Source organism: Mustela nigripes, chromosome 8, assembly GCF_022355385.1.
Source record: "Mustela nigripes isolate SB6536 chromosome 8, MUSNIG.SB6536, whole genome shotgun sequence".
In the NCBI taxonomy this organism is placed as follows: Eukaryota; Metazoa; Chordata; class Mammalia; order Carnivora; family Mustelidae; genus Mustela; species Mustela nigripes.
In genome coordinates, this window is record NC_081564.1 from 68,399,450 (window position 1) to 68,471,538 (window position 72,089).

General features: G+C 44.1%; 1 protein-coding gene across 1 annotated transcript; it reads right to left on the reverse strand.

Moving 5' to 3' along the window:
- Nucleotides 1-26,704: 26,704 nt before the first annotated feature.
- Nucleotides 26,705-48,065, reverse strand: MEX3C (mex-3 RNA binding family member C). The gene is made up of 2 exons (XM_059409693.1): nucleotides 46,973-48,065; nucleotides 26,705-29,743 (listed from the first exon to the last, which is right to left on the reverse strand). Exons 1-2 carry the CDS (start codon nucleotides 47,715-47,717, stop codon nucleotides 28,518-28,520), a joined length of 1,971 nt encoding a protein of 656 aa, XP_059265676.1. The 5' UTR covers nucleotides 47,718-48,065; the 3' UTR covers nucleotides 26,705-28,517.
- Nucleotides 48,066-72,089: the final 24,024 nt, after the last annotated feature.

Here is a 72,089-nt window from a genome sequence, read left to right on the forward strand (position 1 = left end):
ACTCCAGAGCTTTGTCTCCGCTCATTTTCTAGTGACATGAAGGACATAACATCCTCTGCCATCTACCCAACAAGCACGGCTCCCCATTCCAGGCAATTGCACAAGTGTCCGCTTCCACACTGATTCGTCAGTTTTGAGGACTGGATGGGAATAGGCAGCGGCAGAGAGCGTGACCCTGCTGGACGCATGTCACCATGACAGTGAGGCTGCTGCGAGGGGCCCTGGCTCCGGAGGCTGCCTGGTGCCGTCAGGCTGCTGACCTCCCATGGCAGGCCTTGTCATGCTTCCTCTCTTCTGGAAGCCGCAGGTGTCTGGGTGTGGCCGGCCCCGCATCCTGGAGACAGGGCTGGGCTCCAGGGCGGTGAGGTGGGGTGCCACCAGGGACAGAGGACCGCCAGATGGTCGGGAAAGTAGCAGAAGCGCCAAGCTGAGCATCTCACCAGTGGTGACTGCCCTCAGCCTGGCTGAATTCCTGTCCTCCTCCTCCCTGTGCCTGGATGTGGCTCTTGGGAAAAGCCAAGAGGGGGCCGTGGAGGAGACTGACTGTATCGAATTTTGCTCCCACTCTGAGATACATTATCTGTCCCTGGGGCAGAAGAACCAACAAACGGCCGACCAATGCTGGTGACCTGGCCCTGGAGCGTTAGAGAGAAGCCCCAGATCTCAGACACCCTGGCCCTCGGGGCCCCCACTTCCCAGCCAGCTCCCAGCATCCAGTGGACGGCCACCTCAAGGGGCCTCAGTTTTCTTAGGGCAAATGACTAAACGGCCACCTTCCCTTTCATCCTGGGATGCAGCAGAAAGAAGTTAGCCGGGGCTGGCACACTCGGGTGTCCACGGTGAGGAGGGAGCTAAGTGGGGGCGCAGCCAGGGAGAAAAGATCTTTTTGCTGGAACATGAAGCCCTCTTGGCTTAGATTTGATTTTTTTGCCTCGATGGAGCAAGATATGGAATCCATTTCCCCTTCCTCCTACCCCTGCTCCAAGAAGAACCGCGGGTCAAGTTGAACGCCGGCCGCCCGAGGCCCCGCAGGGGAGAGGGTGGGCGGCGGCGGCAGGGCTGCGGGGAGAGGGGTTCTGTGGGTTCGGGGCCACATCCCCACATCCGATGGGCAGCTGCTGGGAGTGCCGGCAGGCAGCTGCCAGGCAGGAAAGCAAGCCTCGTGTTGCCAGGGCTCATTCTTCAGAAGTGGAAGCCATATTTTTATTGATGTTTCCTAATGTTGAAACATTGGCAAACGATTCAAAAAACTGTAAAACGTGGCGAGCCAGTCCAAACAGGTCTGAGGGCCAGATTCCGGCCTCCGGCTGCCGGTTTGCTGACCTCAGGCCCAGGCCTCCCGGGGCCCTGCGCGGTCTGCGGGGCGCACACCCAGCCGGCAACAGGTGCAAGGGAGCCCCCCTGGCCCCCGACCGGCCTCGCCCCCCACCCCGCAGTCCACTGCGGGACACTGGCAGACTTTGTTCTGAGGCATTGATGCAGGAGGGGTTTCTGGAAGTTTGGCCTCTCTCTTGCCTACTGTTTCGCAGAAGCAGTTGGAAGTCGCAAGTGCGCTCCTCAGTGACACTCAGGGGCCCCCGCCAAACCAGTCCCTTCTTTCGGGGCCTCCCTTTATCATGAGTAACACGGAAGAGGGTCAACAGGGCACGCATCCAGATCAAACCTTTGTTGGCTCCAGGACCAGTTTTTATTTTAATTATTTATTTTTATTTGAAGATTTTATTTATTTATTGGACAGACAGAGATCACAAGTAGGCAGAGAGGCAGGCAGAGAGAGAGGGGGAAGCAGGCTCCCCGCTGAGCAGAGAGCCTGATGCGGGGCTTGATCCCAGGACCCTGGGATCATGACCTGAGCCAAGGCAGAGGCTTAACCCACTGAGCCACCCAGGCGCCCCTCCAGGACCAGTTTTTGTGTTTTTTGGGTTTGTTGTTGTTGTTGTTGTTATTTTTGTTTTCTGTTTTTTTTTGTTTTTGGTGGGGAGGGAGGAAGAGTGTTCCTGCATTGATATTAAAATGCAACAATTTCCCCTCACAGTTTTTGGTGAGTCTCAAAGGCCACGCTGTCCGCAGAAGGATGATAGGAGCCTCCAATAGAACATTTTTCGATTGTACATTTAAGATTTTCTAGTAGCCACATGAAAGAAACAGGTGAGATTAGTTTCAACAATACATTTGACTTAATGCAATGTAAAAGTATTATCGGTTTAGCATGTAATCAATTTTAAAACTAGTAGTAAGCCATGGTCTTACTGTTGGAAGCCCAGTGGGTGGCTTGCACTTACGGCACATCTCCAGGGCTCCACAGCCACACGTGGCTTGTGACCTCCACACTGCATAGCAGAACTCCAAGGCAAGAAGTGACAGCTATTTCCACATTCCCAAGTGAGATGTCAGGTCCCCCAGGCGGGAATGGGAACTCTGCACTTCACCTGGTGCATACAAGCAGGGCGCATCTCCCTTTCCTCCCACCGAAATTCTCTTTCCACTGGAAACATGTCATCATAGTGAAGGCTGGCCGTGCTGTGTCCGGTTTACCCGGCATGCATTGCTCTCCAACCCGGGCAACCTGACACCTGCCTGTCTCCACCCCTTGCCCATCCGACCTGGGCACGGTCCGAGGAGACAAGAGCTGCATGGGCGAGAGATATGAGGAGGCCACGGGGGGTTCCTAGCTGACCTGGGCCTGTAGCCTTTGAGAGCCAGCGGGAACATCTCCTCTCTCCCTTACCCCGCCCTGAGGCAGCCGGAGGCAGCTGTGAGCGGGAGGAGAAGGCGAACCTCGGAGACAGGCTCCCAGCCTGCAGCAGCCTCAGGTGGGAGAGGGAACTTCCACTTGACATGGGGTCTGGGAGTTTGGGATCCTAGATTATGTCACCAGACTGAGTTCAACTAAGACAATTTTGTTTGTAAAAATAACCAGAGGATTTGTTTTAAAAGGTTCCAGCACAGGGACGCCTGGGTGACCCAGTGAGTTGAGTGTCCCAGTCTTGACTCCGGCTCAGGTCAGGATCTTGGGGTCGCGGGATCGAGCGCTGCGTCGGTGGGCGGGGGGGTGTCCCTGCTCAGTGGGGAGTCTGCTTGGGATTCTTTCTCTACCTCTGCCCCTCCCACTCGTGCTCTCTCTCTAAAAAAAAATTAATAAACCTTATAAAATAAGTATTTCATTGTGTGTTCTGGGCGAAATGCAAACCGATGAGACAAGACGGTTCATAACTAGCAAAGCAGTGTGACTCACGATATGGGGTTCATTATAGCATTTTAAAAAATTTTGGTTATATATGAAAATTTCCATAATAAACGTTGCTAAATAGTGGCCAGAGGATTTTTTTTTAAAGGAGAGCCACAGAACCTGTCAGAGATTCACGTATGGGTAAAATCAGAGCTAGCCCCACAGAGCAGGTTTCAATGGGTAAGTTATGAGCAAAAACGGTAAAGTAATAAAATTGTTTCTGGAACACGTGAGACCCAGTTGCCCAATGCACCGTTTATTTTTTTCTCGGTGGGTGAATGTGTATGTCCCCATTCTCCAGCTCTTGCCTCTTTTGTTCTTTGGGGTGTGCTTTGTTGCTGAGACACCCCCAGTCCTCACTTCAGCAGGGGTTGGGCTCCCTGGCTTTTTTGGGTGATTTGATGACACAATAGCTCCTTGCAACAGACACCCAGATGGATGTTCCCGGAGCATGGAGTCCCTCAGAGCGCGGAAGGACGACCTCTGTGAAGATATGGAGCGCAGCAGGGACCATTAGTCACCAAGGATCGTTTGACATTTTGAAATGAACTCACGGGCTCTCATAAATAAGCCCAGACCCTGAATCACGCCTGGGCCAGCGTGGCCGTGGCTGGGGGTTGGGAGGTCCCCGTGTTTCTGCGTCAAGTGCCGTAGGATGCAGTGTATAATGTCTAAATGCGTGTCAAGTGAGCAGCGCGAGAGAAGGGGTCCTCGCTTGTCTCCCCGAGGCCTACTGTTCGGAGCCACAGTTCCTGCTGGGCGGGTGGATGGTTTCAGTTACTGTCCACACTGGTGACAAGCCTCTCCTCGCTGCTGTGCATGAACTTACCCTCAAGCCTTGGGCCTGGGCCACTTGGGGCCCATTTGGTTGCCCTTTCTTGACCCGGAAGGTGCGCCGGCCAGAAAAGCTTTTCCTTCATGTTGAGACCCTACTGCACAACAGAGCCTCCTCGAGCCTCTCTGCCTCTCTGAGAAATAAGCATTTCATACAGCTTTCACTCTTCCCTGTGAGTAATTAGCTAACACATTTTGAAGGCTTCTGGGGGGTGAGGCATCGTTCAGTTCTTGTGTGAATTACTGTATCCTCACTTAACCCTGTGAAGGGGGGCAGTTATGGTTTCCTTGCTGCATACACAGATGAGAAACCAGAGGGACACCTCCCAAAGCTTGCTGCTCAGTGTGACCTGCCCAGGGACATCCAATGAGCCAGTATGACCAGATCCAGCCCGGCAACCTCTGCATGATCCCGCCTCCCAGGGAGTGCAAGGGAACCAGGCTCCTTGTGGGTACAAATCGAAAAAGGAAAGAAATCCAAAAGTACCTGACTCCTGGAAAGCTCTGGGGTGGGTTTCCCCCGAGGGCCTGGAAAAGTCCAGCAGCAGCACATTTCTGGGCCATGCGGCTATGGGACATTCCAGTACATCCATGGTGACCTGGGGCCTTTGCCAACCAGGGGTTCTTGAGTGACTTAAAAGAATTGTTGATGAAGAATTTATCATGAGGTCACATGTTCTTTCTGACATTCAGGAGCGTCCTCTCTGGGAGAAAGCTGCCCTGTGCCCAGCTGGCCGTGCCGAGCACGTGTTTGGTGACCCTGCAGAAGCTGTCTGAAGAAATGAACAGACAAAGCCCAACACTCAGAGTTCACACAGTGCTTTCTTTCACAATTCGTGTCTCTCTCTGTAACATGGCAGCAGTGCCATAGACCCATTATAGAGATTAGAAAGCAGCAGGCTAGGGTGGCCAGATGTACTGCTTGGTGGCTCGGCCGGGACTCAGATCACACATTCAAAATCGGATTTATCAACTAAAAAAAAAAAATAGAAAAGGAAGAGAGACGTCAGTGGGATTTTAGGATGACCACCCCCGTGTGTCTCAAGGATTTCTCTCCAGCCCGGGTCTTGTGGACTTCCTGGTTATATACAACCCCCTCCCCTCCCTCCTCCCAGCCCTTGGTGCTGATGAATCAACAGGGTAATTTATAGTCATTCGCCTTGGACAATGAGGGCAGCGTGATGGCTGGACTCATCAGCAGGCCTAGGTGAGAGTGGGTTTCTGGGTTCCCATTTCAAGGAACGTAGATCCTTCCAGGTTGGATGACGATTTAGGATGAATTTTCTTTGCAGTACTTAGATCCATGACAGGGATATAGAACTCACTGAACCTCCTTACTAAAGGTTGAGGAAAGTGGGGAGCAGGTAAGTGGGGAGGAGAGGTGACCTGCCAGACACGGGATCATCTTGGTCCCATTCAGCCCAGGGGAGCCCAGGGCAGTGAGAAGCCTCCTTCAGAGAGGCAGCCACCCCTGCCTGCCCTTGTTAAGAATCTTAGAGTTCTTCTGTGGGCTATTTTGCCGCCCTCCCCCCACAATGGCTGTATCTCCTCGGCCTCTATCCTTTTTCTAGCACCCACTAGCCTGGACAGAAAGTTGGTCCTAACCAAGCGGCCTATAAGACATTCCTTGGACAAAGAGCTTCAGGGCAAGCCTTTGAGGCTTCCTTTGCTGACTTGCCGATGAGGATGAAGAAAGGTGGAATGGGCTTCTCCGAGGTCACACAGAGCCAAGCTGGAAACCCCGATTTTCCATTATGAGCCCAAAGTCTTTCCGCCCCAGCCCTGAGAAGTCAGTCTCCTGCCTTAACTCCTACAGCCCGTGGTGTCTTTGAGATTCATGTCCCTGAGAGCATATTCATTTGCCAGGAATTCTTACCTTTTTTCAAACTCATAAATACATGTCTCCCCAACGGAACTCTATGCCCTTTGAACCAACTCAATAGGTTATAAAGCAAGCAAGCAAGCAAGCAAACAAAAACAATGCAAGCAGGGAAAGAAAAAAGGTGCATCTTGGCCTGGGTAGGACATTATCCTTAAACCTCTGGATGCCTCCTGTCTACCCAGGTACCCCCCAACTCCAACAGGTAGTGGCAGCTCCATGGTAGGGTTTCTGTTTCCAGAAATTAAAATTTTTATTAAGAAGATCACAAGGAAGAAAAAGTATGTGGACAGGACAGCACTGTATTTATTGGACAAAATTTGCACGTAAGTGGACTGCACAGCCCAAGCCAGTGCGGTTCAGTGTCAACGAGGGTCATGCACAGAGAAGGGAAACTGTTGTGGGTGTGTTTCATGTTTCACCCAGTTCAGTAACTGTCCTCGATACTCAAATTGTCCCATATTTGGCCAAGTCTACTTGGCTCCTGTGTCTTTGATAGTTTCTTTCCCATCGCCCAGGACAAGATATTCTAGGCTCATCTTGTACAATTCGCCCAGACATTTCTCCTTGAGACACTGGTTTCTTTTGGTGGGAAGTGATACACTGCTCTCAAAATTTGGTTACTGAAAACAGCTGAAAAGGTTACTTTGTGTGTGTGTGCTCATTCCACGCCACTCCTCTCTCTTCTTCCTTTAGGAGCATTAATACATTCGATACTCTCTCTTTTATACCCGTCATGCAGGCTTCCTTTAACGAGCGCGGCGGGCACACACACACACACACAGACCACATAGCTGTCATTTTGGTTGTCTAAACTTCATTCTCTAGTAGTTTCCTAAGCAAGGGCTATGGAACTCCCATTCCCTCAATTTTGCATGTTGTTGTTGTAATTTTTTTTTTAAGATTTTATTCATTTGACAGACAGAGGTCACATGTAGGCAGAGAGGCAGGCAGAGAGAGAGAGGAGGAAGCAGGCTCCCCACTGAGCAGAGAGCCCGATGTGGGGCTCGATTTCAGGACCCTGGGATCATGACCTGAGCCGAAGGCAGAGGCTTTAACCCACTGAGCCAGCCAGGCGCCCCCATTTACTCATTTCTGATGTGTATGTTACTGCGGTCACGTGGGCCTGCCCAGCAGCCGGGAAGCTTTCCAAAGCAAGGCTCAGTCTCCACCCGCCGTCCTCTGCATATCAGCAAATGCGCCCAGGCTCTGAACACCCACTTTGCCTACCTGCTCTGCGTGGGATCTGGGTCCACTAAGTGTTCAGTCTCGTGTTAGCTCTCAGATGCCTTTCATAACTTTTACAACTAACTCAGCTTTTCTAGTTGGCCTTGGTGAAGGAGTTGGTCTGATTTACTTGGTTTGTCACTAATGGCAGTGGAAATCACATGCCAGTCACTACATGTTGATGACGACCAGTGAGCGGGTCAGGTATTGCTGCTAACGGAGTTGTCGGAATCCCCAAGCTCTCGTGAACCAGCGGCGTCTGGGGAAGGTGACTCATAGACCCAGCATGTGGCATGCCGAGGGCCATGTGTGTGACAGCCAGCCCTGTGAGCTGGACAGATTGCCGAGCTGTCTGAGTAAACAGAATCCAGAAGGGCACCTGAGGTGGCCTGTGCCATGCTGAGCAGATTTGGGATCCGTGCCCAGGGCCCAGGGCCATTGGGGCCTACCTAGCTTCTACAGGTCAACACGAAAATAGGCTCTTTGTTCCACTTTCACAAAGATGGACACAACAAGTACTCAGTGCTGGTTCAACAGCCTGTGGTTAAAAAACTGGAGTCTGAGCCAAAGGTCAGCGTCGGCGCATCCTTGCCAGGGGCTGAGGAAAGGCAAGACAAGGCATTCCTGGAACTAGTGCGTAGTCTTCTTATGGATCTGAACCAAACTGGCGGGGGGGGGGGGGGGGGGGGCTCAGTGGGGCTCTGCATAACCTTCACTGGCAAGGGCACAGTGTGGGGCCAGAGTTTCCACATTGCCCAATGCCACCTTCTCGGTGTTGTGGGCTGAAATACATCCTCCTGAATTCACACGTTGGAAGTCCTGATCCCCAGTACCTCGGACTGTAACTGTATTTGGGGAGAGGGCTTTTAAAGATATCCTTATGTTAAATGAGGTTGTGCATGTGGTCCGTGATCCAGCAGGACCTGGTGACCTGACTCGAGGAGGGAGAGACAGCAGAGGCGAGCACGCACAGAGAGAAGGCCGCGTGAGGACGCAGCTAGGAGGTGGCCATGCGCACGCCCAGGAGAGAGGCCTCAGGAGAGTTGAACCGGCCAACACCTTGAACTCTGACTTGCCGCTTCTCAGACTGTAAGTAGATCTATTCCTGGGGTGTGACCCACCTTCCTTGCCGTCTGTGGTGCTTTGTTCTTGGCAGCCCGGGCACACGAATACACCTAGGGTGCCGTCAGACACTCTCAGGCGACAGAGGTGATGGTACCAGGCGACAGAGGTTCCCTGTCCTCCCAGGGCATGCCCCCAGCCCCACCTGGTCCTGCGGTGTCCAGCTTTTGAAAAATCCCTTCCCGGGGCTTCCTTCGCTCCAGCAGAGTCTGTTCTGTTGGCCAGCTTACTCCATTCTCCTTCACCGGCCACCCACTTCCAAAGGAGAACATGCTGGCAGGTTTCTTCTCCGAAGACAGGGAGTCCAGATCTCTGGGGTTTCTGTCCTGAGGGTTGCTGCCACCGGAGTTCCTGGCTCTGCTGGAAGCACCAGCAGGACTTGGGATTGGATTTGCTCCCTGGTGGGGTTCCCACATCACGGGGGGCCGGGACACCTTGCCACGTCATGGGTTGCTGGTGACGTGCAGGAACTTATCATTCCTAAACCTCTTGCCCTGCTGTTTCTAGATCTGTTCCTGGGAGCCAGGCGGGGCTCTCAGGGTCTGAAATGACCCCAACCAAGCTGTGGTTCTTGCCCTCATGGCATGACAGCTGGGGCCTAAGCTAGATGACCTGCAACCCACAGGTCAGCGAGGCCAGGAAGGACTTGGGAAGGCGGAGTGGGCGATGAGGCACTAGTTCACTCCTGGGTGATGAACTTGCCCGCCTGCCACTGCTCCGGGGTGGGGGTGGGGGGACAGCCTGTGCCTGTGCCGACGTGTGTATGGAGTAAGCTGGCCAACAGAACAGACTCTGCTGGAGCGAAGGAAGCCCCGGGAAGGGATTTTTCAAAAGCTGGACACCGCAGGACCAGGTGGGGCTGGGGGCATGCCCTGGGAGGACAGGGAACCTCTGTCGCCTGGTACACAAATCACATTTCCTTTTGTTCTGCAGGCAATGGCACATGCATGAAATTCACTTTTTACTTATTGACCACAAAGCACTAGAAACCAAGATTTCAGGCAGAAGGAAGGGCACCGGTAATGAACAGGTTCTGCTTAAACTCAGCTCCTAGTAAACATACAAGTGATAGGATACCTCCCACGCATTCCCTCCCTTTGCTAGTCCTAAAACCTGAAAGACTGCTCCAGCAACAACCTTCATTCTAGATAATTCTGTATATCTAATTTGAACACCAAAGTGATAATTTTAAAATCTGAGTCATGTATAAACCTCTTTTTAAAAAGAGGAAACCTGGGTGGCTGAGTCAGTTAAGCGTCCGAGTTCGGCTCAGGTCATGATCTTGGGGTCCTGGGATCCAGCCTCATGGTGGGCTCCCCACTCAGCAGGCAGTCTGCTTCCCCCTCTGCTTCTCCCCAGCGCCCCCCCCCTTTGCTCATGCTCTATCTCAAATAAATAAAATCTTTAAAAATAAATTAAAAAAGGAAACCAAAGTCTAATGATCCTCTCAGGGATAACAAATTATTTCACCTATATTACTTAAATAACTATGAACACAACATTATTTAAGCTCTGTATGCTTAATAGCCCTTACCCAACGCTAACCAAGACCAGTATACAAATGAAAGGCACAAAGTCTCCACACCAGTGAAACTCATGGTAGCACGTTTTCTTGAACAGGATCCGCCATGTGATTTTCCTGAACCCAACACTGAATATCGTGTTTAGTGACACCACCTGTGTGGTGCGATGAAGCAGTTACTCCGTGTGTCTCCCCCACTGGAAAACCTGCAAACACCCCACTTGCACTTCTAGAACACTGTGATGTTGTTCATGAATGAGGTCCTCCTTTCCATTCTTTTAAACAATATTTTGTGGCTCTAAAATCTCTAGAAACTGGTATGAGATGATCTTTTCATATGCCCGTGGAACATGTTTACGTTGATTTTTAAGATTTTTGTTCAAAGGAAAATTGAAATTCTCATGGAGGGGTCAGGGACCTTCGGAATATATCTGGTGCTTCTCAGGGTGTTTGTAAACCCCAAGTCAATGGATTTGAGGTTCTGGCTTTCCTCTGAGCAACTTTCCATCTGCTTCCCTCTGGTCTGCGTTTGTACCCCGCTACTCTAAGGCCCCGTGGGGCTGGGTCCCCAGAAGGTGCATGGGCCTGGCTTGTTTTTATTTTTCTTTCCCTGGGTGGGGCCAGGTGCGCGTGATGTGTGCAGCGCAACCAAAACCAGAGCGCCGTCGAGCTGCCCGAGGGAATGCTCCCGGCTCCACTGGGGCTCCCCAGCTGTCTGGCGTGTCCCTAGGTCTCTGGGCTGGGGCTGGCCCAGGGAGGGGACTCTGCCACACAGCGGATCCTGGCTGGGGACTGGCTGCTGACCGCGCCTCCACCGGAGGAAAAAATAGCAGTTCGGTCCTTGGAAAAAACTAGCGCCTCACACGACCGGAATAGCAACTGGAGACGTAGTTAAAAACAGAAACACCTGCCGCGGAATGGTGACAGGAAATGAAATTTCAGAAATGCCGCCCTGCAGCCCTCCAGGGAGGCAGCAGCCCCTCCCTCTGCTTTGGTCGCCAGCTGGGACCTGCCCCCACAGGGAAAGCCCCGCCCCCGTTCACCCGCGCCCCGCCCCCCACCCACCCCCCGTGGACCAGCGGGGGCCAGGCGCTGAGGCAGGTGCAGGGGGCCCGCGGGGGTCCGCGGAGGGGGCCCGCCTGGTGCAGTGCAGCAGCATGTGCTGCGGGTGGCTGAGACCCCTGGCTCCCATGTCGGACCTCCTGGCTGGTAACAGAGTCAGGGAGAGCGGGTCATGGAGTGAAGGGGGCTGGGTGGCCCCCTGAGTCCCACCAAGCACAGCCTTCCTTAGGTGGACCCTACAGCTCCTGGCGGGTCCTTAAGACAGATGACGGCTCTTCAGAGGTCTCCTTGGGGCTTTTCGGGAAAGAGGAGGAGTGCTGTGTTCAGTCTGGGGCAGGGTCTGCAAAGCGGGGTACACACATTCCAGAGGGTGTGGAAGATCCTCCGTGGGGTCCGGGAAAGGAACCATGAGTCTGTTTAATGTTTGCCTTCGGGGAAAGAGAAAGCTGTGCAGCGTTATCAACATCAAATGCCTATGAACTCTGGCCCCTGACCCCTGAGGGTGGTGAGGGAGGGGAGCCCCAGGGAGAAGTGGGGCCTGAAGCTCAGGCCGGGCACGCTGGAGGGAACGAGAGATTCGATTCTCTACACTCAAGTAAGCTAACTCGGAAAATGACAGGTGGCCTTAAGTCATCCTTGTAAGGGAACCTGGGACTGGAGAGGACCGTGATTTGGAAATCAGTGTGAGCGGCCCTTGGATGGCAGAGCTGACTTTTCTCACCTCCGCGGGAGCTTCTAGTGAGCCAGGTTATGAGGTCAAACCACAGAGCTTCCCGCAGATCTGACCAGGAGATGGCTGAACCTGGGACTTGACATCCGTAGGCGCTGATGTCCACCGTGGCCTGACTCACCAGGGAAAAGTAAGACACGTACACATACTGTTAATTTCATCTTGATTGCACCCTTTTCAATCTTTTTTGCGGATGTTTTTCCTTATATGGAAAATGTAATGTGTACGTAAATAGATACAACGCATAAAATAAGACAAAGAGAACCGAAGTGGAGGCGTGAACAGCGCTTTGTCCGCAGGTAAGGGGGGGCGGTTGCAGCGCAAACACTCAAGGATGGCTGATCTAGCTTTTCAAACTGGAGGTGCCTCAGAATTACCAGGAGGCTTGTTAAAACACAGGTCTCTGGGCCCACCTCCAGGGTTTCCGAGTCACTCCCTCTGGGGTGGGACTTGAGAGTCTGGGCTTCTAACAGGTCCCCAGGTGCTGTTGCTGCATCTGGGGCCTGTGGGGTCTACAGGAGTGGGCCCAGCCCAAGGGGAAGCAGGCCAACGCTAGGCCAGGTCAGCCTGTCTCATGGTGAAGACCAGGGTCACCCTGAAGACCATGGATAGCCACCTCCCAGCTGGCCACACGGCCTGGAAGTTTCCCGCAGGGACAGATCCTTTAGCCTGAAGCCTGGCTTTGCAACCATATCTAGAAAGGGGGGAGCTAGAAACAGCGCTAAGGGACCGCTCAGCTGCCCGGTGCACAGGTGGGGGTTAAGGGGTTTAGAGCCCACCTACTTACCTCACCTGAGGACACAGGGCTTGGAACTCTCAGGCTGTGATGTCGCAGAGATCTGATGGCATCTCTGCAGGGACTCGCTAGCTTTTGACCTCAAATCTTCAATAAGGTAAACTTTGTGCAACGAGACAAAACAATCTTATTTTTCCACTCTCTTGCTGCCTCTGAGAGGGTGGTACTGGAGGAGGAACTGAACTACCCCTGGGGGAAGGGGCGGGGGCAGGAGCTGGGTGGGGTGGTCTGCTGGGGGGCGGGCAGGAGGAGGAAGCTGTGGTCAGCACTGGGGGGACTTGAGAAGGAAGCTGTGAGCAGTGTGTGTGTGTGGCGGGGGTTGGGGAGTAGTTCAGGCCTCACACTGCTCCCCTGTCCCTTGCACTCAGCAAGTGGGGCAAAGATGGGGCTGAGTCCGGCATCTCTCATCCGGTGGCAAAGGCCTGGTGCGGAGGTCTGGGCCCTGGCACAGGGTGGTGGTGGTTTTCCCCCATCCCCCTCTGCTCTGGGCTCCCTCCCACAAATAGTCACAGCCAACTTCTTTTCTTTCTTTCTTTCTTTCAGCATTTTTCCAGGGAGTCTCTTGAAAACCAGAAGCAGTAACACACCAAGGGATGTAGTTCTGATGGCAGGATTTCAAGCTCAGGCTAGGAGGTAAAGAGTCAGTGTCCCTTATAAACGGGCCCCCCATCACATCCATCCCTAGGCCGTGTGCTTCAGAGGGAAGGCCTGCTGTCAGGTCGTTTTTCTGCACCTGCCTACCCTGGCTGCCAATGAAGAATATTAGAATTCCAGCCCGTGGCACGTAGCCTGCAGGGAGCAGCCGAGCCCCCAGTGTGGCCAGGCACAGGCGCTGGCCTGCTAGCCGGTTAGGGTAGGGGCTGGGGTTGGGGGAGGGGGCCTGCGCTCCTTCCTTCCTCAGCACTCCTCATGGGGCCCAGGGTTTGTCCTTAGGGGTAATTATGGAGCCTCCTTTACCCACAGCATAGTTGCCTATGAGAAGCCAGTGAGAACAGTGTGGGTTCTCAAGACTGGGGTCCAAATCCTTACCGCCAGCTGCTGGCCTTGAGCCATGGGTGATGAGGGCGCCCGCTGTGGATGGAACCGGGGATGCGGCAAATGTGTGCAGAGTGCCAGGCCCTTGGGGTGCTCCCCTGCAACCTCATTATGGACTGCTTCAATAGGACTACATTTGAAAAGCCCTTGTGGGTTACTGCACTGAAAGCTAAACTTGGAGAACTTATCCTGGGTTCCCTGGGTACATGAAGGTGAGAGATCTTAACTCATTCATTCACGCACACAGAAATCCTGAGTACAGCTCAGACAATGAACTAATAAGTATATAAGAACAAAGAACAGTAAAGACCCCTCTGGGAGGGGTGCCTGGAAGGCTCAGTCAGTTAAGCATCTGCCTTCGGTGGTTCAGACCATGATCTCAGGGTCCTGGGATGGAGCCCGAGTCAGGCTCCCTGCTCTGTGGGGAGGCTGCTTCTCCCTCTCCTCCCCTCCCTGCTGTCCGTCCCCCACTTGTGCTCTTTCCCTCTCTCTCTCAAATAAATGAATAAAATCTTAAAAAAAAAAAAAAGCTTCTCTGGGAGGGGTTTTCATGCAGAAGGGCTTTGAGGCTCGGGGTGGGTCTCCCTGGAGACTGTGCTGCTGGGGGAGGCAGGGAGAGGGAGGTAAGGGCTGGGCTGGCAGCGGGCACAGCCAGAGCAGGCACAGCCAGTAGAGGGAAGCCCATGTCCACCCCCAGGCAACGCAGCAGAAGAATCACAAAGCGGCTGCCTTGCCTAAGGGCTCACAGTGAGACAAAGGGGAGGCTGAGGCTGGAGGGGTCTGGGTCCAGGCAAGGCTCCTGGTCCCTACGAGAGTCCTTCTCTGCTCACCTTACCTCCTAGAGGCAACCTGCTGTGCCAAAGGCCATGGAGACAGGGCTTTGGACTCAGACCTGGAAGCAGATCCTGCCCTCCTGCTTTGTGTTGGTAAGGTCATTTGAGTGCTCTGAGCCGCAGTTTTTCCATCTGTACAATAGTGCTAATTCTATCTCCTTATTCACTCCACTCAGGAGAACCAGGTGAGATCATAAGAAGTGCTTTGAGGACAATAGTGCCTATACTTGATACCTACCGAGTCTACAGCGACAGCCTCCTCCCCAAAGGGGCTTTTATATTTTAAAAACAGAAAATCCATAAGGAAACCCCTCAAATGTCACCGCAACATGGAGGAATCTGACCTTTCGTCCTCATTTACGGAGGCGAGCGAGGCAAGGACCCCCACAGATGGATGGTGTGAGAGGAAAAGCTGAATCCGGGTGCAGCTCTGCGCGGTGCGGGGTGGACGCGGCCGGCTCCCCCTCAGCTGGCCGACCGACACCGGCGTTAAGGCCCGAGAAGCTCCAGCCAATGTCCCGGGTTCAGTGGCTGCACAGCTGGCCAGTGGGCAGCTGCTTCCTTCGAGATGGACCCAGGGGACGGCATCGAGACAGCAAGGGCCACCTGTCTGCCCCCTGCGTCCCTGCCTGGGGCACTGGCTGGTCTCCTGGGCTCTCCCCACCTCGTGCTTTCATCTGAGCCTTCACCTGGCCACGCACAGCTACCGACCCAGGACCTCTGAGAGCAGAGGTCTGGCCCTCTGCCTGCTTTTGCATGGCCTGTGAGCTGAGAAGAGTTTTCACACACCGAAATGGTGTGAAATTCTTAAAAAAAAAAAAAAGGTAATATTTTGTGACATGTGACAGTCACACAATTCAAATGTCAGTGTCCATAAATAGGGCCTTGTTCCCTCGTTGTGTAGTCTTCGGCCGCTTTGACGCTACAGGCAGGGCTGGAGGAGGGGCGACAGAGGACAGATGGCCCGAAAAACCTGAACTACCTATTATCTGGTGCTTTGCAGAGAAAGTGCGCCGATCCCTGACTTAGATCCCTCCTTCCAGGGGCATTTGAACTTTAATGGACTCTCCTGTCTTAAGCAGCAGAGATGAAGTCCTTCATGGCTGACTCTAGACGCCTATCCCTGGCAAGTGGCTCCCTCCGGCTGACTGGGCCAGGAGAAGGTGTGGGGAAAATTAGAGCCGAGGAACAAAGGGCCCCCAGGTTGTGAAAGAGCAGACTGGAGTTTCTAATTCTGGCTTCCACTAACTAATAATTATGTGATCTGAGCGAAACGGCTCCTCCGGTCCTGGTGCTTTTCTCACCCATTCAGAATCTGCCCTCTTGGCCTCAAACGGGGAGATAATAGCTGTGAAATGCTTTGTGATTTAAAGCATCACTCAAATGCAAAGATCAGCCAGGCTCTGGAATCCTGATAAGGTACAGGGCTTCTCTCCAGGCGCAGGGAGCAGAAGGGACCGCGAGTGTCGCGTGTCGCAGTGCCCTTCTCCTCCATCCCGAGTCAAGATGCTTGGCTTGGCAACAAGACTGTGGTAGATCCGTGGCATCTGTGCCGTTGACGTTCAGTCATTCCCAAGCCACCCGGAAGGTCCCCGGCTGTCCACTTGTCATTTTGCTGAGACCCAGAACCGAGTTACTGGGTTGCTGCTTACTGAGTGAATCTAGCGGACGGGACAAGCAGCCTCATCCCAGGACGGCTCCCTCTTCTCTTGTTAGAACAGATGTAATAACTAATAAAGTGATTTAAAACTTCCTTTATAAATAACGGCTCTGTATTCCTGACACAGGCCCTCTCAAAAGTCTGGGGGAGGAGCTCCCTAGGAGTGCGGTGGGTCCACAGTAAAGCATTTCCATGCAATCAGGAGACTCTGGCCTGAGGCGGCCCTGTCCAGAGTCTGTCCAACCTGCCTTTAAGAAAAACTCCAGGAAGTGGCTTCCTTTTATGGCAGTCCCAGTTTCCGGTTCCTAGAAATAGCTGATTCCAACAGCACCTGATGATCACAAGTCCCAGGTCACCTGAGGGGGCCCGAGGCCAGGAATGGATGACAGCCACATTTTATTTGGACACCAGGCCATGCCCCGCAGCGGCCCTGGCGCGCACAACAGAACGTGCAGCTAGTGTGTTCGTTTCCATTTGGCTAACAGACACGTGTGCTCTTAAAAATGCAGACCCACACGGGAGCCCGGGCCGAAGACAGTGGGTGACAAATTGAATCACCTGGGTTTTCTTGTTTGTAATAACTAGCCTAGGCCGACGGTGCGAGTCGGCCAGTTGTGTGCTATTTTAAACCCTTCCTGCTCTTTTTCTCATTTGTGCCAAGGGCGCACAAAGCTGCCTAGAAGGAAGGAATTCAATCAGCATTAGAAGAATGCACTGAAGTTCTGTTTCCTAAGCCCCAGGGGAGATGTGAGTGGGAGAGGAGGACCCGGCTGGCCGAGGACAGAGTCCTTCCTGTGTGTCTGTTTCTCCGGGCCAGGCACTGGACCCAGCTGACGAAGGCTGGTGGGAGGTTGTCTGGTAGCAAGGAGAGGCCTGGGAAAGAGTGGGGACCAGGAGGGGGTGGAAACATTTCCTGAGGCTTCATCCTGGCCCAGAGTTTCCATCTGCCGCCCCCAGAGTCCCATTCTTCTGCCTGGCCAGGTCCAACTGGCTCTGGTGGAAAGGGCTGCAGGCAGGACTAGTCGTCACCCTGTCCTTACCCTGATCCTTACCCCCTCCCAAGGCCAGAAGACTTATGGAGCCATGTTGTCTTTCTTGCGCCCTCTAGTCAAGTGCCTGGCTGCTGGACTGAAGGTCACCTTTTTCTCTGATCTCCCTCTCTGGTCAGTCTCACAATTAACACATTTTTGTCCTCTCCCCAGTCTTCTCGCCTTTTCTGAAATGATATGCAAATCCCCCTTTACACTTGGGAGTGTTGGGGACGGTTCCGTGGGGTGCGACACCTCCGTGTGGCCATCCCACCGCTTGGGTTCACTGTGGAAGCTGGAGACCCCACTGGCCCGCCTCCCAAGTCCCAACAGTGCGGTTCCTTCGCTCCGTACTGATGTGCGAGTGAGTGGGGCTAGCAGTCCTTCCCTGGCCCAGCTCCTCCTGAGGCCTCAGGGGGTCAAACCACATCATTGTGGGAATGATGGGAGGGGAGGCAGCGATGTAGGATTAATTCCATCTTAAAAGAGGCACCACACAGCTTTGTATCTGCTAAGGGGGTCAGGCTGGCCTTGCGGATAATAGGCGAGTGTGTGTGAGCCCCTGGTGTGGTGCCCACAGGCGCTGGAAGAAGATACACGGATGCCAGCAGCATCTGATTATTATGAACACCATGGAATAGACAGGTACTTTCTATGGATGAAGTACTTTACACCCAAGGGAATTTTGGGACCATAGCTAATATAATCTATGATTTCAGAGACCTTTAAATGCTGAAAAGTTTTGAGAAAAGGTAGGTCCCAGGTTGGCCCCCCCCGGGAGGTTGTGCCGACCCAACGGCCAGCATGGGCTCAGCTTCCCCAGTCTGTTCTGGGATCAGCTTCTCCTGGTTCAGTTCTGCAACCTCACCGAGACTCGTTGCCCCCTCATCTGCAAAATGGCGGAACTGCCCTACTTCACAGGATTGGCAGAGGCGTCAAACGCAATGACAGAAGGAACTCCTCCTGGAATGAAGTCATAAAGAGAAGGTGAGGCACTGGGGAGACCAGAAGCCCCGAAGTCTGGAGACCCGAGTTGGAGAGAGAGTCTTTCCTTGCCTCGGGCTTCCTGTGCCCTGATGTACTCTGTTGGCATCTCCCCCATTTGTGCCATCTTTCCTGATCAAAATAGACTGTTACTCAAGTCCAGAGCTTTTCGTTCCTCTTTTGTGTTCATAGCCCGGCCGCCTATGAAGCCCCTGTAGAGCCTGACCACGGGGAAATCCATTTGCTGATGCCCAAGAGAAGGGGCTCCCAGAAACCCAAGGAAAATCATCTGTTGTGAAGCTGGAGGATTTCTTCTCATGACACCGTTTTATAGACTGGGAGCACACGAAGGGTTCCTAAAGATCTCGAGTCCACCTGCCTCGAACAAACGCACCAACCCCAGGGGTATGTGGTATGTGAGAAACACGCACTAAGGCGCATCGATTTCACTCTCATATGATCTCCCTGATATGAGGACGTGGAGATGCAACATGGGGGGTTAAGGGGGTAGGAGAAGAATCAATGAAACAAGATGGGACTGGGAGGGAGACAAACCATGTGACTCTTAATCTCACAAAACAAACTGAGGATTGCTGGGGGGAGGGGGGTTGGGAGGAGGGGGTGGGGTTATGGACATTGGGGAGGGTATGTGCTATGGTGAGTGCTGTGAAGTGTGTAAACCTGGCGATTCACAGACCTGTACCCCTGGGGATAAAAATACATGTTTATTAAAACAAAAATTTAAAAAAAGTAGTACAAGTGGGGAGTTAAGTCATTTTAATATCAAATATGGATGTTTCAGAAAATGCAAATTGCTCACTGATCAAGATTAAATGCAAGGCTTCAAAGAAGTTTTGGGCTTGCAGCTTAAAGCAGACATCCACTTTGAGTCTACTTTGCCTCGGTGACCCTAGACATCATTCTGGCAGAAGGGACTAAGGAGTCACACTTAGGGATCTTTTTCCATCTTTTGATGGAAGACAGTGAACGAAGAACATCTTACAAAGTAAGATAGCGGCCCCCGACCCCTCCCAGGGCCTAGAAGTGATGGTCCTGAAGACCTCTGCTTCCTTCATGGAACCAGGGTCAAAGGCATAAGCCACAGAAAAATGAGACTTCTCAGAAAAGTGCAGATGTCCTAACTTCTCAAATAAAATGTTAGCACCCAGAATGTGGGTTTTTTTCAGGCCGCTTAGTCCTCCTTTGTTTGCTCCGCAAACAGCATAGTATCTTTGACCAAATAGATTTCAAGGGGACTTGATGCAGCTGCCAGCCTCGTGGACACCGATCCTTGGCGGCAGATGAAACCGAGGGAGGATCTGGTGAGCAGCAAAGCCAGCCGCTGGGGCACAGTGGTCTGCTGTCTGTCAGCGGAGAGATCTCGGAGTCCCCAGAAAGGCCGAGAGAAGGCTTCATAAAGAAGGGAGCCTGAGGCTTATCCCATTGGAAGGCAAACCGCTCAAGGGGAAGGAAGCAGTGATCAGCAGGGGTGAAGGGGGACCTCGGAATCCCACCGGTGCTGCCCCTCAGCGTGTGGCCTCACAGGTGCATTCACTGGAGATGGGCTTCTCCCCTGAAAAAGAGGGGGTCCTTCCCTTGCAGAGTTTAAGGATTAAAGGCAACTATCTAAATACTCGAGAGCATGCTTCACTCAAATACCCATAAATGGTGGTTTTGTCACTTGCCCATAGAATGTCTAATACCTAGGACTTGCTCAGGTTGACTAAATGGCTAAATGAGGGCTTGGTCAGATGTTTATCTAAAGCAGTGGTTCTCCAGTGGAGCAATTTTGCCCATGTCTGAAGGCATTTTGGATTGCTGCTGCTGGGGGTGTGTGTGCGGACGTGTGTGTGTGTTTGTATGATTAACAAGTAGCTGGAGAGCAGGGATGTTTCTAAACATCCTGCAATACACAGGACAGCGCCCCCCCCCCCCCCCCCGTGTTATTGCCCCAAATGTTAGTAGTGCTGAGGTGGAAAACAAGGGAGAAGCTGGGGTTCACCCACCCCGATGAGGGGAGGGAGGGAAGCAAATAGATTTACAATTCTGGGATCTGGCGGCAAATGAGAATTCCTGCAGATATCCTTGGGAGAGGAATCCTCTTCTCAATGAGGACAGCTTTAGCAGTCATAACATACAAGGTTAAGTTAGAGAAACTGGATTCTCACTTGATACTCAGAGATCAGTGGACTGACCTCAGCTCTTTGGTCAGACGTGAAATAGCTATAGACATGAGAGGGGCAGCATGGGGAAGCAGTTGGAGGTTGCAGTGGGGTCCAGCACACACACACAAAAAGGGGGGGCATCACATACCAGTAATAGATGAGGCCCATCTCTCATTTTTAAAAAAAGATTTTCTTTTTAAGTAATCGCTCCACACAGTGTGGGGCTGGAACTCAAAACCCTGAGATCAAAAGTCGCACACTCTACTGACTGTGAGCTAGCCAGGCACCCCCCACTCCATTTTTTCCCCCTAGGATAAGGCAAACTACATTTAAGAGACTATAAAGCACTAAACAAAGGGAGGTTCCCATGATTAGGGAAAGACTAATCCCTCAGAAAGTCAACGAAGGTATCTGGCAGAACCAATATCTGTTCATCCTAGGGCCTTCGAGATGAAATTAACAATCTAAGTAAAAATCGTGACCCGAACACAGTTTTGGCCAATTTTTGACTTTTCAGTTGCTGGCAGAACACTTTGGTGCCCAATAAGAGTCCACACATCAATTCTGAAAATAAGAATTAGTGCTTAAGCCCAGCCCAGGTCCTTCCTGGTCACAACAGGAATACAAAGTAACCCTGTTGTATTAAGTGCTAGTGAAATCTTTGGTTGGCAAGCCCAGGAATTCTGGAACCAGAGTTCAATGGAAAATGCTCACATCTCAGTTGTATAATCTTTCTGAAGATGCTTTTGGATTTGGGGATTCTAGTTTTTACCTTAAGCTAGTTAAACTTTTAAGCCTCAGCTTTCCCCCCGCAAAATGGAAAGAAGGGTCCGTGCCTGCACCCCTAGGGCTGCGGTAAATTGAAATAAGATTAACCACCTGAGTTCACTTTGTACTGACTGGGTCACCCAACTGAAGGTATTGTTTTAAAACCCGTGGGCTTTTTACTTTTGGTTTACATTGCTCTTTACCAGTACTTCCCGTTTTCCCAGAGCTGGGCTGGGTTTTAAGCAGCAGAATATGAGGGATACGACCCAGAAATGCCTATTAGTCCACCTCCCAGCACCTCTCGAGTTTTGTTTCTGGAGCTTCATGTCCTCCTCACAGGGAATCATTCCCACTTTACAGATAAAGAAAATGAGACTCCAAGGATACAGTCTGCAAAATATAGGATGAGATGCCCTCGGTAAGCCAGAAAAGAAGGGAGCTTGAATTGAAATGAAATCCAAAGCTGAAAAATAAGCTTTGTGGGCCCAGTCCAGAAGCAGCTTCCAGGATGAAATGACCAGGCACAGGACATGACTAAAAAATGAGGTGTTGTCTACAAGGTAGTATGCTCAGTTCCTGTCAGTGTTCTCCTTGGATTTCAAGGCCTCAGAGAGCCAGACTTGGAGTCCATTTGATTCTGTCTTTTACCTGGGAAGATATACCTAAGGGTGTCCAAGTAGTGGTGATGGAAGGGAAGGCAGAAGAACGTTATTCCTGGCAAAGTTAAAAGAAGTAGGGTCAAGGGCTGAAGGAGGTCACTGAAAGGGTTGAGGAAATGGAATAACAAAAGCAAGGTTGATCTATTAGTAAAGAAAGTAAAAGTGAAAGGACCATTTCTGTAATCTTTGACCGTGATCTTTTGACCTGAAGCTGTATTTTCCAGAAAGCTGTAGGAATCACCTGCTCGGGAAGAGAAAACATAAAATATGATCCTGACTCCAGAGTCCTCACCGAAAGCTTCTAGGCCTGAGAATAAGATTGGTTTGGTTTTCGTGTGGATCAGGAGAAGCCACTGGGGGGTAGACCAGGAAAAGGAGATGCTGAGAGTGTGCTTCCTCAACTTCAGAATGAGACTGTGGTTCTCAGAATTGGAACCTCTGCCATGTACGGAAAAGACAATCTCGGAAGGTATGTCTAGCTCCTAGACAACTGGGACTTCCAGAATTAGAAAGAAACATCCTAAGCCGTACCACTGGTGACTTCACACGTGTGGAAAGAAGAATGTACTTTCCAAGAAGTACAAATTCGGTAACATATGGAATTTGAGCGGAGGAAAGCTCCACTGAATCCAAACTCCACCAAGAACCCATTCATAATCTGTTCTGACAGTAGTCAGATACAGAAAAGAAGTCCTCAGCTGAGGTAGTAGTACAGACTGTTTTAAGCAAGTAGCTTTAAGACACCCACACAATTATTTTCACACATACGCAATTCTTAAAATTATTTCCAGTAAGTTCTTGCAGACTCTACCAACATGGAAGAAATGAATTAGTCCATCTTTCCTGTTTTTCTCTGTGGTTTTAAAGTCTTACTTTCAGAAGACTTTTCTTCACAAGTGGTATTAACCATGTCTTAATAATTAATAGGCATGGCTATTTCTTATTAACTCTATTAATCATATTCTTCTGTCACCCAACAGTGAACCTTGAAGACTTTAAATAAAGGTCATTTACACATACATCATCAGCATTAGCAAAATCCACAAGCTACCAATCTTTTTTGAAATCTTATTTGTTTAGTTGTAAATCCGTCTTTAAAGTACAATGCCTGGTTTCCCGATTTCAGCACATTACATCTATGACTCAGGTAGTCCTGAAATCACTACCCCATTCAGGTCACTTGTTATGATGTCTTGGTAATTCCCCTAAAATTGCAGCAACAGAAAATGTCAAAAGTTCCACTGTTTGCTTTTGATCTTGGGAAATGTCATGGAAGATACGAGCCTTGGTGCTTTGAAAGGGAAATACCAACATTTATTTCCTGGTTTTAAATACTAATTATTGCATTCTTACAGTGCCAGAATCACATTTTAAAAGCCTTCTCATGTTTCAATTAGTAGAGGCTAACTACTGTTGACTTATCCAAGAGCATTCTAATTTAACAGCCCCTCCATCTGTCGCTGGGGCATAGGTCGGTCATACCTATATTTTGAGATTTTGTGCAGCCTTTAAGATGGTGAGACTGACCTTCCCCATCTTGATGTTCAATATTAATGTATGCAATAAATTATGCATAACACTGCTAGAGACTTTGGGTAAACATTGAAATGCGCTGGTAGGCACTGAACAAAAATTTATATAATCTTTGGCCTTCCTTTCCCATTTCAAACTAGCAAGGTTCTTAGTACCAAGCCAGTTCTTTTCAGTTTTTTGTTGTATATTCAGCTGAATATCATAGGTCTTTTTTTTTTTTTTTAAAGGATTTTATTTATTTGATAGAGATCACAAGTAGGCAGAGAGGCAGGCAGAGGGAGAAGGCGAAGCAGGCTCCCTGCTGAGCAAAGAGCCCGATGTGAATGCGGGGCTCGATCCCAGGACCCTGAGATCATGACCTGAGCTGAAGGCAGAGACTTAACCCACTGAGCCACCCAGGGGCCCCTCATAGGTCCTTCTCAAGACTTTCATGTTTAATAAGTTATTTATGTAACTTAGAGAGATTTAAGATTTATAATTTTAAAACACAAAGGCATCAGGTTTCAACACCTCTGTCTTCCAGGAGACCTTTCCAGAACACCCAGAAGGACTAGAGATCTATGGTTTCTCTTCAGCTGTTTTCCTCTTTGGCCTACCAATTTCCACCTCTCATTGGTGAACTCTACCTACTATTTAAAGTATCTAAATGTTTTTCTCTAAGGAAGGTCTCCTGCATTGGTGTATAAATGTTACCTTTAAAATGTAAAAGGAGATAAACATTAATACAAAAGGAGCATGGAAAATCCCAAGTGGGCAAGAATATTTAATTCTTTCATGTTTTCAATTATTTCTCATGGTCAGCTTGAAGATCCTTTAAAGGGAATAATTACTCTAAGATATCCAAGAAGGAAAGTATGGCAGTTGAAAGAAAACAGCTAGTCTTCTTTGGTGGGGGAGGGGCAGAGAGAACATCTTAAGCAGGCTCTCCATCTCCTGACCGAGATCATGACCTGAGCCAAAATCAAGAGTCAGACCCTTAACTGACTGAGCCACCCAGGCGCCCCAAGAAAACAGCTATTCTTAATCTTTATTAAATGCAGTCTCAGTAGGTTTTTCAATGTCCCTTCCGAATTCATCAGTGCCCCACTGCCCAGTTACTCAATCACTATCAGGAAACGGGAAGGTATAGAATAGCCATCAAACAAGTTTACTGCAGCTGACTTCTGCTGTGGAAGTATACAGTCATGAAAAAGATGTTCACTATATAGTATAAACACCCCTAGTCTCGCTTATTTACGAAAAGTTTTGGAATGATAGAAGTAGAAATTTAAGCGGGACCGGGAATGGGGGGGTGGAGTTGGTAGTATGTTGAGAACCACCGTCTGGTTTTCATGCTAAGGGAGCCACTGATAAGAATAACTGGGGAGGGTATGTGTTATGGTGAGCGCTGGGTGTTAAGACTGATGAATCATAGACCTGTACCCGTGAAACAAATATTGCATATTAAGAAATAACTTTAAAAATTTTGAAGTGTAGGAACATGCCTGTACCTATTTTCAAAACCTGATTATTCTAGCCTTCTTTTTCCTTTTTAAAGACTTTATTTATTTATTTGACAGATCACAAGTAGGCAGAGAGGCAGGCAGAGAGAGGAGGAAGCAGGCTCCCCGCAGAACAGAGAGCCCGATGTGGGGCTCGATCCCAGGGCCCTGGGATCATGACCTGAGCAGAAGGCAGAGGCTTAACCCACTGAGCCACTCAGGCGCCCCTAGCCCTCTTTATTCTTGATAAAAACCTGCTTTGCAATGGAATTCTTTCGTTAAGATCCAGTATAGAGAGATCAACGTGCCATCATACCTGAGCTACCAGCCAAACCAAGTGCTTTCAGCCCGGCACCAGCCCTCCGAGGCCGGGAAAATGGAGGATGATTACCTCTGCTATCCAACAGCTTGCTTTGCTCCACTTTGCTTTTATGATAGCCCCAGTTTACTACCCGTTTTGTTAAGCAAAACACATCAGAGGAGGATTTACACTTTTTAACTGCTTCCTTAGGACTTTCCAGCTTACAAAGGGTTTTACAGAACATTTAACTTCAGATAGTGGGGAAAACATGTAACGTTTCCCTCCTTAACCATTCACACTGCAGACCTACGACTGGTGGCAATTCCCTGATAAAGGCAGGTGCACAGGTTTCCTAGAGCCTCTCTCCCTGTCCTTCCCTACGCAAGAAAATGAATGCAAACACCGAGGAAAGGCAGTTCTAGACTTAGAACTTGGATAAGTGCTTCTCAGTTTTGCTAACATTTTCAGACAGCTTTGGCTTCCTCTGGCAAGGAAAGTCTCCAAAGTAGATTATTTGCAAGGTCCTCTGAAAGATCTTGACCTTATATGAGGTACTAGAAATTCATATTCGTTGGTTGTTTAGTTTATGCTGGGAGTTGTAGAAGTATAGCATTCTGTTCCTTTGTCTGAGGAGGATGTTCCAAGACCCCTAGTGGATCCCTGAAACCATGATTAGTACCGAACCCCCAGTGGATCCCTGAAACCACGATTAGTACCGAACCCTAAACGTACTGTTTTTCCCTATACCTGCATACCTATGATAAAGTTGATTTATAAATTAGACACAGTAGATTAACAAGAATGATAAAACACTGACAACAATATGCTGTAAAACAAAAGTTATGTAAATGTGGTCTCTCTCGCTCAAAATATCACCCTTCTTCTTGTGATAGAGAAATGCCTACAGGAGACGAAGTGAGGGTTAGGACACAGGTGTTGTGAGGCTGTGGTAGGCTACAGAGGTCATCTGCCTCCCGGCTGGAAAGTAACTAATTGTGGGTCACCGAAATGGCGGAAAGAAAAACGGAATCAGAGGGGCCAGACGACAGTCCTGTACCACACCCAAACATTTCTCCTTCATGCTTGTGGAGGTTAATCCTAAAGCTCACAAAACGATCCTAGGGCACTGATCTTACCCATCATCAAATCTCTGTTCTCCAGTTTTCTAGTGCGGCTGAAGAATTTCTGTCCAACACCTACCATGAAAAGACTCACTGTGACTGTGTAATATCCCTAAGAATGAACAGAATTTTGGTTTCTTTAGAACATCTTAGAAAGATCTTTATTCTTGCTTTGTAACAAATGGCAGGAATTTACTCCAATCAGTATCAAATCATTTCATTAATGGAGTAATATTTTCATCAACCACTAACCTTTCAGAAGGTACTTCCTGACTGAAAGTTTAAAAATGTGTACCTTCGTATTAGAAAGAAATTCATCTTCTAGATTTAGTGATTAAAAAGACAAAAACCTGTAACAAAGGATAGAAACTGAGTAGAGTCTGGATGGATTCAGGATTTTAACATCAATATGTAAAAAGTTATTATTTACAGTTAGGATAATAGTAATCGTGGTCGACTACACAAGCAAGCAGCGGAACAACCCCAAACTAGCTAAATCTCTAATTTCCCTATAATGAAAAATACTCACTTAAGGAAAAAGCTAAATTTGGAGGGAGCGTAAGCGACACAGTTAACACTCTAAGAACACACTGAAAAAAAAAATCACTCTAGGAATGGACACAGGGAACTGGCTTGGGAGAGGGGAAACGATGTAAAAGAAAATGTTCGATTCTGGCCGATGGCTACCTTCCAGCCTAAACCCATGATCGCATGAAAAACACCAAGGAGAATACATTCAAGTTAATGGAAACAAGTCTTTATTAAGTAACTTTTAATATCAGAAAAATAAAACTCTTATAATTCTCTTTACAGCAAATATATAATATCAGTGCTTTGGCCATCTTAAGTTAAAGGCCCTTTATCATAAAATATATGGTTTTAAACTTTACTCAAATTGAATTTATAATCCCTATGACTTCCCTACATATACATAACAAAAGAGTGTAGTAAAATTAGCAAATACTAAACTATATTGATAATTTATCATTCTTAGTTTGTGGTTTTTAGAAACAGTACACGCACCTAATATATGTCGTTTCCTTGGCTTATTAGTTGCAGTGTACAATGCAACAAAATACAAAATACATGCTTGGTGAACATTCGTTCGTATCTACAAGACGGCAGCTAAAGATTAGGTTTCAATACTGACATTTAACTATCCTACAAGCAATTAGCATTACATCATAATATGCCATCAAGGCAATTTTTATACTGAAAAAATCAAAATAAAAACCGTTATTTGTAAACTTTTATACGAAATGTAACTCTTCAAGTGGAAATAAAAAATAAAATTTGTCTATTTACTATTCAATACACATAGGATTTTCAATTTTTTGTTATATTGAGAAAAAAAGCTCTTTTGTTTTGGGAAAATAACGCTTCAAAAAATAATTAGTAGAAAAACCCACCAGTATATTGTTTTGTCCTTTCAATGCCAGCAAAGATTTGGGAACATACTGAGGATGAAGTTATAGACATCCACAGGTGAAATGTAAAAGTGTATCTTAAAGAAATCTTTCCTTGTGATTGGAAATAGTTTTGAAATGAAGTAAACTGATTGAAGGTCATCACAGCTGCTTTTGTAAATTATGCTAAGGGCATTATTATCCCTCTTTCCCTCCCCCTCCCCTAAATTACTAAAAAATAAAAATATATTTATAATGTGCAAGACAAATATGGATTGAACATAAAATGTTTCACATTTTGATCTATAGTCTAAAAATTAATCAACAGCTTGATCAGACTAATGAATGGAATGTTCGCATCCTCAATTATTAGCCAATATAGGTGCATCCCAAAGCCCTTCCTGAAATGGGAAAACCCAGGTGGCCATTTCCACATTCACCGAGGCAGGCAATGGGTAGGAATTCACAATCGACACAATTGCATTCCTGATCCACTGATCATACCAGCCGTGAGCGTTCTGGGCGAGATGAAGGTCAATGTAGCAGTTTTTGTCCCAAATTATAACCAGTGATCGAGTAAACTGCCATCAGCCCTATTATTACCAATAAGTAATCACAATGCATTAAAAAGTTACTTGCAATCCTGCAGAATTAGGCATAAGTTGTTGTAAAATAAAAAACGAACCTGTTTTGTCAAAACTGGCAGTGTAAAGAAGGCAGCACTGGAAGTGTCTGAATCATCTGTAATGCCAAGTACCCTCCATAAACTCTTAATGTGGCTAGGCTTTGGGACCCATTGTTGTGAAATCTAGACGTATAAACTTTTCTCATAGGCTCACACAACCTATGATTATCTTCACTCAGTCAAGCTGAACTTCAGTTTTAACGATTCTTAAACAAGCTATGTCTCTGGGTCTACAGGATAGTATTAATAATTCAAACCAAACTAATAGACAAGAGACCACTTAGGTTTAGTGTTACCATAGCAGCCTTTTATAAAAGTTTACTAACAACTTTAGCCTAATCCCAATAAAGCCTGATAACAGTCATAAGAATTCATTAGGAAGTTTACTGGGGGTACCATTATACCCATGCCTTTACGAGTCCATATAGAGATATAGTATTTATGTATATATATATAGTTAAGAGTGAATTTGGATTGCCTGAGTAACAGCTGTCTGGCAAACTGGACATGATGGCGTTCTCTTTTCACAGATCTTGTTGGCACATTCCATGCAGAAGAGGTTGTGGCCACACGGAACTAGGGCAGCAATAACTTCATTCTCAAAGCAAATCACACAATCGTGCTTTCGTCTTGATTCTGGAGGTGAGCTAGAGGTGGAACCGCCATTGGAAGAGGAGTAACTATTGGTACCATTAGAAAAAGCAGGGATGTATATTGGAAGGCCAACATGGTTGCCTGTACTAGGTGGGTCGCTCCTAACCCTCCGAGCAAGTGGGTGTTCAATGCTCTCAGGAAATGTAGGAGACAGACGAGGAGTAGATGGCTGACTTCCTCTACGCTGAGTCTTCATGTTACCAGAGGGATCACTCCCAAAGCCAGAGAGTGGGTTAACTGGTTCAAACGGAGTCCAGATAGTTTGAGCAGATGTTGGTAAAGAGTCAAAGGCAGGAGAGTCAACTGCAAGATCTTCTGAGCCTACAGATGGTAGTGTATCTCCAAACCAAAAGTTTCCTGTGCTAAACGGGCTTGTTGGACTAAAGTCAGCCAGCCTATTGCTTCCAAAGTAGGAATCTGTGGAACCACTTCCCAGAGAACTGGAACTATCATTTCGATAATTGGATATCATTCTTGCGCGGCTGGGAGGAACAGGATTGGAGGAGAGCCACGCAGAGCCAAGAGTGCCACCTTCAAAGCTTACGTCGGTACCGTTGTAATGGAAATCATTTTCTTCATTGAGTTCAATATAGTTTCCTGTACGCATGGCGATATGCATTTCTATTTCTTCTCGTGCTCGGTCAACATTTTCGGGCATCCCTGTCACTTCGAAGACAGGCTCTTTATCTCTGCTTGGAGTTACTATGTATGTGTGGGTCTGCTGCTGAATTCTCTTAATAGTTGCTCCTTTGGGCCCAACGACCAATCCTACCACACGATAGGGGACCCTCACTTGAACGGTGGTTTGACCTGGCAGATTTGGACTACATGACAACCCTCCCAGGGCAGGGCCATTTTTGTTTCGAGACGCACGGATCATGGAGAAGTGCTCTGCAGCTGAGAGAATTTCTCTTTTGGCCATGGCAACATCTTCTTTCCGTCCAGTGACGACAAAAATGGGCTCTTCACCACGAACAGGTGTCTTGATATATGTGTTTGTCTTGGCTCTCAGTGCTTTAATTTTACAACCTGTTAGAAAGAAAATATTTCGTAAGAATCAACATCTATGTCAGTAATACTGATAAAGACAGATCACAGAAAGCTCCTTTCAAGCTAAATGTCTGCTTCTGGGCAGTTTTTTTCTTTATCATGAAAACCTGTCACTAGATCACGAGGAAGCTTTCCCAACTCCACAAATGCTCCGCCATCCTCAGGTATACCTGTCTGCTGGCCTTTCACTTAGAAGCGGCGGCACCTCAAGTGGGAGATCTTAAAAGTCACGCCTGTTGTCTCCTTCTTGTCATAAGTCGCTGCAAACAATGCGCGGAATACTCTGTACAGGCAAGCCGTACCATATGCAGGTCTGACTTTCAGAACAGTAATAAAATAACTTCCTTGCAGGATGTTGGTGGCAAAGAAAAACCACTAGTGCACATGTAAGACACTAAATAGCTATTGTCTCATTCAAGCTATACAATAACCCTAAGAACTAGGTTACTGCACTCCTTTTATTGCTAAGGAAAATGAAGCTTACAAGAACAGTTAAACCTACTCTAACTTCAAAACCTATGGTCTTTCTGTCAGTCTGAGAACCTCAGAAATTTCGCACAACTCTAAGACAGAAGTTGTTTAACCGACTTCACCTAGTTGTCGTATTTTCACATTACTCTCCACTCTATAAAACCCATGATGAGCACAATCCTCATGGCTCAAAGGCCATCTCACATCTGCTCCATCAACTGAATTTGAGGCTAAGCTATCCTCATATCTGGTTATACTAGTCCTACTCATGCATTAACTAAATTAACTTTGACATAAATCAGTGCAATATGAATGCATAAAGACACTATGCTTGTATGAAAATGAAGCTGATTATTTTTTGAAAATTTCAATAAAGGGCTGCCTGGGTGGCTCAGTCAGTTAAGCATCTGACTTCAGCTCAGGTCATGATTGCAGGGTCCTGGGGGATCAGCCCTGGGCCCGGGCTCCCTGCTTGGCAGGGAGTCTGCTTGTCCCTCTGCCACTCCCCCTGTTAATGCTCTCTCTCTGTCTCAAATAAATAAATAAAATCTTAAAAAGAAAAGAAAAGAAACTCTCAGTAAAAGATGTGTACCTTAAAGAAAAAAAAAAGGGTGTTGCTGAATTATGTATGGGTGAGACAACTGTAAAGGCCTGGGGTAAGAATAACACAGAATGACTCTGCATCCACTGTAAAATTCCTGCTAAACTCGAAAGAAACATATTGAACATTGTATGGAACATGGGCACTGCATGTCCTTTTATTAAAAGACTACTCAGATTGGCAGACCCATTCTCAAATAAAAGCCTTTGGCCCAAATCCCAAGTGCATTTAAGTTAAAATAAAATATCTGAGATGCATATTCATAACCATCCATAATTCTTTCAACTTTTAGAGTAATCACCTATTACCAGTGCCAATGATGTGAGATTAGAGGGCTTCAAAGTGTAACTTAAAATGTCAAATACACAACTAAGGCATAGGACTCTGGGATTATACTTTTCAAAGATCTTAATGTGAAGCTTGCTAGAACAGATCTGTCCTCATGAATATGTCCTATGTTATTCCTAGGTTCCTTAAAATGAAGGTGCTCTTAAAGACACATGTCACATTTAGGGTGATCTTTTTCTTAAAAATTTCCTCCCCCCCTTGCCCCCAATAAACTTACAGTGTATAAAAACTAAGTCTTAAAAACAAAACAAAACAAAAAACCTAGGTCTTCATATATATCGTTTCTAACCTGCATAACTGCACCCTTCCCCAAGTCCCCTTGCTTCCAGGCCCACCTTACTCCCACCCATTCTCTACAGTCATTTAAGTCAAATGATGGTTTCTAAATAAAACATAGATCACATCATCACTTCTTTGCATAAAGCGCATTAGCGGCTCCCTTTAACCATAAGGATAAAGTCCAAACAAGGTGGCACACAAAGCCCCCTTTACCTGGGACTGGGCTACCTCTCTCTAGATGCTTGTCTTTACTGGTCTCCTTTTCCCCTCCTTCCTCACTTTTTCTTCTTTTTTTAAAGACTTATTTGAGAGAGAGAGAGAAAGAGAGAGAGAGAGAGAGAGAGAGAGAGAGAACTGGCACATGGGGTAAGGGAGGGGCAGAGGACCAAGCACACTCCTTGCTAAGCAGGGAGATCCATGCAGGCCAGGGCTCCTTCCCAGGACCCTAGGATCATGACCTGAGCCAAAGGCAGATGCTTAAGCCAGTGAGCCACTCGGGCACATCCTCCCCTTCCTCAATTCTTAAACTCTGCCATGAGTTTCTACCATATTAAACTTCTATCCATGTTTCCTTGCTTCCATGACTACAATGCTCCTTTGTCCTTGGCTCTTTACTCCCACTTCTACTTGCTTAATTCCTGCTGGCCATACAGATTTTAGTTTAGATGTCTCATCCTCTGTGAAGGTTCCTATCCCTCAAGACTGCTTTGTGCTCCCTTCCTAAACATTCCCCAAACCACTGGGCAGTTGATGAGAAGTATAGGCCTTTGGGGTGCCCAAAGGGCATGTGCTGATTTCTGCATAAGAACACTGGGTCTTTCTTATACATATTGCTTTGCAGCTAAGCTTTTTTTGCTGAGCTCTTCAAGACTCTCTTATAATAGCCCCATACTGCTAATGCAACTTTGTTGAAGTTGATTATGCTAACTTCAATTATAACACATTCAACACAACTTTATTCAACCTACCACTAGACTTAAGTATCTTAACCCAGACCTATTCCACCTTCCAACAAAATGTAAAACTTACAAAGAAATAAATGGCTTTTTTCCTCACTGCTGGATCCTAGGTAACTATCATGAAAACACTTCTAGCGTCAGGTTTACTTGAATGTGAGGTTATATTCACTGAGAAGATTTGGTGCAAAACTGCACGGAAAGCACTTAGTACACAACTGGATGAGGTAAGAAGGGCCGAGGGGAGAGTGGTGGCTTGTGGGCTATCAGGAAATTATTACAATGAGTTGAATTTATGCTACTATAAAACTCAGAAGTTTTAACTACTAAGAGTGCTGCTGTAAGTTTACATCTATAATGAACTACAAGATTAAGTTGATGGTGTAACTTTTAACTATCTACGACAGTGTTAATTGCTTTTGCTCCAAAACAGAAAGTGAGTTAGAAGATGAGAGCAATAAAACTTTTATATCTTTTTTTTTTTTTTTAAAGATTTTATTTATTTATGTGACAGAGATCACAAGTAGGCAAAGAGGCCGGTAGAGAGAGGAAGAGAAGCAGGCTCCATGCTGAGCAAAGAGCCAGACACGGGGCACCATCCCAGGACCCCGGGATCATGACCTGAGCTGAAGGCAGAGGCTTTAACCCACTGAGCCAGCCAGGCGCCCCAAAACTTTTATATCTACTTATTTATACAGAATCTGAATCTTCAGGAGACTCTCTCAATTCAACAAGGAAGGTGTCGCTTGGGGCTGTGAACTGAGAGTACTTCCGATAGGCCAATCGACACATTGATAAGAGAGCTGCCTAAGAAATTCTGAAAGGCTAACGTCAACCAGTAACTAACTGTTTACCCTATACATCCAGGGCAGTTATTGTTATTATTCAGATACTCTGGGCTACAACTTAACAAGAAGGTGTGCTAACATCACATTTCTAACGAAGAAGGTCCTGTTCATCCTGCAGAAAAGCACTGGGCAATTTCTATTAAGCACAGGGAGAAAGAACAAAAGGGTCTGGGGTTATCTCCTCTCAACTCATACTAATACTGACCACTAGAAAGTTGAACCGCGTAAAGTTCTCCAAATAAATACTTGTGACTATAAGCAACTGTCAGCTGACCTTAGTAGAATACTTTTTGTTTAATACCTAATAGGTGTATTATTAACTAAGAAAATAGGCCTAAAGGTACACAAAACACTCTCTGGCCTATGGCTGGTACTCACAAAGAGGTGTTTAATAATTGGCTCAATAGGAAGAACAGAAGACAAACATTCTGAGCAGAAACCACTTCTTTTTTTTTTTTTTTTTTAAAGATTTGATTTATTTATTTGACAGACAGAGATCACAAGTAGGCAGAGAGGCAGGCAGAGAGAGAGGAGGAAGCAGGCTCCCTGACAAGCAGAGAGCCCGATGTGGGGCTCGATGTGAGGCTGGATCCCAGGACCCTGAGATCATGATCTGAGCCGAAGGCAGAGGCTTAACCCACTGAGCCACGCAGGTGCCCCAGAAACCACTTCTGAGATAGGAGAGGAAGAGGCCAATTCTGCCCCAAAGACAGTGTCTCTAAGTTTTGCAGATAAGGGTGAAGGTAATTGGGAAGATGGCTGAGTCAACCCCTTTAAGCCACTAACAACAAAAACAGAAGAATATATCTGTTCTCTCTCCTAAATTTTGTAAGAAAGATTTTTTTCCCATTTTATTTTATTTCTTTTCAGTGTTCCAGCATTCATCGTTTATGCACCACACCAGTGCTCCATGCAACACGTGCCCTCCATAATACCGACCACACACTACCCTCAAATCAGATTAGGACTATAGGAAACCTCATCAACCATAATACTGTTTCTATAGGAACATACATATTATGAATTTCAAACAACTAACACATGATTTCTAGACTATATATATTCTAAAGTTGGGGACGATTTGAATAGGGAGAGTTCTAAATAGGCAACACAAACTAAAGAGAAAACAAACTTGTTTTATTATTTTACAAGTGAGGAAGGTTAAAAAGCTTTTAAGTATTTTAGATTGACTTTCAATCTGAAAAGTCTAAGATATTTAATAAATCATGGAAGAATTTATAATCTCAGAGGGGCAAAAAACTCATAGGCCTTAAGAGTACAGATAAATCAGACTGCACATCAAAAGAAACAGCTCAGGGCATGGAGGTGGCTCAGTGGGTTAAGGCTCTGCCTTCAGCTCAGGTCATGATCCCAGGATCCTGGGATCGAGCCCTGCATCGGGCTCTCTGCTCAGCAGACAGCCTGCTTCCCCCTCTCCCTCCGCCTGCCTCTCTGCCTACTTGTGATCTCTCTCTCTGTCAAATAAAATCTTAAAAACAAAACAAAACAAAACAAAAAAAGAAAAGAAACAGCTCATAGAAAAGGAAATATATAAATGGTTATGGACCATGAAATTCCCATTTTCACATGAACTGAGGTACCTTTTTCCACCTCTAAGACTATCCAGTATCAAAGCCAGAGCTAGTAAGAACAGGGAAAAGGACCTTCATATTTAGCTGCTGAGAGTATGAATGGCCTGATGGCACTTTGCATTATTTATCAAAATTACAACTGCATGAATCCTTCTGCCCCTACAATCCCACTCATAGAATTGATTCTGTAGAAATACTTGCACAGGTGCAAAATGACCTTGTATTATATTACTTAATTGTTTGTATTAGCATGTGGTCAGTATAGCTATATAATGGAATACAATGCAGTCATAAAACTGGTTGATTTAGGGGGACAGGGTAGGAGGGAGACTTAATTTCCCTTTACACTCTAATTTTTTATAATTTTGAACCACACAAATGCATTAGCTTTTTCCAAGAAATATAATTAAATCAGAAAAAATTTTAAAAATACAAAGAAATGACACATTTTACTAGACTTAGAATATTAACCAATCTTTGGCTAGAGCTGATATTATTTTAGACTCTATGAACAGCAGGGCAAATGATATCACAACTTCAAATGTGAACAAGGCTTTTTAATTCTAAGAGGTAAGGACTAGAATTTTTTTTTTTTTTTTTTTTTAAAGATTTTACTTATTTGGCAGAGATAGAGAGCACCAGGTACAAGCAGGAGAACGGCAGGCAGCGGGAGAAGCAGACTCCTAGCTGAGCAGGTAGCCTGACTAAGAACTGATCCCAGGATCCTGGGATCACAACCTGAGCAGAAAGCAGAGGTTCAAATGACTGAGCCATCCAGATGCTCTAATAACTGTTTTCTTATAGCTACTGACAAAAACAAACCTATGGCAAGCTGTATACCAGAATATGCAGAGGTTAAGAACTAGGAGAGCACCAACTTTAATAGTTGTAATTTTATTTTGATTTGGAAGTAAATTCCCCAAATAAAAAAGTCTCCAACTTATCCCTGGTATAAGAACCCGTTTCCTCTTTCTATGGTCCCTGCACTCCCTGGCAACGGCAAAGGTTCTGTCTTGCTTTTTCAGGGTAAAGAGAACCTCTCCCACCAAATGTGTCTGTGATTAAGAGGGAGAGATTCCCCTGGTAGGAGAGGAGTTAAAAGAAAAAGAACTGAAATGATGGGATCTTCAGTGTTTCTCAGAGCATGGTTTACTATATTAATTTAGTAGGTTGCAATCAACATTTAAAAAGGGCGAAAAAAACCAACCCAACAATGCAAAGCTCAACATGTTCCAAATAGGTGTACACAGAGCTGCAATGCCAAGTGTTCTTTTGCGGGGGGTGGGGTGGTGGTATCATGGAATAGGTTAAAAGTAGTAGTCAGTAGCTCCAAATGTTATGGGAAGTGTTGCTGATTTTTTTTAAAGATTTTATTTATTTATTTGACAGAGAGTACAAGTAGGCAGAGCAGCAGGCAGAGGGAGAGGGAGAAGCAAACTCCCCACTAGGCAGGGAGCCTGATGCGGGGCTCGATCCAAGGACTCTGGGATCATGACCCAAGCCGAAGGCAGCTGCTTAACTGACTGAGCCACCCAGGCACCAAAAATCAGTGTTGCTGATTTTTGACAGAGTATTTTGTTTTCCAGAAATTCACTGTATTTTCCAGTCACTCCATAAATTACATGCATCTTACATATAAGGTGACTGGAAGAAGTTAAAACCCTTACGAACACCAAAACTGCCTTATGTGTTTATTTTAACTTTGGGTCATCCTTGGCATGTAACTTTCTTCAAAAATTTCCCCCAACTATTTTGTTTTGAGGAAAAAGGATCCTACTAGGGTATCAGTGTATGTACACACAACATACACACTTTGTCTAAATAAGGAGGGGGAGTGAAAACTCCCTGAGTAGCTCTTTACCTCTGAGAAAATTAGAACTCCCTGGCTTGACGTTAAAATCTTCCCCTCACCAACTCTCTCCCATCAAGCAGCCAGAACCTACCTTTTCTTAGACTTTATTATCTCCTAAACAAATCTTGTTTCTCTTCTATCTTCTCTCAGATATTTCCCTAAATAACATGGAAAATTTCCTCCTGGTACTTCCCCTCCAAACCTTATAGCTTTGAGTAACAAAACATGGCCATTTAGAAGATGAGGCTATGTGAAGGGCTCTATGAACTCAATAATATGGTACAACGGTACTGGCTCTTATTATTATGGCTATGGCAGATGAATCTTCTAAGGCAAGCAAGGAAACAATGTAGGAAGGAGAAAACTGATTGTCTGTAGGCCTTGGTTCTAATCTATCACCAACTACTCCTGGCTTCAATGCTAGGACATTCAACCTCTAGGTCCCTTCCAATGCTTAAATTTTTTGACCAAGTCCCCCTTCTCCCAGGAAATATTGTCACTGCTTCTCTTTTGGTCTTAAAAGCACTTGGGACAATCAGATACTATGTTATTTCACACACACACACACACACACACACACCTATTCTTCCTCTCCTCAAGGAAAGGTAGGTTGAGTAATGGTTGGGAACATTAGACTTTGGATCATTATTAACCTGCTTTGTGAACTTTAGCAGGTCACTAAACCTTTATCTCCTTCATGGGTGAGACTGATTAAAGTTATTTCTTTCACTTGGTTTTTGTGAGGATTAAATGAAATCATGTATTAAAAATGCTTATGCCCATTATTCAAGTAGGTATTTCAGCAAAGGGTACTCTTTCAGAATATCCAATCACCCCCAAAACACTGCTTCAATTATTTCCTGAGTAAAATGATCTAATACCCTTAGCTTTGAAATACTAAAAATTTGGGGCACCTGGCTGGCTTAGTAGGTTAAAGCCTCTGCCTCCGGCTCAGGTCATGATCCCTGAGTCCTGGGACTGAGCCCCGCATGGGCTTTCTGCTCGGCAGGGAACCTGCTTCCCTTCCTTTCTCTTTGCCTGCCTCTGCCTATTTGTGATCTCTGTCTGTCAAATAAATAAATAAAATCTTTAAAAAAAATAATAAAAATTTGTAGCACCCTTTCCAGTTTTCCAAATTCTTCCAGATATATTCTCATTTAATCTTCATAACAGTGATTTAAGCAGGGCAGGAAAGACTTTAACTGAATTGCTCAAGATCTCCCAGCTGAAAAGTCAGATCTCAAACCCATATTGTCTTAATAACCCCAAACTCCTCTTACTACTCCATACAATTTTTCTCTAAAAGCACCACAGAAAACACATTATTTTATGTTCCATGATATATTAGCACGAGGGTGGTCCTTCTCTTCATGAGCTAGCCTAGACACACTATTCAAAAGCTCCTTTAATTTTACAGGAACTCAATTTCAGTAATGTATCTTCAAAGACCGATGAATATCAGCTAAATCCCAATAACAGTGTTTCTTATGTACACAAACCGAACTCAAAATTTAAATAAACTGTTTAGATTAGCAATGCAAACTATGCCTAAATGCACAATATACAAGTAATAGCTTTCCTTTTTAAGGTTCAAGTGTTCTTGTAGCTCTTCTAGTCAAAATCCTCTGAAATTATTTGTGAAGAATACAGTCTCATTGTAAATATCACTGACAGGACTTCAAATAGCTTTATTTATAGGATTTTAGTTCTGTTGTTATCAGTATTCATATTGATATCTAATGCCTTCAGTCAAGTACATGTCTACTGCCCTTAAAGCAAAGTTGATCTTAGGTTGACTGGCTCCTTACATAAAGGGTTGGGGACTAAGGTAAGAGAAGAAAATCCCAATTTCTGTAATATGGAAACTGAAACAGTAATAGTATAATGGCAAATCTAATCCGATAATCCAGTTGAATAAAATAAGCAGCAAGTATTTACTTTGCTTCAGGTACTTTAACTGACACCAAGGATGCAAAGATGACTAAAATTCAGTGCTTGCCCTCACTAACTTGTATCCAAGCAACAGAAGGATTTGATGTCTACACATGTTCATGTACAGATATCAATCTCTTATTCTCTTTTCTTATATTGTTGGTGGTGTTCAAACCTTCTATATTCTTACTGAGCCTTTGCCTGCTTGCTCTACCACTTAATGAGATATGAGTGTTGAAGTCTTTAATTCTATTAGCTTGAGGCCCTGGGTATGTTACTTATATCCCCATAGATCTGTTTCCTTATGTGTACGGTGGAACAGAGAATGCATCAGATGAGATAAACTGTCTCACACACTTGAAGGTTTACCATTAAAAAACAAACAAACCAATTTTCTATAGGAAGCTGAAAACACTTAAGGAATTTACTTCCTAAAGATAAAACTTGTATTTAAATTGTACAAAACTTGGAGGAGGAGATATGTTTAAGTCAACCTAAATGGGAATTTGAAATCTGGTGTAGTTTTGCATGATTTAGGGATTCTTTTTGGACAAAAATCAGAATGTAAGCGTTATAAGAAATAATCTAGCTCAATCTCATTTTATACACGAAGAAACTGAAGCCCAGAATTATAAACTGATGACTCCTAAATATACCATTCTCTCAACCTGCCTCATTTTTCTACTTGATTCTTAAACTAAATTTAAAATGCCCCCTCTGTTTTCACTTAGAAAAGAGGACTGAGATAGTTAATAATTTAAAAAAGGGCTCACATTTGGCCTTTCACTAAAGCTGAAACACCTAGAAGAGGGTGTAAATTAGAGATGAACGGTCAAATAAATTTCCTTATTGGGGATTTTAAAATTAGGTTTATCCCTTTTGGAGGACGTTAATAGAAACCTTAGAATTACTTCTGTTTGGGTACCATATAATAGAATCAGATTCATTTGTAAACTTTAAAAAATACACTGTGCATCCTTTAGTTAGTGGTATACCCTGGGAAAACTTTACAATGTGATAATTTTTGTTTTCAACTAGCATTTTCTCAGAGTACAAACCTTGCAGTAAAAAAAAATGTATAAACTTTATCCTACTCCATATATAGTTTATTATCTCTACACTTTCAATTGTGCCATGCGTTTGTACTAATGACATCATCTCAAACTTGATCCCCACAACAAATGGGGTATGGGAAGGGACCAGGAAGAACAAGTTGATGGAACAGGTTTTTCCCACAAGAATAGAGACTCTGCAAGGTTAACTGATTTGTCCAAGGTCACAAGTAACAAATGATGAAACCAAGTCTCTAACAAGTTTTCTAACCCCAGGCTCCATTGTCCGTTCCTACAGTATACTAAAATGATATTGATTGAGAGGTAGAAGTCAAAGGGAAGAATGGTACAGAAGAAGGAACAGTAATATAAAGGTCAGTTTTAGTATTTTAAGTCCTAGTCTTATTATTCCATGATACAACTTTAACTGTAGTCAAATCAGGCTTCCCTGCATACACTGAATTGCAGTTTTTGCTTACTGGACAAAGGAAACAAACCATGCCCAAATGAATTGTTCCTAAATCCCAAACAGTTGCATCAAAGAGGTTCTAATGTTATGCAGTGCAACTTAAAATTTTCAGAATCAGCCATGGAATAAAGATTTGATCTAATCCAATAGCATTAGGCTGTGCATACATTCAATTTAGTATATACTTGGGCTTGGCAACACTAATACTGGAAATTTATTTTAAAAGTTTAAGTGCCAGATTTAATCTTTACAAATGTCCATATGATACCCCCATACGGTGGAATGGGAAAAAAAATTAAAGCCACAAATTATGGTATATAAGCCATCTGGGAGGCATTAAGATGCAGTTTAATAATAATAAAAAAACCTATCACTTTAGAATCTACCTGAAAATCAGTTGGGTTTCAAAATAAATTTTCCATAATTTATTTGGAGTTTTCTAAAGGAGTCTTTAAACTGAAAATACACTTTTCTCTTTTCAATTGGGAATTCAACTTTAAATTACAAATTCTACATAGCGTAAATAACATTAAAAATTCTGTAATAATTCTTTTGATCATAAAATAATACTGCGGTAGTCATCATGGCCATTCACTAATATTCTAGCTCTCTTCTGTGGGCACACAGTTGTAATGGACTTTCTCACCTACTTGAAGGTAGGTGTGGTCAGATGACTTGCTCTGATTAATGAAATATGAGCAGATGTAATTACTACTTCCGGTTTAACATTTAAAGACCAGCATGTCCTGGGGCTCCTGGGTGGCTCAGTGGGTTAAGCCTTTGCCTTCGGCTCAGGTCATGATCTCGGGGTCCTGGGATCGAGCCCTGCATTGGGCTCTCTATTCAGTGGTGAGCTGCTTCCCCCTTCTCTGTCTACTTGAGATCTCTATCAAATAAATAAAATCTTAAAAAAAAAAAAAAAAAAAAAAAAAAAAAAAAAAAAAAAGAAAAAACCAGCATGTCTCAAAAAGTGGAATAAAACATGCTGTTTTTTTTTTTTTTTAAAGATTTTATTTATTTATTTGACAGAAAGAGATCACAAGTAGACAGAGAGGCAGGCAGAGAGAAGGGAAGACCAGCGAACACTTGAGAAGGTGGTCGCTGTGTTGGCCCAAGTTCTGAATGACTGAAATAAGCAGCGTCCTTGAGAATAATAAACCTTTATTGTTTTAATATTGAGATGCTGGGCTTTGTTATCACAACATAATTTAAACCCATCTGCACAGAAATGCCATGTAGCCAACAGACATTCAGATACCAGTTGGGTCTAGTTCTTTTGCATTAGAAGAATATTATGTGTGAAACTGCTAAAACCAAGAAAGTACATGAAAGAGTGGTTCAACTTAGTTTCAGATTTAACTTAACAAAAATATGTACTTATCACTTAAAGTTTCAGGTGTTTCAATTTATTTGTATATCATTCAGTGTCCAGAGGTATTACAGGGAAGATTACATCCATCTGAGGAGGTTATCTAAAGCCTAGGGAGTTTGAGTGACTTGTCCAAGATCACAAAGTGAATTATTGGTACAGAGTAATCAAATTTAGGAATTTTAATTTCTGATTGCTGATTCTTTCCAATATACCACAGTTGAGCAGACACTGAGGGAATCTGGGGCAGTTTTTAGATTAAAACATGCATTACATTTTTGTATTCAGTTTAAGGCAAAAGTATTAAATCCTTCAATATGTTTTAAATCGACAAATTAAGCACGATCTTAAAAAAATTTTTAAGATTTTATTTGACACAAAGAGATCACAAGTAGGCAAAAGGCAGGGGTAGAGAAAGGGGGAAGCAGGCTTTAAGCACTATCTTATAACTAAATGCTACCTCTTCCCTTGAAAACTTTAAGATGTAAGAAGAGCTACCCAGAATTTCAACCCATAAACTTTGTTGAAAAATTTCTAAAGAAAAATCTCTAACATAGTAACACTTTCCAAATACTTTACACCCTGGATCATTTTTAGACTGTTGGTAACCAGGGGGTAGAAAATACACCCTTATATTACTACTTTATTTTCCATTTCCTTCTAGTGTATCAAAATAGGTCATTAGCTGAATAAGGCAGGAAGAACAGGCAGTAGATTCCCCACCCATTTGCAAAACAATATCATTGAACCTTTCCCAATGGTCCCAGAGCTAATACAACTGTTATCAACTAAATTTAAATTTTAAAGCCTAGAACTTACAATATCTGCTTTTTAAAGCCACCATGTATATAACACAAATTCACTTTCCAAACTATAAATGACAGAATTTTTAGTTAGGCATAGGAGAATAAGAATATTAGGATGATAACTGTGCTTTCTGGATAGCAGAGATAGCAAATTTTATTAAGTAAATTAATTTGGAGAGTGAAGATACTAAGTTACCCAAACTAGAAATAGAGTATCCCAAAGTTCATGATTAGGGCAGAAATTAACCCAAATATCATTAACCTTCCTGAGCAGGATGCTTGAATACAGAAGCAGCAACTTAAATCTTTGATGTCAAACTGGTCTAAATGCAAGTTCCAGTTTTTGAAGAGGCTACAAAACATGTAAAACATGTCTTCAGACATCCAGTTTCTATATCTGTAAAATGGGGATCATGGCCTAGCAGGATTGTAGTACCTGGCAAAGAGAAGGCCAACAATCCCTCCTTCTCCATAAAAGAAAAAAGACATCGTATTTTAGCATTGTTCTGAAACATTCTGTCCTCATAAAATGTGTTTCTTCTTGAACAGGGAAATTATGTATGGCAAGACCCAAGTTTCTCTTTTTCTGTCAGACAGACATACACAAATAAGCGTACACTTTATTTTAGTTGTGTTAAAACTTTAAGAGTGGTTCTACCCTAATGAAACGGGAAAAATGTCACAAGGATGCATTTATGACAACTTGAAACACTGTAACATCTTCATTATTTAAAAAGTGACCGTGTACAAAATCCACTGGGAATCAGTGGAGACAGAGTAGCTCAATATAAATAAAAAAACAATTTCCAAAGGGGTCTAGTTCATCCACAGACAAAGTAAGGTATAAGAAACTCAACTGGAGTGCAGGAAAAAAATAATTAGAACTCCAATTTCCATTTTTACCCCATTCTTTAAATTCTTTACATGTTTTGTAGCACACATGTATCACTCATACATTAATATTCAGACATTGGGAGTACAAGCTTAATTTGTTTGACAAGGTGTACAATAAAAAAAAGAAAAAGCTGAAGATGACTTTTCCAGACTAGAGACTAGAAAACACATATATAAAGTCACTAACGAAAACAGCTAAAGACCCACATTAAGTTTAAACAGTAACATAAAACCCTGAGGTACAAGTTTTTAAAACAATTGAATTTATGACATTCAGTATTTCCTTATAATGTAGTTAAGAATGGGTATAGAGTTCTACTTTAGTCCAACTGGGTATCAATGACTGTACAAATTATAACCAAATCCATTGCCTTAAATTAAACCTCTAGTTAACCACTGTGAACGTGTCCTGCAGGTAGTACATTTAACATAAGTTAAGTCTGTTGTCAGGTTCACCCTCAATGTCCATATTCTAAAACATCTATGATTATACAAAAAGCCTCTCCTAGTTCCTAGCTTTATTTTACAGTATGGTTGGTTTCAATATGAGATGCAAAGCTTAAAAGAAGGGGCCAATTTAACATTTGCAAATGACCATATGCTACTGGGGGGTACATATAGGAGGTCAACACTGCCAACTTTCATCACTATCAAAAGCAGCAGTTTGTCTGTTTTTTTTTTTCTTTGAAAGATACTGGAACCCAGAGGCCATTTACATGAGTTCTAGTCTATATGACTCAGAATTCCATTTGTCCTACCCTTTGCTTCAGAGCTGAAGTCAGAAATGTCTCCATCTGTGTCATAATTATTTCCAAAACCAATTAAGAGATGGCAAACAGAAAATTATAACTTCAGGTAATGAATAAAATGGCAAGAACGATTAATTCTTTAGAATGAAAATTTAGTTCATCCAAAGCAAACAAGTAAATTAAGTGATTTGCCCTCTTTATTCACTTAGAGAAAAGACAAATCATCACACTTTTAAAGTGCAGGGGTGCCTGGGTGGCTCACTCAGTGGGTTAAGGGTCTGACTCAGGTCTTGGTCTTGGCTCAGGTGACAGACAGTCTTTCGGTCACAGGACCCAGCCCCGCACTGGGATCCATTCTCTGTGTGGAGTGTCCATCAGATTCTTCCTCCCTCTCCTTCCGCCCCTCCCCACTCATGTGCTCCCTCTCTCTCAAAGAAATAAACAAAATCTTTAAAAACAAAAATACGCCAACATTGTAAGGTGCCTTGTCCTCCATGAGTGGCAAAACACTCCACCTGTTTTATTATGGTGGAGGGGTGGAGGTAGCAAAGGGGCCAATGATCCACTAGAGGCAGGAAAGGGGGGGCAAGACTTTCGGCTCTTAAGAGAATACAGAGGATGACGACATACTTGTAACAGTACTGTTAACTCTGGGAACTATAAAGTGTTAAGAGGAATAGTCAGCAATTTGTCTCCATGTCCTAAGACATAAATAGAACCACATTTCCTTATTAACCAATAAATACAGCCCAATAAGCACAGAAAAACTAAAGACTTTATCTCATTTGCTATTAAATAAATTATAAAATGTTAAATTATTTTAATAGATGGTACAAAATAAAAGCTGGGAATGAATTCAGTTTACTTTTAAATAATGGATTTGTATAAAGACAACATTTTGTACAATTAGGGACCATTTTTTGGTATTTTAAAGGGTACAATACAGATGAAGACAAAAGTTTGTATTATTTGTATTAAACTAAATATACAAAAGATTTCATTATCTTGTCCCTCAAACTGGCAAGTAAATGTTCTTTTCTCACCGTCAGATGACACCATAAGCACATTGAAGCAACTTGTGCTGAGGAAGCACCATCCTAGTACAGCATTTTAAGGGTTTTTCATACTCTGGCCAGAAGGCACACCTTCTCAGCCCCTTTGAAACCACACGCACCCCTTTTAAGACCCCAAGTATCCACCCCCCCCAAAATCACAACTTTCTAATTATATCCAGATTATTATCCCTCCACACTTCCTCACATTGTTCTTCAGTCATTCTTCATCTCTATTTGTTGAAGTCCTATCCATTCTCCAAGTCCCTCCCGGGTTGATATTTTCCCATGTATGACTGTTTGTCATACACTGTGGAGAATGCCATTAACTACACATTCGTTTAGTACCATTCCACAGTTGATTAGACAGTTTTTTAAGAGCAGCAAGTTTGTCTGGATCAATCTCACATTTCCAAATGCCATAAACTCAACACCTGGCAAAACAGAGGCTTGAAACACAGCAATTCCTTGATGTTCTTAACTGAATGGCCAACTCATTCTGGACTTTTCAACCGAGATATTACAATTTTATGCTATGTAAGGTGAAGCAGTGCTCTCCTGGATTAGTATCATAAGTATTGCAAAAACAACTCCCCTCTCAAAACCCAACCAAATAAAGCAAACAAAAAACAAGGCGTCTGAATCTTATTTACTAACTATAGGCATAAACTCTCAATTGAATGGTACCAGCTTTGAACTGTGCCTTTAAAGTACCAGTCATCAGGTAGTCTGAATAAGCTATCTCCTTTACCCAGATTTCAGATGGGTTTTTCTTATTAAAATCTGAGAGGTAAGAAATGAGCCAACTCTGATATTTGACACCACCATTTCCACAGACCTCTTATTTATGTGTACTTTAGACCACTTGGGAAAGATGAGATCATTTAAGCAGCAGCGCCATTATTTCTCTTTATTTGACCCCAACAATGCTCTCAACCTAACAGTAAAGAGACATGCATCAACCAGGCTAAGCTACATTGTAACAAGGCGGCTGGGGGTAATATTTACTCCCTTAGTACAGGAGAAAAAGCTATGCTAAAGTGCAGAGGACCTTCCCTAAAAATGTCGGATACTGAGGTACTCTGGGCATCCCCTTCCCCCACCTTCACAAATCTACTCCTGGAATCTGAGACATAGGTCCTTTGTCTGAACAATGTGGGAGGAGTCTGTCTGCAGTGCTGGTGTGCTGGCAAGTGAAGAGAATTTACTGAAAACTGTATAAACGCATAAAGTTCCTTAACTCAATTACCTTACTGTCCATTTTTTCTTCATCGTGTACAATGCAAGTTGTTCTAAAAGATAGCCAATGTGCCTTTTCCAAGGTTCAAATGTATCAAAAGAGAATACAAAAAGATCAACAGAGTTAGGCTGCTCTTCAAAAGCTAAGTTTCTGAATAGCGGAGGGGTAGAGGGGGGTAATGGTTTTACCCACCACTTGAACATTCCCTTCCCTCTCGAACGAGCTCTTTATACAAAGCCTCCATTTCTGTCCATTTCTTCACCGAAACGAGCTGCCGTAAGGTAAAGCTGAGTGCCTTTGAGAAGACAGTCGGCTGCGCAAACTTGCAATCTCGCCGCTTTCCGTGCACAACGCCGAATCCACCGAATCCCGACCTTTTACCACCTCACTGAGGTTTCTGGTGCCACGCCAGCCTACTGTTCCACGAATACAGCCCGAGTAAAGTGAACACCACCGGACTGGGTGGCTCCAGAAACTTAACACCTTCTACCACGCAAAAACCAGCGGAATACCGTGGGTTTTCGCAAGGTGACCCAGCTTCTCATCTCACCGACCACGGTTCCTCGCAGACCCCTCCGCGATGGACTCGGGGGACTCGCCGGGTTCAGTGTTGCTGCCCGGAGCTCCTTTCTTTAGTCTCCCCACCCACGCCCGGGGGCCAAGCCCAGGGGGACTCCCCTCCTCCCTGCCGCACTCACCCTGGCGACCGACAATCTCGGCGACATGCTCGGAGCTGGGCACCGGGACGCACTCAGTGGTGTTGACGCTCTTCCTCCGGAGCAGGGCCGCCTGCTCCCCGTTTAGGGCGGCCGCCGCCGCCGCCCCGCAGCCGCCGGGGCCGTAGGCGTGGGACAGCATCGCCGCCATCATGCCCTGGGCATCGTCCCCTCCGTAGAGCACCCCCGCCGCCGCGGCCGCCGCGGCCGCCTCCCGGGCATCGAAGCTGGCGGCGGGCAGCAGCACCGACCCCAGGGACCCGCCCGGGATCGGTTGGGTCTGGGAGGCGGCGGCCGCGGGCGGCGACAGCAGCAGCAGCGACGGTCGGTCCTCCTCCTCTGCCTCCTCCAGCTCCTCCTCCTCCAGCAGGTCTCCGTCCAGCTCCGCTTCCTCCCCCTCCTCCTCCTCGTCCTCCTCCAGCTCCAGCTCGGCCGCCTCCGGGGGCCCGGGCCGGCCGGGCGGAGCCCGCTCCTCCGGAGACAGCCCCGCCGCCCGCCGGGCCTGGCCCTGCGCCGCCGCCGCCGCGGCCCGAAGCGCCGGGGTGCCGGGCTCCGCCGGGCTGGGGTCGTCGAGGCCTAGCGCGGCCAGGCGCTCCCTCAGCAGGAGCCCGTCCCCCTCCAGCTCCGGGCCGCCCGCGGGCGGCGGCAGCGGCGGCGGCGGCGGCGGCTGCGGCAGGGGGGCCGGGGCCGCCGCCAGGGCCAGGGCCGCGGAGCTGCCGCTCGGCATCGCGGCGGCGCGCTGTCAATGGCGGCGGCGGCGGCGGCGGCCGGGTCAGGCGCGGCGGGCGGCGAGCCCCATGGCGGACAGGGCTCGGGCCCTGCTCAGCGCGCAAACACCTTTCCTCTGGGGAGGCGGCGGGGCTGGCGACCCGGGCGGAGGAGCGCCAGGGCCGCCCGGAGACTGGAGAGGGCGGGGTGGAGGGGCAGAGGAAGGAGGCAGAGGTAGGTAACTAGGTGGGTGGGTGGGGACGGCAGCGGGGCGGGCTGCTGGAGGTGGCAGCGGCTCCCCTCTCAGGGTTTCTTTTGTTTCATGGCCTTAACCAGCCCCCGGCGCGCGCGGCGGCGGCGACGCCCCACGCCGCGCTCCGAATGAAGCCGGCGCGCTCTGATTGGCTGCTTTTAATCTATGGGAGCCCGCCCTCTCCTCCCCGCAGCCTTCTAATTCCTTTCCCTAGCCCCACCCCCCACCCTCTTCTCGGGCCCCGCCCCGCTCCTCCCCAGAGCTCTCTGATTGGGCGACCGGGACAAGCCCGTCCCCGAAGCCTTCTCCTTCCGTCCTTTCCCCTCCCCCCTCCCCTCCCTCCCCTCTCCCTACTGGCTCATGAGGGGACGGACTGTGATTGTTCGCTTTATACGTCACTCTTTGTGACGTCTCCAGGTGGGGGCGGGGAAAAGTAGGAGGGAGGAAGGCCCTGTAACGAGCTGAAACTGAGGCGGACTAGGGGTTTTCGCGCAGGCGCGAGCAGTTGCAGCACACACCTGCATTTCTCCCTTTCTCCTTATCTCTCTAGCCCACCGCGGTCGGGTCTTTTAGGGCACTGTGTGAGCGGCCTTGGAGTGGAGCGTAGGCATGGGCTCGAGGACCCTGTTTCGCCAGGTTGAGGACAAGATTTCCTCCTTTCGGGGCAGGGGCCTAGGGAGAGTCCGCGGAGGAGGGGCCAGTGAGGTGTCCTCCTATCCGGCCGCGGGGGTGGTTTCCTGAGCCGCGTGGCTCCGGGGCCTTCCCCGGCGCGACCCGCGAGCGCTCCTCCCTCCCGGCAGGGCCCGCCCACGCCCGCTGGCAGGGTTTCCAGTGCCCGGGGGCCGCTGGCTCACAGTGGGAGCCTTGATGTGCTGAACTTCAGTCGTTTGGGGGCTTTTCAAGGCAATTAAGTCATTGTTTCCTCCTCCAAGGCGCTCTTTCCACAGTGTGGCCCAGGTGAACTGAACACACAGTGCTATCTTTTCTGGAGGCTTATTTTTAAATGGCTTAGGCTATGACATAACCCGCCCCCCCCCCCCCCCCGTTTAGTACCAGTTAGTATCCCCAGGTTAGTCTTAACCCACATCGTCCTACAGGCATGTATAAGGCGGGCAACATAGCATAATTATAAGGTTTCTAGTGGCCCCGTTAGAAAAAATAAGAAAAAGTAGACTTGATTCATTGTATTTAAAACATCACTTCAATATGCAATCAATATAAAGTTAATAGTGAGATTTTACAGTTTTTTCAGTCTTTGAAAATGCTGTGTATTTTACACTTACAGACACTCAGCATAATTCAGTTCGCTTCACACCAGCCATATTTCAAGTACTCAAGTACATATTTCAAGCAGCTCTAGACCTCTTGATTTTTGAATGACAACTTGGGACCTTTTTATATTGGATTTATTTTTTATATCTTACTGCCTCAAACTCATATGAGTGAATTTTAATTGAGCTCCTACTCTTCTAAATTGTTTAGAATGTTACAAAGAACAGTAGTTCAAGAGGAAGCTAAACTATGTCCTCTCTCTAGTTTGTCCCTTTACAGTCACGTGCAGAATCCTTACTTCAATTTACTCCACCCCCTCAATCAAAGGCCTAGAGAATTTTAGCTAACACTACAGCTTTCCTGTTATTCCAAGGTTTCCCTAGACCTTATATAACCCTGTGTGTTGCTTCTCTAACAGCTTATTTGTTAGAAATCCCTGGAGCAGGGATTTCAAGACGATGTACAGCAAAGTCAAGAAGGGCTTTTTAAAAAAAAGCTAAAATCAGAGCAGGGAGATGCAAACTCTGGATATCTGGATTTAGTGGGAAATTTGGAGTGGGAATCCGGACATGTTTTTAAGAAGCCACACAGATTATTCTGAAGCTCAGCTAGGTTTGAGAACACTGATCTGGGGTGTGGTTTTGGCTTTACAGAAGGAATTTACCATTAGCTCTACTGAAAAATGATCTTTTTCTCCCCTACCTTCCTAATTAGGCACAATTTTCACTGATTTACTACATCTACACCCTTTATGTGTTATGCCCCAAGGACATATTTTGTAACATCTTAACAAAGGTACTGAAACTTTCAGTGTATCAGTGAATAGCTTGTATAACAACATTTTCTTATAGAATATACATATACTATATGTTTGCTATCTGATATTTCAGTTTAAACAATAACCATTATTTGAAGGGTAGATCTTCTAACAAAGCAAATCTCATCAAGGGAGAAAATCAAAACATTCAGTGGCCACTCCCAGGATATATAGTCATTGGGACGAAATATGTAGTAGAATTACAAATGAAATTCTCAAAAGTTCCTTTTGCTACCTCTTTTTGTGAGTTGTCATTTAATGCTCACACCCTGCTCTTAACTTCTCTTCCCAAGGACCCAAAGAAAGAGTGGGATTGATAGTTTACAAAACACTTTTCTTTTGAGAGGGAGAAATGTAAAGAATAGATTCGTATAGATAAGATCCCTTCAGGAAGGGTTTTTTTTTTTTTTTTTTTTTAATGCGAAATGGTTTAACCTAGGTGTTCCTAATATAAAATTTGCTTTCTGCTTCATTCCCACATAATAAATGAGGTTTCATAAGTTCCTATACACAAATGTATATATTCATGCATTAATTTATACTTGATCAATATTGTGATTTATGAACAAGGCAGGAGATATTGAAGCTCAGGGACCTTCCCATTTGGGTCTAAATTTGTCTTGTATTAAATTTTGTTTATGAAGCAAATTTAAGATTTGCTTTTGCTCTTACATATATGCCTGGGATTCCTTCATTTAAATTCATTTAACAACACTATCTTTTCTCCCCCAGTCACACTATACCCTAATTTGTACCTGGGTAGGGTATCTCTTTCATTCCTCTGCTGCTGTTTATGACGTAAGTAGATACACTGGGGCAGAAGAGTTGCTTTAAGGATCTCAGAACAGAAAACTATAGAGTTGGCTACATGTTATCAACTCCCAGGCTGACTGCTGAACTAGCCCTTTAAACCTGTCAAATTGTGGGGTCCCTGGGTGGCTCAGTGGGTTAAGCCTCTGCCTTCACTCAGGTCATGATCTCAGGGTCCTGGGATCAAGCCCCACGTTGGGCTCTCTGCTCAGCAGGGAGCCTGCTTCCCCCTTCTCTCTATGCCTGTCTCTCTGCCTATCTATGATCTCTGTCTGTCAAATAAATAAATAAAATATTAAAAAAAAAACCTGTCAAATTGTAATGATTTTAAGGTTGGAACAACTGCAAACTAAACAAAGCTTAACAAAGATGTTGGTCCTAGCAAGTAAACAGACTAGGGGCACCCAGGTGGCTCAGTCGGTTAAGTGTCTGTCTTCAGCTCAGGTCATGATTGGGATCGAGCCTGGCTCAGGCTCTTTGCTCAGTGGGGAGCCTGCTTCTCCTTCTCCCTGCTGCTCCCTCTGCTTGCGCATGCTCTCTCTCTCTCTGTACGTATATCTGACAAATAAATAAAATTATAAAACTCTCTCCTACATTAGCAAATAGGAACTCTTCCTTGATGGCACAGCACTTACTGTCACCACTCTTCTCCGAATCCACTATCTGTTCCCCTTCTTTAGGGCACACTGCAGTGGACCCATGGGCTCTTGCTATGTCCTTGAAATTATTCTCATCTTGTCACTGAATCCAATGAGCACTGCTTATCCTTACTCAGCTTACCCTTTCCCTGGCAGGATTTGACACCACTGACTGCTCCTTAAATCACTCTCTTCCGGGAACCTGGGGTGGCTGAGTCAGTTAAGCATCAACTCTTGATTTCTGCTCAGGTCACCATCTTAGGGTCCTGAGATTGTACCTTGAGTTAGGCTGGGTGTGGAGCCTGCTTAGGATTCTCTCCCTCCCTCTCCCTGTCCCCTTCCCCCTTGCTCTCCCTAAAATAACCTTTAAAAAATAAATGTAAGGGTTTTCATTTTTTTAAAAAAGATAGTTTATAGCTTAGTATTCAATATCACCACTATCTACTCAGTTCCTCTGACCAAAAACCTGGAAAACATTTTTGATTTCTCCTTTAACCTGCACACCCAGTAAAGACCAAGTCCTGGGGGGGGGGGTGTCATATCTCTCAACTCTCAAATCTGTCTATCATTCTGCATTTTTACCACCATTCCCATAGTCAATCAAGGCCACCATTAATTATATCATGAACTATCCCAATAGTCTCCAAACCATACTCTTATGTCCAGTCTGGCTGTCCTCTAATTCATTTCCTATGCTGTGGCTGAGATGACTGTAATTCAGGTTTACTCCTTCCATTGGCCTGCTTAAAAATCCTTGTTGTCCTTAGAATAGCATCCAAATTTGTTAACATAATTTATAAGGTCTTCTCTGAGTCCCACCTTCTGCTTTAGCCTGATTTCATGCCATTCTTCCCCTTGCATTCTTGGCCTCTGCCACAGAGGCCTTCCAGCAGCCATTCTGGTGTATATTGTACATTCTTTATTATGCCTTCAGGCCTCGAATACAACTCTCCTCTGCCCACTGTTAGTGAACACCCACTTGTCCTTTAGGGCTCAGCTCGTCTACCATTTGTGTTAATCTTCTAGGAGTAAGGCGTGTGTCCTCGCAGCAGGGTCTCATTGCATCCTCCCTGTCTGTAGCAGGATGACCCACCTCTAGTTGTCCAAGTTCCCTCTTCCTCTGTTTGCACCCGTATAGTGCCAGTGTCTACTATAGGTCCTGGCACAGAGACTTGCCAGTATCAACCTGCTGACTCAATCCTTCAGCTAGTCTGAGCTTTTGGCCATTTTTCAAACACACATTGTAATCTCCATCTATGTGCCTCTGCTTGTGATGTTTTTGTGCCCAGATTCATCTGACCTTCTATCCCAGCCCTCCTCTCTGTCTATTGCTAAGCCTCAGTTTAAATTCACCTTCTCCCAGCATGCTCTCCTAGTTGATATGCTAAGGGCTAGTCCTTCCCTTTTCCTAGGAAAATGCAATCAAAGGCCACACTTTGCATATATCTTCTGAACTCTTAAAAAAACCCCTGAAGTCTATCCATAGACCCCTTTAGGTGACACAGACTGGAGAGATGGTCAGCTGGTTTTCTCTTCTTCCTGAGCACACAGTGAGCCTACATTTCGTGGCCTCCACTGCAGTTAGAAGTAGCCGTAAGATTGAGTTTTACACCATTTCCAGACCAAACCCTTAAAAATCCCTCCATGTTCCTTTCCCATCTACAATGTCAATGAGTATGATACCCATGAAGCCACATGTTAAAGATGCCGGAGCCACAAGATGAAAGGAGTCTGGATCACCATGTGGAGGGGAGATGCCCTCAAATCAGATGTCAGTGTGTGAGAGGTAAGATACAAGGCTTATGTAAAAGGAAAAATATTTTTGTTGAGTTTGAAGTATTGTATATTTTTGTGTACATGTGTTAAAGCAGCTAACCTATTTTAACTACTATAAAGGGTCAGGTTAAAAGGCTCTGGTGTGTAAAGAGATAGTAGAATGATCAGTGGTACCAGGGGTTAAGAGGAAGGGAGAGATAAATAGGAGAAGCACTGAGGATTTTTAGGGCAGTGAAACTATTCTGTATGTAACTATAATAGCAGATCTCTGTCGTCATACATATGTCAAGACCTATTAAATACACAGTGCCAAGAGTGAACTCTAATGTGAGCTATATAGGCTCTGGGTGATAAGGATGTGTCCACACAGCTTCATAGGTTGTAACAAAGTACTAGTCTGGTGCAGGATGAGAGAGGGGGAGGGGGTGTGTGTGTAGAATTAGGGTGTATACTGGAACTCTCTGTACTTTCTGCTTAGTTTTGTGGTAACCTAAAACTGATTTAAAAAATAAAATGTATTAAAATGTTTTTAAACCTGTCTTGTACATCAACAATATTTAGGTTGACTACTGATATGCTTCAGTCACAGACTGCCTGGAATGTTCCCACTTGTAGCATGGAACCTAAAAATAAATAAATAAATGTACGTATGAATGAATGAATAAATAAATAAATAAATACGTGTGTGTGTGTGTGTGTGTGTGTGTGTGTGTAAAAGATTTTATTTATTTATTTTAGAGAGAGAGAGAATGAGCATGAGCTGGGGAGGGGCATAGAGAGAGAACGCCAAGCAGGTTCCATGAAAAGCATGGAGCCCGATGTGGGGCTGCACTCTGTGACTCCAAGATCATGACCTGATTCAAAACTAAGTCTCAGATGCTTAACCAACTGAGCTACCCACATGCCCCTGGAACCTGGTAATATTTATTTACACAAGGAGCAATCCACTAAGTGACATAGCAATCCTCAAAGTGCATGCACCAAACAACAGAGCTTCAAAATAGATGCAAAGCAAAAAAAACCAAAAACCAAAAACCAAAAAACAAAAACAAAACAAAACAAAAAACCAAAAAATCCCCGAGAAAACTGAAAGGAGAATTAGACAAATCCACAATAATATCTGGGCCTTCAACACCCATTTCTCAGCAATTGATAAAACTGCTAGACCAAAAAAAAAAAAATCAGAAAAAATGTAGAACTGAATAATATTATCATCCAAGAGGGATCTAATTGATATTTATAGCATATTCTACCAACAGCAGAATATACATTTTTGTCAACTCCCCATGCATCTTTCACATACATAGACCATATCCTGTGCTGTGAAACCAATCTCAACAAATTTAGAAGAGTTGAAATCATATAGTGTATGCTCTCTGACCAGAATAGAATCAGACTATAAATCAATAACAGAAAGAGAACAAAAAATTTTTTGAAATACATGGACATTATATGATACACTTCCTTTTTCTTTCAAGGATTCTATTTATTTGACAGAGAGAGTCACAGTGAGAGAGGGAACACAAGCAAGGGGAGTGGGAGAGAGAGAAGCAGGCTTCCTGCCAAGCAGGGGGCCTGATGTGGGCTTGATCCCAGAACTCTGGGATCATGACCTTAGCCGAAGGCAGATGCTTAATGACCAAGCCACCTAGGCGCCCCTATATGACACACTTCTGATTAACTCATGAATCAGTGAGGAAGTCTCAATGGGAAGTTAAAAAAAATACATTGAATGGAATGAAAATGTAAACACAATATTTCAGAATTTGTGGGACACAACTAAAGCAGAGGTGAGTGTAATTTATGGCATGAAATGCTTTTATTAGAAAAGAGGAAAGGTCTCAAATCAGTAACCTAAGTGCCTACCGAAGGGAAAAAAAAAAAAAAAGAAGAGTGAAATAAACCCAAGTAAAATTGATACACCGTTATTAGCAAGACTGACAAAGATAAGAGAGAAGACACAGATCACCAATATTAGTGATGAAACAGTGGCTATCCCTACATATCCTGCAGTTATTAAGAGAATAAAAGAATACTACAAACATTGTTATGTTCTAAATTTGACAACTTAAAAGAAATGAACCATCTCCTCAAAAATCACAAACTACCAACCAACATGAAATAGGCAATTAGAATATCCTATAATGATTAAGAAAATAGAACCTTTTTTTTAGTTTTTATTTAAATTTCAGTTAGTTAACATTTAGTGTAATATTAGTTTCAGTGTATAATTTGGTGATGCAACACTTCCATAGAATACACGGTACTCATCATGACATTGTGCACTCTTTAATCCCTGTCACCTCTTTAACTCATCCCTCCCCCCACCTCCCCGCTAGTAACCACCAGTTTGTTCTCTATAGCTAAGAGTCTGTGTCTTGGTAAGAAAATGAATTCATAATTGAAAAGCTCCTGAAAAAGATATCTCCAGGACCAGATGGTTTCACTGGAGAATTCTACTAAATATTTAAAGAGGAATTAAGACCAATTTTATACAGTTTCTTCCAAAAAAATAGGAGAGGAAGGAATACTTTGTAGTCATTTTATGATGGCAGCACAGGTACTAAAACCAGACAAAGACAATGTAAGGAAAACAAAATAAAACTAGAGACCAAAATCTCTCATGAATGTAGATAGACACAAAAACCTCAATAAAATTTTATCAGATAAAGCCTAGCAGCATATAAAAAGAAGCAAATGTACATCACCACCAAGTGGAATTTACTTCAGTTATTTAAAGCTGGTTCAATATTTAAAAGTTCATCAATGGAAAACATATGTTCATAGAAAAACCTGCCAGGAATGTTCATTGCAGCATTATTCATAATGACCAAAAAGTGGAAACAACCCAAATATTATGAACCAGTGAGTGGATAAACAAAATATGCTATATCCATCCGATAGAATATTATTCAGTCATAAAAATGAATAAACTAGTGATATATGCTACAACATAGATGAGCCTTGAAAACATTATGGGAAAGAAGTCAGTTACAAAAGACCATGTACTGGATGATTCCATTTATTTGAATATTCAGAATAGGTAAATGCGTAAAATCAGAATGAGATTAGCTGCTGCCAAGGACTAGGGAGTGGGGAGAAAGGCGGTGATTGCTGAAGGGTATGGAGTTTCTTTTTGGGGTGATGAAATGTTTTGGAATTAGTGGTGATGGTTTAGAATCTTGGGAATATATTGAAAGCCATGGAATTTTATGCTTTATTTTATTTTTTTAAAGATTTTATTTATTTATTTGACAGAGAAAGACACAGTGAGAGAGGGATCACAAGCAGGAGGAGTGGGAGAGGGAGAAGCAGGCTTCCTGCTGAGTAGGGAGCCCCATGGGGGGCTTGATCCCAGGACCCAACCCAAGGCAGACGCTTAACAACTGAGTCACCAGAATTATATGCTTTAAATGTGTGCATTATGTTGTATGTTAATTATTTCTCAATTAAAAAACCAATAAATATAACCTACCATATCAACAGTCTCAAGAAATATCTTATTATCCTCTCAATTGATGCAGAACACAAATTTAATACCCATTTGTGATAAAGACTCTCAGAAAACTAGGCATAGTGGGGCATTTCCTCAACTTGCTAAAGAAAATCTACCAAAAAACCAATAACTAACATTATACTTCATGGTGAAAGATTGATGTTTTTCTCTTAAGACTGAGAACAAGACAAAGATACCTACTCTTCATGTTCTTGTTCAGTGTAGTACTGGGAGTTTTAACCAGACCAATAAAGCAAGAGAAAGAAACAAAAGACATGCAGATTGGAAAGGAAGACTATTCAGATGGAATTATCAAATATAAAGAGAAAGTTGAAAACCCAAAAGGAAAGGCCATCTCGATAAGAAATTTCTGGTTTCAAAATCAAAGAGAAATCAGCAGCATTGATTACCAAATTTATATCAAACTGGGTTAAAAGTCTCACTATAAAGGAGTAGTTATCACAAAAAAGTACAGTCAGAAAAAGTGACATACAAGTATCAAAATGTTGAAAAGGTAGGAAGAGTTTAATTAGCTAATAAGTTAAGTTAACTAAGAGTTAATGCAAAGATAAGCTGTGGCAGATATCACATAAAATATATCAAATAATAAAGACTGATAAATGGTAGAATGAGAAAAACTAAAGGAGGAAGTGAAATACAAGTTGTAGACAAGAAAGAAAAAATGTTGGAATGAATCTGGAGTAAGTAAGTAAATATTAGTTGATAAGAGATGCTAAAGAAAATGTCTTTATAAAACTGTAAAGGAAATCAGATTATACACTCATATTGCAAATAAAAAACATGACTTTAATAGATTATAAATTCATGTTTAAGAAATAGTCAAACTATGTAAATAAGTTTGATGGGTGAACATGTAAATAATTACATTCTTTTTTAATTTTTGCCCTTATTTTGGGTGATATCAGCATCCAGGAGGATTCTTCACTCTCTAGTATACTACTTCACTTCCAATTATACTCCCGCCTTTAAAATCTATTGTGTGCTGTTGGTTTTCCTAACTTTGGAGGTTCATCCATTCAAAACTCTGCTTCTCTACCAAGTTTAACCCATGGAGTATGTCTTCTGGAGATAGTGGGAAACATGAGCCAAACAAAGGGAAGTTTGCTACTTTACATCTTGGCAAATTGCTTATCCTGTCTTGCCTCAGGTTCTTGACAGATAAAATATGGAGCCATTTATTAATTCATTCAAACGATAGTTAATTAACTTCTACTATGTCCCGGATGCTCCGAGGTATCTGGAATGGATTAGTGAACAAAAGAAAGATCTCTGTTCCTGAGGACTTACCGATTTTATAAGGGAAGGGGCATAAAAACATAAACAACAAATGTAATACATAAATTACATAGTATGTTAGAAGGTGATCATACCATAAAAAAGAAACAAATGGAACACACTGAAGATGGTATGGACTGCGGGGTCCCAGGCCATGGTGCTGTTTTAAACTGGGCGGTCAAGGTAGGCCTAACTGAGGAGGAGATGTCTGAGCAAAGACTTGTAGGTTAAGAAGTTAGCCAAGTGGAAATGTGGGGGAAGAACAAGCCAGATAGAGCAACACATCTACAGTAAAGGTCTAAGTTGGGAGCAGATGATACCAAAGATTTGGGGGTCATTTTAAGGACGTTAGCCTCACTTTGTGTGGAATGGAAACCATTGCTGGGTGTTAAGCAAAGAAGCGACGTTTTCAAAGGTGCTGATAATTTTCTGTAGGAGGGACAGACAGAAGCAGGGTAATGAGATGCAGTAGGATTCAGTCCATATTTCTGAGAACATTGCCAGCTGGCTTTGTGGTTTTGACCTGAGCAATCAGAGTTATAGTGATGCCATCAGTGGGGAAAGCCAAAGTCAGGGTAAGACTGGGAATGTATTTTTAGATTTCATGATCAATGGTAGCCTCTTTGGTGGCTCTTCTCAGATTTGGTGTTTCTCACCATCCCTGCTTATCATCCGCCCCCTCAGTTTTGCAACCCTTCAAATCTTAGCGTAAGGGTGGTAGATCAGTCTAATTTTCCAGGCAGCCTATTGGCTGGTTCTTCTCATACTGCGTGCTTAATTGTAAATCTCTCTGCTAAACCTTCTCCCATAGGACATTGGTCCTTGAGGGAATATGAATGCTTCCTAGGTGGAAAACACAGAAACAGAAACAAACAACCAAAACTTCTCAATAATTCACTCTTTTTCTTACCATTTTTTCACAAGATTCACTTTTTTTCTTAAATTTTTTTTTATAAAATTGTATTTTATAATAGTTCAATTTTTGGAAGCAAATTTGATACTCATTTTGCAATACTAGATGGTTAATTTTTCTGGAATAAGGAGGATTTATAATTCCAGATTTTAGGGAGTAGGAATTGTTGAGTTTGTAGTGGATAGGATGAATTTTAAAATATGCTAACTGTCCACTAGCACTTGGGGTTAAACGATAAACTGGTTTTATTCTGGTCCCTACAAAATTGTGATAGAGGCATTGGTGCCTGTGGTCAGGTTTGCACTAAAGTCATTGTTCCCCAAGGTTATGTTTTTATGCCTCATTTTCAGACTGTTGGTGCCATAGGAGCAATTAAAATTTGTGAATAATGTCTGTCTCCCTCTTGGTAAATGTGGATGGCCCACAGTCTGTTCATATTCATGGCAAGGGATTTAACAGGCTACTGTGTTAGTAACAATGTGGATACAAATTGTAAACATTTATAATTTCCAAAGTTTCTTGCAATTTCCAAAGCAATGCAATTTAAATGGATGCTCTGAACCTCCATCAAATAAAACAATCTTTCTCTACATTTTTCGAAAATTGTAATTTCTCTACATTTTTTGAAAATATTGTCTTCCCAAAATGGCTAACTTATTATATCAGAGAATATTATAAAATCTACTAGAATGTGAATAGTAATGGATGAAACTTTAATGCACTGTCCTTTAAAATTGATTTCCTCTCTATTTAGATGTTATGAACTATTATTAATATATATTAATAACTTGGGGTGCCTGAATGACTCAGTTGTTAAGCATCTGCCTTTGGCTCAGGTCATCATCCTGGGGTCCTGAGATCAAGCCCCACATAGGGCTCCTTGCTCAGCGGGAAGCCTGCTTCTCCCTCTCCCACTCACCCTGCTTGTGTTCCCTACCTCTCTTGCTGTCTCTCTGTCAAATAAATAAAAAAAAGTCTTTAAAAAAAATAAAGTCTTAAAAAAAGATATATCAGTAGCTTGTGGTAGCAAGTTTCCCTTTGCGTGTTTATGAGGAGCTAAACTACATATATGCTAGTGAAAATTTCCTGATATATTTCTCTACAATCTCAGAATTTTATAACTGATGCTCTTCACTCGTGAAAATCACTAATCCTAATGGGAAAAGCCAAAGATTTGAAAGGCTTAACACTGAACTAAGAGGAGAGAAAGAAGAGGAAAATCCTTCAGAATTATTATGTCACCTCATACAGTAGGTTGGGAGACAGACATGGATCAACAAGTCTTGACTCATTTCTTCTTATAAGGCCTTGGATTAAGCATGTGGGAATACAAAGCCATATGAGGCATGGACTTAATCCCGAGAGGCTCACAAGCTAGCTAGCAAGATGGTCAAGAGTTAAAAAATAAATGGGCAAAAAGAGAAATTAATGGGTATCAGAGAAACATAGTTTAGGCATTTTGAGAAAGAACTATTTTTGTGAGATAATCAGGAAAGGTTTTTATGGAAGGAGTGAAATTAAACAGAGACTCAGGGGAGGTGAACCCTCAGTAGGTGAAAACGGGGTCAGGGGTATGGGGTGGGTAGGCAGAGCATTGGTGAGAAAGTACTTCTTTACCTCAAGTATAGAGAGGAAGACAAAAGAGAAGCCAGAAGGCCTGGGAGTAGAGGTGGTGGGCCTGGGAGGCAAATAGATTTGATGATAGTGAGAGATAGAGGTGTGGCAACAAAAGGAAGCAAAGCCTGGAAATTTGAAAAGGTTTAAGGTGTTTAGACTCGACCTGGAAGCCTGTCTACTGTGCTTGGTTTCTGGAGTAAGGATTCAGGCAGCATAGATTACGTCCCAGCTCCACCACATCCAAACAACATGTTATTTAGTCATTTTGCTTCTCTGAGCCTCAATTTCCCCCTCTATCCCACGGAGATTTTATCTGCCAAGCAGAGTTGTGAAGGCTGCATGAGACATTTTATTGTCACGTTAGTTGTCCTCTCCTCTCTAGTGAATGGGTGGGGCACAGGGGGGCTTGGAAGAGGAAGATGATGACATCATTAAAGGGATGGATGTGATATTCTGGGACCATCGATTTTATGCCGGCATGCAGCATCAATTAAGGAAGGGGAGCCCGTGTGTGTGGGAGAGGTTGGGGGGAATCAGGAAAATGAGCTCAGTGGATCGTACGCAAATACACAGGACCCTGAACTAGGCCATGGCCAAGCCAGTGGAAATGATGAAGACACTATCAGGAGGAGGGATGAGGGATTTGGTGAAGATAGAGCCAAATGTAAAAAATGAAATCCAGGAGAAAAATTTCTCGATTTTAGGATGAAGAAAGAAGCATCGTTCTAGGAAAAGAAAGAACTAAGGAAAAATCTCTAATGGACAAGTGGTTTTTTGCTTCTGTTTTATTTTACTTTGTCTGCCTAGTGCTTCAATCCACTCTTTCCTTCAGGTTAACTGCTCTGTTCTCTCTTGATAAACCCTTTATCTGGCAAACCAGGGTTTTTATTTTCTTGGCATAGTGACTGGTCTGGAGGTCAGTTTGGCACATGGCTAAGCTAGCCAGAGTCCTTCTCTAGGATTTCTCTACCTGAAGATAAGTCCTCTTGCCCTCTCTGGGTATAGAAGCTAAAAGGATATCAATCTGCAGAAAATTGATGGTAGGAATATATAAAGCCAAATGGAGACTGGAGGAAATGAGAGAAGCAGAAGGACAGATTTATAGGTTTGATCATGAGATTAGTTTCATTTCCTAAAATCCACAGAGTTGCCCTGATTTCTGCAGAATTTCTTTTAAAATTTCTGTGAGCTAACTACTCCCCTTCTAATAATCCCTTTCCATTTAAGCTAGGTTATACAAAAAAGACACCAACAGATTTGACTGAACAGAAGTTGAATGTTTCTGCAAGAGAAAATATTATAAACAAAATCAAAACAAACAAATTGGGAAACATTTGCAACAAATACAATATGACAAAAATTGAAAGGGTAGCTATTCTTATTACATGGAGAGAGTTTACTTATCAGTAAGAAAATACTAGCATTGCAAGAAAAAAAAATGAGGCCATGAACCACTTGTGGAAGAAAAAAATACAAAGAATCAATAAGAAAGAATCTGCCTCAATAACAATCCAAAAGAATATAAATAAAAACCGTTAGATATTCTATTTCACTAATCGAATTGCAAAGGTGAAAAATATGGTAAAAGTATTTGGGTACAATGTGTGTGAGTGGTATTCCATTTCTCTTGAAGGCTTTTCTCTGCTTTCTGTGTCAAGGGCCTTAAAAAAGTCTCCATATTAAAATGTAGGTAATTCCTGCAAGCTAATAAATAAATAAATAAAAGTTAAAAAAAAAAAAAAAAGTCTGGGCGCCTGGGTGGCTCAGTGGGTTAAGCCGCTGCCTTCAGCTCAGGTCATGATCTCAGGGTCCTGGGATCGAGTCCCGCATCGGGCTCTCTGCTCAGGAGAGCCTGCTTCCCTCTCTCTCTCTCTCTCTGCCTGCCTCTCCATCTACTTGTGATTTCTCTCTGTCAAATAAATAAATAAAATCTTTAAAAAAAAAAAAAAAAAAAAGTCTCCATAACCTTTGATTGAAATATTCTTCTTCCAGGAATTATCCTAAAGGTATAATCAAAGATGTGAACAAGGTTATATGCAGAGATGTTTATTGCAGTGATAATTATATTAGCCTAATAATAAATGTCTAATTGGGTGATGGATGAATAATTAATGAGAAATGGACAGTCATATAATGAAAGCTTATGAGCTAGTAAAAATCACATTTTCGGGAAATACTTCTTTGACATGGGAAATGCTCACCACACGATACTAATGGAACGCAAGTAGGATGCAAAATGATGTATGTGGTTCCAATTGTTAGTATTATTGTGTGTATGTGTGTGTGTATAGGTACTAGGATGTGAAATGGAATTTTCTCTTTTGTCTATTATTGAATAGATAGAAGCTGTGGATAAGACTATCCTCATCTTCTCAAGAAAGGGGTTAAGACATAGTCCCACAGTATTTAGTATCAATTTTAAAAATAAAAAAAATTAAAAATTAAATTCAAAAAATTAATTAAAAATTAAAAAAGGGGGTGCCTGGGTGGCTCAGTGGGTTAAAGTCTCTGCCTTCAGCTCAGGTCATGATCCCAGGGTCCTGGGATCGAGCCCCACATTGGGCTCTCTGCTCACCAGGGAGCCTGCTTCCCTTCCTCTCTCTGCCTACCTCTCTGCCTACTTGTGATCTGTCAAATAAATTAAAAAATAAAATAAAATCTTTAAAAAAAATAAAAAAAATTAAAGAAGCCTAGTACTCACCACTCCCACCAGGAACAATCTATGTAAGAGATTCTTCAGAAGGAATTATTTGAAGTGCATTTATAGGGTTAGATTCTAGTGTGCTACCTGCTTCCCTTGGAGGTATCTGAAGCTGGGCAGCTGGCTGGGCAGGTGCTGGTGGTGGGGGTGCGGGCAGGAGGGGCACCCAGGCCTTGCTTTTACCTTTGGGGTAAGTGCATGTGGATTTTCCCATGGGATCCGTGTGGGTGGGACAAGAAGCGGGAAAGACCAGGCCATTGCCTGCTTCTCAGCTCCAGGAAGAGAAAAGCCTTGCCTTGATGTAGATCACCCTGACTTACTTATTTCTGGCCATGCAAGGGTTCCAGTATCGGAGAGTGAGGGGCCAGGTGTAGCTCGGCCTACATCATGGCAAAGGGCTGAGCAGGGAGAACTGAGGAAGCAAACTTGAAAGCAGTGGTGAGGGGAAAAACATCAAGCTGCTTTATCTTTGTACTCCACCTCGCTCAAGGCTCGGGGAAAATATACACCAAAATGGTTCTCTGAGTTCATCTTGGGTGGTGAGAGGACAGGTGCGTCTCAATGCTTTCATGATATTTTCTATTTTTCAAAATTTCCAAAATAAAACACCTGCACTTTTTTTTTTTTAAAACATGTGCACTTTTATAATAATTTAAACAGATATAAAAAAGAAAGGTGGAGAGGAAATGGCTCAAGAGAAAAAAACCCAAGATTAGAACTTTTAAAGGGAAATGAATGGACTCCTTCTTGGTCTAGTGAGCTGTGAGTTAGTTAGATCCACGTACACGTTTTTTGCGTGTCTCCCTCTCTTCATTTTTATGCCTTGACGCCAGTGCTAACCCTCCCACCTCCCTGTAGAGACTGCAGTGAGCTCATAATTAGTGACTTGACTCCTACTCACCTCCACACCACTGGTAGGACCATCTTTCCAAATAACATCCCCTCTCTCGCACTGTTTCCCCATCCCTCTCCAACGACCAACACTCTCCTGCTTCAAAAGCAGGCCAGTTTCTCTACAGTCTGGGGGCGAGGCTTAACCTATGTGCGTTTTCCCAAGTGGCCGTTCAGTCCATTCAAATAATAACCATTTCCTAGAGCTCAGCTGGGTTCCTGCCCCTTCTCTCCTTTCAGAGGGCAAGAGGCACTTGGTTTGGGAGTTGGTTGCATGTGAAACAGAGCTCTTCACTTTTTCATGCATGTAAATTGAATAAAGGTATATAAATTCCACAGGTGATGGGGCCGTGCTGTGTGTTTCTGTGTATAGCTCCATGTCACACACTACATTGTTTAGCACATAATCGTCTCAGAAATTACTGTGGGATTAATTGAATCCGAGAAGTTATGGAACTATTACCAAAGAAGTTATGGAACTCATTACCAAAGCTACTGGGATTCTGGTGCATAAAATAGCCCATCGGACCTAACCTTTCCTGAATCTGGTAAATTTTCTAAATCACCTTTCTCTTTTTCACTTCTGGTATGTGGTCAGATGAAAGTAGTTTGACATCAGAATATCTAACATGTAGAAAAGAAAAGAGTGGACTCAGGTAAGAGAAAACAATTCTTATTTATATCCACTCAGTGGGTGGGGGGATGGGTGAAATTCATGATGGGAGTTGAAGAGTACACTTGATGATGATGAGCGCTGAGCCATGTATGGAGTTGTTGAATCACAATATTGTACCCTGGAACTAATATAACACTGTGTGTTAACTATACTGGAATTAAAAAAAAATCTATTTGTACTTGCAATAAAAAAAACACATATTACTGTTGTCATTTAAAATGTACTTTTGGGGTGCCTGGGTGGCTCAGTCATTAAGCATCTGCCTTCGGCTCAGGTCATGGTCCCAGGGTCTTGGGATGGAGCCCTGCATCGTGCTCCCTGCTGGGTGGGAAGCCTGCTTCTCTCTCTCCCACTTCCACTGCTTGTGCTCTCTCTCTTGCTATGTCTCTTATCAAATAAATAGTCTTTTTAAAAAAGTACCTTTTTGAGTCTCCGGGAACAGGAATTATTAACCATACAGCAGTCCCCTTTTAGTTGTGGTTTTGCTCTCCACGGTTTTGTATCCCTTGATTTCAGGCCCATCAATAGCCAACTGGAGGCAGGTGGTGCTCCTGCTGATGCGGGGTCAAAGGTTCCTAGTCGCTTACCCTTACGTCACAGCGCCTGCGGCTGTGTCACTCACACCACTTCCTCTCATCACGTAGGCAAGTTCTCATCTCACATCGTCCCAAGAAGGGTGAGTACAGTCAGATATTTTGAGAGACAGAGATCACGGTCTCCTAACTGTTATTACATTACATTAATTTATAATGGTTCTTTTTATTATTAGTTATTCTTAATTTGTTACCGTGCCCGTTATAAAAAAGACTTTACCATAGGTACATAGGTATCGAAAAAACCTAGATCGGATTCAGTGCTGTCTATGGTTTCAGGCATTCACCCAGCGTCTTGGAACCTATTTCTAGTGGATAAGGAGGGACTATTGTATGGAAAACATCTATGTACTCCACAACCCAGGGAATCATTTTTCTCTTGACTTTTCAGACAGATCCAGGGAAGTAAAATAGAGGTTCATACTTGTTTTCTCCACACTTAAATTTTTTTTATTTGTAAGTAAATTTACCCTGACTCCACACAAGCCAAGTATTAATTAAAGGGCAAATGAGAGAGAGAGAGAGATGGGACATAGAAGTCAAATGTTCTCTCATGTCTGCAAATGGGTCACATCCAAGGGGATTTACTAACACTAAATGTTTCTGTGAGCTGTGTGTTTCAGAAGGCTACGATAAAGTGTATTAAATTTGATCTGACCTCCTTAACAAACATAGTGCTGATCATAGTACCCATCTAGTTTTAGTTTTTAAAAGTTATTTTTTTTAATTCCTTATTTGACCTCACACAGAAGCCCACAGACACATCTCCCTTAGTTCCCACCCCCCTTCCCCTGGAAGCCCCCCCCCCCCCAAGCCCTGCCCCCCAACCCTTGCTTTCTGTGGCAGCAATGCTGAAGTGCAGGCCAGACGTGTTTTCTGGGTTAAAGCTCAGGGAAGAAGCCTGCGTCTCTGGAAGACCCTAAAACCCAGAGGCATCTGGGATCTCCCACCCTGAACCCGACTCCCCATTCCCCACAGCCTGGTTCAACCTCCCAGAGTTTTCCTCACCCCAACTCCTTTCTTAAAAATAAAACACTCTAGGCTGCTGGCGTTTCCCTACCATTGGGTTAGCAGGCTGTGGAGGGTGAATGCTGGGCTGCTCCTGCTGATGGCCGAGGCAGAGCTATGTTCACGGCTGGAATTCAGAACTCATTTTTCCACAGAAACCATAGGAACCGTGGTGTACTGTTAGGTAGGTTCTAGAGTACAGTTAGAACTCCAGAGGAGGTATGGGAGTCGAGTGGACTTTTCTGAGTTCTTCTGGGCCCCTACTTACTCCTTTTTGGTTCTTTCCTTAGGAAAATGGCTCTGAATTCCAAACAGCTGACCATAACTTGTGTTTGAGTAGAGGGAATCCCAGGGGCAGAGGCCCAATTTTTGTTTGCTCTGAATCCAGACTGGTGTGGGCGCCTTTGAGGGGAATAGCTCACTCTGCCCTCACTCAGGCCCCAGACTTCTGAGCTGTTAGAGAAACCACAAGCCCCCTTAGAGTGAGTACCTAAAAGGCAAATAACAGGCCTGAATGGGGAGAGGGAGTGTTAAGGCAGGAAATAAGGAACACAGGAAATCAGGAGTGAAGGTTTCCAGAAGGTCTTCTGCCTCAGCCCCTAGAGATTTTTAAAACAGTTTTTGTTTCCTTGTTTGTTTCTCTGTTTTAGAGAGGGAGTAGGTGAGGGGCCGAGGGAGGGAGAGAGAGTCTTAAGCAGGCTCCATGCTCAGCATGGAGCCCGAGTTGGGACTCCATCTCTTAAACCTGAGATCATGACTTGAGCCGAAATCAAGAGTTAGACCCTTAATGGACTGAGGTCACCCAGGTGCCCCAACAGTGTTATCTTGATAAGGTAGTGTCTGTAGACAAGTGCCAGCTTTGTTGGCAGAAGGGTTGTAATAAAAAACAAGTGGAATGAAGAACTAGATCTTTAGACTTTTCTATGAAAGGACGGCTGGGAGTAGAGTTATTTTGTGGCCTCATAATAGAGTACATAGTGTGTGTGTGTGTGTGTGTGTGTGTGTGTGTGTGTGATGCCACTATTCAGCTAGAAAAAAATGTGTGGCTCTAGCCAAGGCCACGACAACCTGATGATGACAGGAGGTGTGGCAGTAGCAGCAGAGAAAGCAGATACACTTTCAAAATGATGAGTGAACTGAAAGCCACTGTAAAGTAGGAGGAAAAAAACGATTGTGGCTACTTACAAATCTGTGCGGGGTCCCATAGGATCAGAAGGAAGAGGTTCAGGGGCACCAGAATCTAAACACTGAGATGGAGGGGTCTGATCTAGATCTAGCAAAAAATTACCATTCTTGTCACTCTTTCGATTGTGCCCTGGGGAAGCCTGGCTGCTTTTCTATGTCTTTTGGTGTTTAGTATGGTATCATGCATAACAGAGTAGCGCTCAGTAAGTGCTACTGACAGCCTAAGCAAATACAACTAACTAAAAGAAAATGTTGAGGTTCAGACAATAGGCAAGCAGTGTCATGTACCATAATACTAAGACTGTAGGTCTGGAAGCTGGTTTCCCTTTATAACTGTTGAGTGTGTCCACCCCGTCTTTGCTGTCAAAGGAACTCAGTTATGAAGAGAAACCAGCTTTTATTGTGATAGTTTCAAGTTAGTTTTATGGTGTTTAAAAGCAGTCTGCTAGGACTCTGAACCTTTTCTCCTAACTGGTGGGTAATAATGTGGAGGGCAAGTTGGGAAAATCTCAGTGGTGGTGTAGACATGGTGGTGCCGGTGGTGGGTAGGAAGGAATTTTTGATGAGAAGCATGACATGTCTTCTGACTCCTGCAGCAAAAAGGAGCTCTCCCAGGCATTGTGAGGGGAATATGACTGCAGACAGAAAGTGGCCCTGAAGATTTCACTTGTGAGGGCGTGCCTGGGTGGCTCAGAAGGTTAAGTGGCTGCCTTCGGCTCAGATCATGATCCCAGGGTCCTGGAATCGAGGCCCACATTGGACTCCCTGCTCAGCTGGGAGCCTGCTTCTCCCTTTCCCTTTGCCTGAGGTTCCCCCTTCTTGTGCTCTCTCTCTCTCTTTCAAATGAATAAATAAAATCTTAAAAAAAGAGAAAATCCTATCATATGTGTTATATTTTAACTCATGAATTAGGTGTGGGGACAGAGGACTGCCTTGCTTTAATCTACGTAATAGACAAAGTCTATGCAACCAAACTTTCATAAATGCCAAATGATCTTACTCATGAAAACTGCCATTAGTTCTCTTTTGATTTAATGAGCATAATATTGAGCTCCTAATATGCACCAGGTTTCAGCCTCCTGGAGGTACCAGAGATGGCCTCAAGTTTCTATACTTTTTTTTTTAAGTTTCTATTTTTTTTTAAAGATTTTTATTTATTTGTTTGACAGACAGAGATCACAATTAGGCTGAGAGGCGGGCAGAGAGAGGGGTGGGGGATGCATGTTCCCCGCTGGGCAAGGATCCCGATGCGGGGATGGATCCCAGGACCCTGAGATCATGACCTGAGCTGAAGGCAGAGGTTTAACCCACTGAGCCACCCAGGTGCCCCAGACACTTAGATTATTTCATTCATTCTTTTATTCATTGGGATATCTTTCCTGGGATTTTTTTTTTTTTTTTAATGTAGCAGTGAAAACTGTAGCTCTCTTCTTAGATTCTAGAACTGCTGGCAGACATGTCCCTTGCCACTTGGAGGGCCTTGAGAGAATGAGCCCTAAGTTATAGGTAGAAGTCAAGTGGAGAGAGAGAGAGTGCAGGACAGAGAACAAGTCTTGACGGTTTTAGATTTAGTCGTGAAGTCTTTGCTATCTCTACCTTTCTATCATCCAGTTTTATGAACCGTGAAATTGCCTAAGGTAGTTTGTCATGGGTTTCCATGGCTTGCAGCCAGTAAGTCCTGGTTTACACACTATGCAACAATGAACCCATCATCTTTCTCTCCCAAAGGTACATCACATCTGGTATCCTGGTTAATGGTTCCATTTCCCACCTTGTCTGCTCAATTCAGAAACCTGAGAGTCATTCTGCGACCCTCCTTTCCCAACATCCCTGACAGTCAGTGATGGTCATCAAGTCCTAATGATGTTGCTTTTAACTGTCCCTTGAACTCATCTCCTTCTCCCCAGTCCTATGGTCACCACGAACTCTTGCCTAGGCTTTGCAATGGCCTTCTGCCTGGGCTCCTTTTGGTCTCACCCTTGTGAAATCCATCCTTCACGTAGCAGCTAACAGCAAGAGGCAAATCTGGCTTTGTCAGAAGAATGCCCCAATTTCCCATGACGCAGTCCTATCTTCCAATATCTCACTTTTCATTTTACACTGTGTTGATCAAAAAGTTTATTTTACACACAAACCAAGTCCAGGCTCTCATGTTCATAGCTATGATGGCTTTGATACTGAGGAAGAGAGATGGTCTGTTTCCATGGACTTAGTCTTCAGTAGTCTTTAATACTTCATTTCTTATAAGATAGAACCTAAATTTTATAGGTTATCATTTAATGACTTTCCAATCTTTTCACACAGTACCTCCAGAAGGCTGAAACCTGGCACATATTAGGAGCTCAGTACTACGCTCATTAAATCAAAAGATGATTAATGGTACTTTTCATGAGTAAGATCATTTGGCATCTATGAAATAGTTTGGTTTCATACATTTTGTCTATTATGTAGACTAGAGCAAGGCAGTCCCCCTCCCTCCAACTAAAACTCTGTAAGGATCATTGCTTCAGTAGACTGTTCTATAATACAGTTGCCTACCAACATCTTTCCCTCTGCTGCTTTGTTAATACAGAGCTTTCTGCCAGTGGAGCTCTTTACTTCTGCCCATTCACTTGTGCCTACCCTCAAGGCATTCTACCTCATACTAATTTCTTGTTCTTCTATCACCTAACTTCTTATTGTTTGCATAATTCTTTTAAATCACTTACATGCTGCTTTATATTGATATTTGACTCTTGATGAGTATGTCCTGCATTTGTCACAAGTCTTCAAGCTCTGTGAGAACAAGGACAATGACTCAAGCCTCTGAGTGTGCCTAGCATATTGTCTTGTATATGGTGTGTACTTAGTAGATGTTCATAGATTTTCTCTTACCGGATCCATTCTCTTGAGTTGTGGCAGGCCCACATTTTGTTGTATTTTTAATAAATGGGTTCAGAGAAGATTAAGGTTAGTATCCAAAATATATAAAGAACTTATACAACTGGGGCGCCTGGGTGGCTCAGTGGGTTAAGCCTCTGCCTTCAGTTCAGGTCATGATCTCAGGGTCCTGGGATCGAGCCCCGCATCGGGCTCTCTGCTCAGCAGGGAGCCTGCTTCCTTCTTTCTCTGCCTGCCTCTCTGCCTACTTGTGATCTCTCTCTCCCTCTCTCTGTCAAATAAATAAATAAATAAATCTTAAAAAAAAATAAATAAAATCTTAAAAAAATAAATAAATCTTAAAAAAAAAAAAAAGAACTTATACAACTCAACATCCCCTCAAAATAATTCAGTTAAATAATGGGCAGAAAATATCGACAGACATTTCTCCAAAGAAGACATACAGATGGACAACAGACACATGAAAAGATGCTCAACATTACTCATATCAGGGAAATGCAAATCAATACTACAATGAGATATCACCTCACATTTGTCAGAAAATAAAAAACACAAAAAACAATAGGTTTTGACAAGGATATGGAGAAAAAGGAGCCTTCTTGCTCTGTTGGTGGGAATGCAAACAGGTGCAGCCACTGTGGAAAGCAGTATGGAGGTTCCTCAAAAAGTTAAAAATAGAACTAGAACTACCCCTTGATCCAGTATAGGGATTTATCCAAAGAATACAAAAACACTAATTCAGAGGGATGCTTAAACCCCAGTGTTTATAATAGCAGCATTATTTACAATAGTCAAATTATGGAAGCAGCCCAACAGCCCATCAACAGATGAATGGGTAAAGAAGATGTGGTATCTATATATACAATGGAATATTATACAGCCATAAAAAGAATGAAATCTTGCCATTTATAATGACATGGATGGAGCTGAAAAGTATAATGCTAAGTGAAATAAGTCAGAGAAAGACAAATACCATATAATTTCACTCAGATGTGGAATTTAAGACATAAAACAAAGGATAAAAAAGAGACAAACCAAGAAACAGCCTCAACCATAGAGAACAAACTGGTGGTTAGTTACTAAGAGTAGAGGTGGTGGGGCTGGGGGATGGCTGAAATAGGTGATGGGGATTAAGGAGTGCACTTGTGATGATGGAACACTGGGTGATGTATGGAAGTGGTGAATCACTATATGGCATGCCTAGAGCTAATATAACACTGTATGTTAACTATACTGGAATTGAAATTAAAAAAAAAAAAAAACAAATGGGTTCAGAGAGGTCAAGACCAGTACATTTTAACTTCTCAATGTAAAAGTTATTCAAGGTCAAAATCCTCAATTCCCATAAAGGGGATAATCACTTTTGTGAGGTGCCTAGCAACAGTCTTAAGTTCTACTGAGCAAGTCCCAGGAGTCTGTAACTTTTGTGTCAATGAAAATTATAATTACTGAGTATAATTACAATGCCATGGAAATCATGAATATTATAATTCATGCATCTGTAAAATTGCCATTTCAGGGCTCATGAAAGATATAAGCTCAAGACAAAAGAGAACAAGAAAACCTTGG

Excerpts from the sequence above, each read along its gene's own strand:
- MEX3C (XM_059409693.1), bottom strand. The coding sequence starts at position 47,717 with ATGCCGAGCGGCAGCTCCGCGGCCCTGGCCCTGGCGGCGGCCCCGGCC. Across the intron at positions 29,744-46,972 it reads CGAGATTGTCGGTCGCCAGG|GTTGTAAAATTAAAGCACTG; the intron begins GTGAGTGCGGCA and ends TCTTTCTAACAG.